Consider the following 72,089-nt stretch of genomic DNA (forward strand, 5'->3'; position numbering starts at 1 on the left):
AGGCCCAGCTGGGATCTGGCAAGGCCCAGAGCATTCCTACATGCTGATGGCCTGAGGCCCTAACCTCTGGCCTTTTTTTAAATCCTTCTTTTAGCTTTATTTGCATCCAAGACTGGGGAGAAGGGTGGGATGAGAGAGATCAAGGAATTGGGCTCAGGAGGGAGGCACTCTCACTCAAAACACATGGGTACTTACCTGGCTTTAAGATGATGTAAGGAGATTTTTTACTATTGTAAGTGTGAAATGTCGAATAATGAGATAGTGGGTAAGTGAGGAGTAGGTGTATGTGTGTGTATATATGTATATAAACATAGGTATGCATACATACATACATACATGGAGCTCTGGTGGGGCAGTGGTTAAGAGCTTGGCTGCTGACCAAAAGGTGGGTAGTTGGAATCCACCAGCTGCTTCTTGGAAACCCTATGGGGTAATTCTACTCTGCCCTCTAGAGCTGCTGAGTCAGAATCGGCTCAACAGCAATGGGTTTGGTTTGGGTTGGGCATATATATGAAACCATAGTTAGAATTTTATTATAATTCTGTTGCCATATACTGGTCATTTTCAAGGAAACGTAATCCTGTAGAAATCACTTTCTCATTTGTAAAAAAAAAAAAAAAAGATAATGAAACTAATTTGATGAGTGTTGTGAAAATCAAAAAATAGAATGTTTTAAATAAGTTCCTCTGCTTCCTAACATATAAGAGTGATCCAGAATGATGTCTATTAATATTTTTATGACTCCCTTTCTCTGTGACTAAAGAAATGATTTCAAGAATACTATTAATTTACTTTTAAAATTACTGCCTTTGGAGGCGGGGCCAAGATGACAGACTAGGTGGACGCTACCGCGGATCCCTCTTGCAACAAAGACTCAGAAAAACAAGTGAATTGATCACATACATAACAATCTACGAACTCTGAACAACAAACACAGATTTAGAGACGGAGAACGAACAAATACGGGGAGGCAGGGATTGTTTTCAGAGCCTGGAGCCAGCATACCAGTCAGGTGACCTTCAGTGCCCAATTTGGGGCAGAGCACAGGGGGGCAGATGGCACAAACAAGGGGCCCAGCTCTGACCCCCGAACTCATTCCGGGAGGGGGCCCAGCTGGTTCGCACGGGCGGCGTGTGACGCAGGCGGTGGGAGAAGTCCCCGGGAGGCAGTGACTGGTCTTGGTGTGGGGAGAGCGGCGTCCCAGCCAGGAGGCGTGGTCTTGGAGCAGGCGCCGGGAGCTGCTCCGCTCTCCTGAGCCGACCCCGGGGGGGGGCAGCTGGTTCGCGAGGGTGGCGCAGTGAAGCGGCTGGCCGGATGGGGAGTCCCAGGGAGGCAGCGACTGATTTTGGAGATGGGAGTGCCCCGTCCCAGTAGGGGAGCCTTAACCTTGGGCGTGGGGCTGACAGCGGAGGATCTGACCGTGACTCCAGCGGGCCAGACCCCCTGGGGGCAATCTCCACACAGCCAGCACACATAGGCAACGCGCCCCGTGGAAATCTCAGATATAATAGTCATTCCAAGCAAGACAAGCAACTCTGGCTATATTCTGAGGTGCTACTGTCCTATCTTGCTGATCCCTCCCCCACCCTCCCCAGGCGACTTCATTAACATCCGAATAGCCTGAGCCAGAGGGAGAACTCTGATAGGGATCTGACTGCATTTTTTTTTAGCAGATTTTCTGGAAAAACTAGTTTCCCAGTGATGGCTCGGAGACAGCAGTCCATGTCAAATCACATAAAGAAGCAGACCATGACAGCTTCTCCAACCCCCCAAACAAAAGAATAAAAATCTTTCCCAAATGAAGATAAAAAAAAAAAAAAGATACAATCCTGGAATTATCAGATACAGAATATAAAAAACTAATTTACAGAATGCTTCAAGACATCACAAACGAAGTAAGGCAAACTGCAGAAAAAGCCAAGGAACACATTGATAAAACTGTTGAAGAACTCAAAAACATTATCCACGAACATAGTGGAAAAATTAATAAGTTGCAAGAATCCATAGGGAGACAGCATGTAGAAATCCAAAAGATTAACAATAAAATTACAGAATTAGACAATGCAATAGGAAGTCAGAGGAGCAGACTGGAGCAATTAGAATGCAGACTGGGACATCTAGAGGACCAGGGAATCAACACCAACATAGCTGAAAAAAAATCAGATAAAAGAATTAAAAAAAATGAAGAAACCCTAAGAATCATGTGGGACTCTATCAAGATAACTTGTGGGTGATTGGAGTCCCAGAACAGGGAGAGGGGACAGAAAACACAGAGAAAATAGTTGAAGAACTCCTGACACAAAACTTCCGTGACATCATGAAAGACGAAAGGATATCTATCCAAGATGCTCATCGAACCCCATTTAAGATTGATCCAAAAAGAAAAACACCAAGACATATTATCATCAAACTCACCAAAACCAAACATAAACAGAAAATTTTAAAAGCAGCCAGGGAGAAAAGAAAGGTTTCCTTCAAGGGAGAATCAATAAGAATAAGTTCAGACTACTCAGCAGAAACCATGCAGGCAAGAAGGGAATGGGACGACATATACAGAGCACTGAAGGAGAAAAACTGCCAGCCAAGGATCATATATCCAGTAAAACTCTCTCTTAAATATGAAGGTGAAATTAAGATATTTACAGATAAACACAAGTTGAGAGAATTTGCAAAAACCAAACCAAAGCTACAAGAAATACTAAAGGACATTGTTTGGTCAGAAAACCAATAATCTCAGATACCAGCACAATACAAGGTCACAAAACAGAACGTCCTGATATCAACTCAAATAGGGAAAGCACAAAAACAAACAAATTAAGATTAATTCTAAAAAATAAATAAATAAATAAAATAATACACATAACAGGGAATCACGGAAATCAATAGGTAAAAGATCACAATAATCAAAAAGAGGAACTAAATATAGGAGGCATTGAACTGCCAGATAGAGAGTGATACAAGGCGATATAGAAGGATACAAGTTAGGTTTTTACTTAGAAAAATAGGGGTAAATAATAAGGTAACCACAAAAAGGAATATCAACTCCATAACTCAAGAAAAAAGCCAAGAAAAACGTAACGACTCAACTAACATAAAGGTAAACATTATGAAAATGAGGATCTCACAATCTACTAAGAAAAATGTCTCAGCACAAAAAAGTATGTGGAAAAATGAAATGGCCAACAACACACATGAAAAGGCATGAAAATGACAGCACTAAAAACTTATTTATCTATAATTACGCTGAATGTAAATGGACTAAATGCACCAATAAAGAGACAGAGAGTCACGGACTGGATAAAGAACCACGATACATCTATATGCTGCCTACAAGAGACACACCTTAGACTTAGAGACACAAACAAACTAAAACTCAAAGGATGAAAAAAAATGTATCAAGCAAACAATAAGCAAAAAAGAAGAGGAGTAGCAATATTAATTTCTGACAAAAGAGACTTTAGACTTAAATCCACCACAAAGGATAAAGAAGGACACTATATAATGATAAAAGGGACAATTGATCAGGAAGAGATAACCATATTAAATATTTATGCACCCAATGACAGGGCTGCAAGATACGTAACTCAAATTTTAAGAAAATTGAAAAGTGAGATAGACACCTCCACAATTACCGTAGGAGACTTCAACACACCACTTTTGGAGAAGGACAGGACATCCAGTAAGAAGCTCAATAGAGACACGGAAGACCTACTTACAACAATCAACCAACTTGACCTCATCGACTTATACAGAACTCTCCACCCAACTGCTACAAAGGATACTTTTTTTTCTAGCGCACATGGAACATTCTCTAGAATAGACCACATATTAGGTCATAAAACAAAGCTTTGCAGAATCCAAAACATCAAAATATTACAAAGCATCTTCTCAGACCACAAGGCAATAAAACTAGAAATCAATAACAGAAAAACTAGGGAAAAGAAATCAAATACTTGGAAAATGAACAATACCCTCCTGAAAAAAGACTGGGTTATAGAAGACATCAAGGAGGGAATAAGGAAATTCATAGAATGCAAGGAGAATGAAAATACTTCCTATCAAAACCTCTGGGACACAGCAAAAGCAGTGCTCAGAGGCGAATTTATATCAATAAATGCACACATACAAAAAGAAGAAAGAGCCAAAATCAGAGAACTGTCCCAACAACTTGAACAAATAGAAAGTGAGCAACAAAAGAACCCATCAGGCACCAGAAGAAAACAAGTAATAAAAATTAGAGCTGAACTAAATGAATTTGTTGATGTTCTAGTGCCAGAATTAGAGAACAGAAAATCAATTGAACGAATTAACAAAGCCAAAAGCTGGTTTTTTGAAAAAATTAACAAAATTGATAAACCACTGGCTAGACTGACTAAAGAAAAACAGGAAAGGAAACAAATAACCCGAATAAGAAACGAGAAGGACCACATCACAACAGAACCAAATGAAATTAAAAGAATCATATCAGATTACTACATAAAATTGTACTCTAACAAATTTGAAAACCTAGAAGAAATGGATGAGTTCTTGGAAAAACACTACCTACCTAAACTAACACATTCAAAAGTAGAACAACTAAACAGACCCATAACAAAAAAAGAGATTGAAACGGTAATCAAAAAACTTCCAACAAAAAAAAGCCCTGGCCTGGACGGCTTCACTGCAGAGTTCTACCAAACTTTCAGAGAAGAGTTAACACCACTACTACTGAAGGTATTTCAAAGCATAGAAAATGACGGAATACTCCCCAACTCATTCTATGAAGCCACCATCTCCCTGATACCAAAACCAGGTAAAGACATTACAAAAAAAGAAAATTATAGACCTATATCCCTCATGAACATAGATGCAAAAATCCTCAACAAAATTCTAGCCAATAGAATCCAACAACACATCCAAAAAATAATCCACCATGATCAAGTGGGATTTATACCAGGTATGCAAGGCTGGTTTAATATCAGAAAAACCATTAATGTAATCCATCACATAAATAAAACAAAAGATAAAAACCACATGATCTTATCAATAGATGCAGAAAAGGCATTTGACAAAGTCCAACACCCATTTATGATAAAAACTCTTACCAAAATAGGAATTGAAGGAAAATTCCTCAACATAATAAAGGGCATCTATGCAAAGCCAACAGCCAACATCACTCTAAATGGAGAGAACCTGAAAGCATTTCCCTTGAGAACGGGAACCAGACAAGGATACCCTTTATCACCACTCTTATTCAACATCGTACTTGAAGTCCTAGCCAGGGCAATTAGGCTAGACAAAGAAATAAAGGGTATCCGGATTGGCAAGGAGGAAGTAAAGTTATCACTATTTGTAGACGACATGATCTTATACACAGAAAACCCTAAGGAATCCTCCAGAAAACTACTGAAACTAATAGAAGAGTTTGGAAGAGTCTCAGGTTATAAAATAAACATACAAAAATCACTTGGATTCCTCTACATCAACAAAAAGAACACCGAAGAGGAAATAACCAAATCAATACCATTCACAGTAGCCCCCAAGAAGATAAAATACTTAGGAATAAATCTTACCAAGGATGTAAAAGACCTATACAAAGAAAACTACAAAGCTCTACTACAAGAAATTCAAAAGGACATACTTAAGTGGAAAAACATACCTTTCTCATGGATAGGAAGACTTAACATAGTAAAAATGTCTCTTCTACCAAAAGCCATCTATACATATAATGCACTTCCGATTCAAATTCCAATGTCATATTTTAAGGGGATAGAGAAACAAATCACCAATTTCATATGGAAGGGAAAGAAGCCCCGGATAAGCAAAGCGTTACTGAAAAAGAAGAAGAAAGTGGGAGGCCTCACTCTACCTGATTTCAGAAGCTATTATACAGCCACAGTAGTCAAAACAGCCTGGTACTGGTACAACGACAGGCACATAGACCAGTGGAATAGAATTGAGAACCCAGATATAAATCCATCCACATATGAGCAGCTGATATTTGACGAAGGACCAGCGTCAGTTGATTGGGGAAAAGATAGTCTTTTTAACAAATGGTGCTGGCATAACTGGATGTCCATTTGCAAAAGAATGAAACAGGACCCATACCTCACACCATGCACAAAAACTAACTCCAAGTGAATCAAAGACCTAAACATAAAGACTAAAATGATAAAGATCATGGAAGAAAAAATAGGGACAACCCTAGGAGCCCTAATACAAGGCATAAACAGAATACAAAACATTACCATAAATGATGAAGAGAAACCCGATAACTGGGAGCTCCTAAAAATCAAACACCTATGCTCATCTAAAGACTTCACCAAAAGAGTAAAAAGACCACCTACAGACTGGGAAAGAATTTTCAGCTATGACATCTCAGACCAGCGCCTGATCTCTAAAATCTACGAGATCTTGTCAAAACTCAACCACAAAAAGACAAACAACCCAATCAAGAAGTGGGCAAAGGATATGAACACACATTTCACTAAAGAAGATATTCAGGCAGCTAACAGATACATGAGAAAATGCTCTTAATCGTTAACCATTAGAGAAATGCAAATTAAAACTACAATGAGATTCCATCTCACACCAGCAAAAAAAAGGCTGGCATTAATCCAAAAAACACAAAATAATAAATGTTGGAGAGGCTGCGGAGAGATTGGAACTCTTATACACTGCTGGTGGGAATGGAAAATGGTACAACCACTTTGGAAATCTATCTGGCATTATCTTAAACAGTTAGAAATAGAACTACCATACAACCCAGAAATCCCACTCCTCGGAATATACCCTAGAGATACAAGAGCCTTCACACAAACAGATATATGCACACCCATGTTTATTGCAGCTCTGTTTACAATAGCAAAAATCTGGAAGCAACCAAGGTGTCCATCAACGGATGAATGGGTAAATAAATTGTGGTATATTCACAGAATGGAATACTAAGCATCGATAAAGAACAGTGACGAATCTGTGAAACATTTCATAACATGTAGGAACCTGGAAGGCATTATGCTGAGCGAAATTAGTCAGAGGCAAAAGGACAAATATTGTATAAGACCACTATTATAAGATCTTGAGAAATAGTAAAAACTGAGAAGAACACATACTTTTGTGGTTACGAAGTGGGGAGGGAGGGAGGGGGGAGGGAGACGGTTTTTTATGGATTAATCAGTAGATAAGAACTGCTTTGGGTGAAGGGAAAGACAACACTCAATACATGGAAGGTCAGCTCAATTGGACTGGACCAAAAGCAAAGAAGTTTCTGGGATAAAATGAATGCTTCAAAGGTCAGCGGAGCAGGGGCGGGGGTCTGGGGAACATGGTTTGAGGGGACTTCTAAGTCAACGGGCAAAATAATTCTATTATGAAAGCACTCTGCATCCCACTTTGAAATGTGGCATCTGGGGTCTTAAACGCTAACAAGCGGCCATCTAAGATGCATCAATTGGTCTCAACCCACCTGGAGCAAAGGAAAATGAAGAACACCAAAGTCACACGACAACTAAGAGCCCAAGAGACAGAAAGGGCCACATGAACCAGAGACCTACATTATCCTGAGACTAGAAGAACTAGTTGGTGCCCGGCCACAATCCATGACTGCCCTCACAGGGAGCACAACAGAGAACTCCTGAGGGAGCAGGAGATCAGTGGGATGCAGACCCCAAATTCTCATAAAAAGACCATACTTAATGGTCTGACTGAGACTAGAGGAATCCCGGCGGCCATGGTCCCCAGACCTTCTGTTGGCACAGGACAGGAACCATCCCCGAAGACAACTCATCAGACATGAAAGGGACTGGTCAGCGGGTGGGAGAGAGATGCTGATGAAGAGTGAGCTAATTATATCAGGTGGACACTTGAGAGTGTGTTGGCAACTCTTGTCTGGAGGGGGGATGGGAGGATAGAGAGAGAGGGAAGCTGGCAAAATGGTCAGGAAAGGAGAGACTGGAAGGGCTGACTCAGTAGGGAGAGCAAGTGGGAGTAGGGAGTGAGATGTATGTAAACTTATATGTGACAGACCGATTGGATTTGTAAACGTTCACTTGAAGCTTAATAAAAGTTAATTAAAAAAAAATTACTGCCTTTGCTAAGAAATAGAATTGCTTGATTAAAAAAAGATATTTTTAAAATTATCTAATTATAAAATAAATACTTCAGTATTGTAAAACATCTTTGTTCTTATTGTCTTCATAGATAATTAGTCTTATTTTATAATTGTAATAGCCTCTTTAGCTGAACATACTAATTAAAAGTTGATTTGACATTCTTTCCTCTTTCTGCAGTAATTCTGTTTCACTGGAAATTGTATTTTTTTGCCAATTCTTTTTCTTTTGTATTATTCACAGGAAATACAGGAAGTGTAAGGAGTACTCTGCGAGCTTTCCCAACAATGGTGTAGCTCCGTGTTTCATTTGCCTTGGTCAGCCTCACCTTTTGCAATGACGTGGCAGTGGTTCACGTGAATGAAGAAAGCCTTTTATCCTCCTTCATTGAGACAGGAAGGGAAACGTTCCTGTAGTGGATGTCCATTGAGGGCTTGGTGGTGTCCTCATGTCTTTTGGTATTTTTATTTCTAACTCTTCACCGGTAATGAACCATTTGGTCGAGTAGTCCCTGTTTTGATACCTTTGGTCACAGGAATTCCCATCTTCCTCATGTGGGTGATTTTTGGTGAGGCAAGGGATTCTGTGTTGGCTATTTCTGGTATCCCTCACTATCTATATACCCACACCCCTATCTCCAGCACTCATCCAGGAAAACTGAGTGAAATACATTCCTATATATTTTTTTTTTGACCCCCTGCATGCTGGTGACCAATTGCCACACTGACTGAGGATCTGATTCCATGTGAGCAATCTGCACTCTATTGCATTATTGATGAATGACCCTCCAAGGACTGTCACATCTCTCATTTACATGACTGTCTAGTCCCCCAATCCAGGAGAAGTAACTGGTCCCAAGAAAATCAGACCTGAATTTGTATATACAACATATAAGATCTACACATTGAGGAACATCCTTTTTTTTATTAGTGCCTCCTGGCCCCAGAAATGAAGCCCTCTCCTGAGAAGACTATGAAAACTCTAAGTTGATTCCAGTTACACTCCCCCTTCTCAAGTAAAGGCCAAGAAGGAGTCCTGGACTAATACCAGTGGATGTCAAATGTGGATTGACTTTTTATTTAGGTATCAATTCTAGTCCCTCACCCGCACCCAAGTTGCCTCTGAACCTCTGTAGCAATCATGCTGTCTTGTATTCCTGGGGTCTTAGATTGTGCTGGGCCATTAAATAAGCAGATGTGTGTCCACAGTGGGAAATTTGAGTGAGTTCAGGAGTACCTCAGCACACAGGAGGCTTTCAACCTGCAGAATTATCCATGGACGCTGTGCAGGCAGCTTTAAAAAGAGCTGTCACCATATGGTGATCAGAAATTTATCATCTGGGAACCTGAGATCCACATTGGAATAGTGACACAAAATCTGTACTTCCGTTTTCCCTGAGAATGATGCTGGGTAATCTCTTGATCCTGACTTATTCTCTCCGTGTTGTCCAGCCTCAAGTCTGTTTTTTATCTCAGTGTCCACAGACCCTTTCCTCCCCATCATACCTCTCCTAAGGGAGGAACTCTCCCAGCTCAGGTGAGTCTTTTCTAGTCTTCCTGGGGTGGAAAAGTGGAGCATGTTTTTCTTCTCAGGCTTGCTTTGCCACTGAGGGCCTGCAGGTATGTTCATAGGCCCTAAATGTCTTCCGTTGTTGCAGACAATATTGGAAACTTAAAAAATAAAGTTCATATTGTCTTCTGATTATTGGCAGGGGGAGAGGGGATCCCCCATAGTAGAAAACTAAAGGTTAATTACCTTTCTACCAAACATGTTGTTATGCCAAGTTGTCATCTTTAACAAACTCAGACAATTTTAGAATATTTAATGTGGAACGTGAGTGCATTTTTGGTGTTTAAAGTGTTATAAAAAAGGTAAAGCAAACTGAGGAGGGTTTACACATGGCATGTGTGCCCTCACTTGTTCTCAGAAGCCTCAGACCCTTCTGTTCGTTAAGGAACTGATGACACTGCACTGCTGACTTCAAAATACCTTAGTTGCCTTCCCTCACTGATGAGGCTGGAACTGCGTTTATGGAGCCTTGGGTGTGAAAACCCTAAGGTTGTGATGGATATGTTAGCCGTATCAGTGTTTTCCTTTCTACTGTGAACCTGCTCCTTCCCTCTGAGTCTTTCACTTTCGAACTACCACTAGCTGGTGTCATTGGCTGAGGCTACTGCAAAGTTGATCTTCTGCAAACCTGGGCAAAGGAGGTTTGGGGAGTTTTCCCAGACCCTTCTTGTCTTCAACTTGTCTCCTTACATGTAGTGTAGAGTTGCTCTTTGAATGATGATAATAGCAAATAAAAGATGCTAAAATAAATTATGGTAGAAAGAGAATGTGATCATTTTATATAAATCTAAAGACAAAAACAAAAAATAGCACAAATGACTAATAAGATTGTGAATGAAAAGTGGTTCATTACTGATAACTAATTTTTATTGTTATACAGCTCTATACTAATAAGCTATAGAATTGTTAAAATAGTTTTGTGAAATATGAAAATGTCTCACACTCAGGAAGAAACAAACCAACTTTATAGTAACATGAAAGGATGTACAAAATTATAAGTGTCCAAAATGCATAAGGCAATGATATTTTGGAGGTGCAGGCTTCTGGGTGAGTTGTGTAATGGAGGCCAGTGGAGAAGACAGTCCTGTCTGCCTTGCTTCTTCGGGACAGAGGAAGCATGATGAGCTTAAAGCCAGAGGGATTTGGGAAAGCTGATATTCACTCTATACTTATGTATGTGTAGTGACTTCATGAACCTAGAGAGAAATCCTCAGCTTCCTTTTTGTCTGTAGAAAGGGGTCTTGATGATAGAACCCCTGCCTATCTCTGCTGCCTCTCCTCTGTTCGTTCATCTTCCTTGAGCTCCAAGTCCAGTCCCTTGAAAATAATATACAGGTCCCTGAATGCACCACACTTACTCATGCCTTCTGCCTAGGCTGTGTCGGTCACACAGAAGCACAGCTCAGCAGAGGATGCAAAATCAGAGAAACATTTGCACCCAAGAGTCTTCCCAATTGGCAATTTTTCTATTTCTTAAAAATTTGAGATAATTGTAGATTAACATGCATTTGTAAGAAATGGTACAAAGAGATGCCTTGTACACTTGGCCCAGTTTCCCCCAAGGTAACATTTTGTAAGACTATAGTATAATATCACAACCAGGATGTTGATATTGATACAATACCTCAATCTTACTTAGATTTCCTCAGTTTTACTTGTACTCATTTGTGTATATATGTGTGTATAATAAAATACATTAAATGACTTGATAGTAATTGCATGAGACCCACAGAGAAAGAACTTAAAGGAAAAAAAAGGGGCGGGATCATGAAAATTTATGTCATATCTAAAAATGAATAATGCTAAAGTAATAGATGAACACATGTTCTAACAAAAACGTTTAATGGTTTACCCTCTGAATCATATAATTTACCAACATTGAATTAAGGAGAGAAGCCAGACCTCAAAAGGGAAGTTATAACTGAAAACTAAAAAGTGGTAAAAGTATGTGCCCAAAGGGCTTTATATGTAAGTATTTTTATGTGAAAGTTGTTAAACTTCTAAACAATCTTCTGCCAGAAACTGGCCTCAATCCAGAATCATGGGTCCAGTGATGGAATATGGCATGAGGAACAATTTTACCTTGGAGAACATTTTCCAAAAGTGCCACTTTTTCTTTCTTTTTTTTTTTTAAATTACATGCTCTACAGCACATAGGAGGAGACTAGAAGTTTCCCAGGCATTTTGTAAAGTTAATATACTGGCTTCCAAAATGGATGAAGATAGTACAGAAAATGAATCTATAGTCTTATCTGCCTCGTGAAAACAGATACCTGCTGTTTAGGGAGGCACTACGTATCCTGGGTGCCATCATCACGTGCTCAAGAAGGCGATGACTTCTGGTAGGGACTCCTCTATACCAAGTTTTTCTCTATTAGGTATGGTTTCAAGGTTATCTTATTTTCACAGCAGCTCTCCCAGTCCAAGGTCCATAAGGCCCAATATACCCTACTTAAGGCCAGTGACTCTCAACCAGAGACGCATATTAGAATTACTTAAAAAGCTTTTTAATTCTCTTTTAAGATTACTATTTGGAAGCACAGTTTACATGTAATAAGATTTACTCATTTTTGGTGTACAGTTTGATGAGCTTTGAAAATTTTCACACATGTGTAACTACCACCCCAGTTAAGATTTAGAACAGTTTCAACATCCCAAGAAGAGTCCTCAGTCTATTTGTAGTCCATCTTTCTTTCCATGAGGTAAGAACAAAATGCACAAAGTTTAGGAGCAGAATTCATGGAGTTTTGACAAATGCATACAACCTTGTAACTCAGAGCACTCTCATAGAATATTACCATCAACACAGAAGCTTCTCTGATACCATGTCTTTGTTCGTTCCCACCTCATTCACCCAAGAGGAAATCACTCTTCTGAATTCATTCATCATAGATTAATTTTCTTTGTTTTATTAAGAATGAATGTTGAATTGTCAATTTTTTTTTTTGAATAGGTGTTCAAGCGACCATCTGTTTCTCTCTTTTTCCTGTTAAAATGGTGAATTACATTTATTTAAATATGCACTTTGAATTCTTCGGCTAATCTTTACTTTTCTATGATGCATATACTTTTTTCTACTGCTGGATTTAGATTTACTAAAATTTTTAAAGATCTCTTCGCATATAAATTGATAAGGGACCTTGTTTGCCAAGTTTCTTGTAATGTGTTTGTCTGTTTTCTGTATGTAAGTTACACTGACCTCATAAAATAACTTGGGAAGCATTCCCTTCCTCCTATGTTTAATAAGAGTTTTTTGGGTAAGATTTGTGTTTTTTTCTTCTTGAACTAATTCAGAGAATTTGCTGTTGCTGTCACCTGCACCTAGAGTTTTCTTTGTGGGAAGATGCATGATACAAATTGAGTTTCTTCAGTACATATAAGACTCTTCCGATTTCCTCTTCTTTTGACAGTATTCAGTGTAGAGTTCTTGCATTGTTAAATATATTCCTAAGTAGTTTGTTTTTGTAAAGTATTATAAAGGGATGTTTAAACTTTATTTTCCAATTGTTTCCTTCTAGAACTCCCTTTTTTTCCTCATTTTTCTTACTCTCTTTCCTTACTCGGTTACCTGCAGGAAAATCTTTAGGTGCTCCCTGCTTTTCACAGCTCCTCCTTTGCTAAACAGCAGCATTTTCTGTCTTCTCTTCCCCAAGTTGTGGCAAACCTCAAACCCGTGTATACATCATATATTTCTGGTAGATAGAGATAAGACAGCTTTGGGTTTTAGGAATAGCTTTACAGTTGGAAAATTGAGGCTAGCGGAGGGTGTGAAGTTTTTGGCTTATCTGGTAAGAGATTATATAAAAAAAAAAAAATCATCTGGAAAATGTGGGAGGGAGTCAGAGGTCCAGGGTGAGAGGGTGCTCATGTCCTAGAAACCTCCTCTGATGGATTAGATTTGAGGCAGAGAGAAATCAGTGAGGAAATAAGGGCCTATCAAAGCACCAGAAAACTTGGGCCAGTAGGAAGCCTAGAACATCACTACACACAATTTATCTCAAGAGCTAAGGCTGTTGGCATGTTCCATATTCCACTTTAAGACATTGTAAGGGACTAGAGAATGGAGCCCTGGTGGTGCAGTGGTTAAGAGTTTGGCTGCTAACCAAAAAGTCAGCAGTTCAAATCCACCAGCCACTCTTTGGAAACCCCACGGGGCAGTTCTACCCCATCCTGTAGGGTCGCTATGAGTTGGAAATCAACTTGACAGCAATGAGTTTGGTTATTTTGGTTAGAGAATAATAAGGAGTCCCTGGGTGGTGCAAATCGTTAAGCTTTGGACTACTAACTGAAAGGTTGGTGGTTCAAACCCACCCAGAGGCACCTCGGAATTAAGGCCTGGTGATCAGTTTTTGAAAACCCTATGAAGCAGTTCTACTCTGCATCACATGGAGTTGTATGATCTGCAATTGACTCCATGGCAATGAACAACAACAATAACAGGGAAAAATAAATGCTTAGAGTTCTATACTCCCCATTCATTCCCTACAACTCCTGTTGAAGCATCATCTAAGGAAAATTCTTCTCCTTTGGGCAGGTGGATTTTTACATTTTCCTGTCTGAGGAATTCTTGGGCAATGTAAGAGTGTGCTTAGAGGTGTAAATGGGTTAAACACCAGGCATGGGGGATTGTCTCTGAGTAAACCTTAGGAGAAAACAGAACTTGAAAAGCTGGTGCTTAAAAATTGTCAGGTGTTAATAATAGCAGAATCTTATTATGTACCATGGTAATTATATTCACTGCCAACAACAATAGTCTAGAAGCACGATTATCATCACTAGATTCAGTTAAAATTATATCTGTTTATCACTTCCTATATAGAACACCTTGTAATAGATCTGAGAGAATAAGGAATCAAATAGAAATGATTCCTTCTTTTCTGTATAAAACTTATATTCAGAGGATGAATGAAGTTCAAGATCAGGAGAGGGGGTACTCAATAATATTATGTGACAACAAGATGGTAAAGGAAAAACTGCCACTTTTCATAATACAATGTGTATAAAGTTGAGATGAGCCCTGGTGGCACAATGGTTAAAGGGCTTGACTGCTAACCAAAAAGGATTGGAACCCACCAGCAGCACGGCCAAAGACCCAGCCATCTGTTCCTGTAAAGATTAACCAAAACCAAAGACCAAATACTTTGCTGTCAAGTCAATACTGACTCATAGCGACCCTTTAGGATTTCCATAGGGTTCCCAAGGAGTAGACGGTGGATTTGAATTGCCAACCTTTTGGTTAGCTGCCAAGTTCTTAACCACTGTGCCACCAGGGCTCCTAGGAAACCCTATGGGGCAGTTCTACTCTGTGCTGTAGGGTCTCACTATGAGTCAGAATGGAGTCTACAGCACACAACAACAACAACCTCATTAAACTTGAAAAGCACCGTGAATTTCCTAATTAATAGAGCAAACTTTATTCATATCAAGAAAATGAAACTGTAGCAATTACGCCAATATGTTATCAGTTCCTGCCTCAGAGATAGGAAAGGTAAAAAAAAAAAATGTTTTTAAGCCAGGGTTGATTAATACTCTGTGGGTCACAAACAATACCAAAATATCTCCACTTCATTGCTATAAAAATTGATTTCTCAGCCCTTCCTATCTCTCACATCACAGTGTGAAGATTGATGGCCCCACAGTGTCAGTCAGGGACCCATGTTATGGAGGCTTCGCCATCTTGTAACTGCACCATCAGAACATTCAGTCGGAACAAGAGCAAGAACAAGATGGGAAATGGCAAGAAAGCTTGTGCAGGAAATGTAAAATGTTCCAGTTATACTTTTGAATGATGATGTACAATTACCAAGCTTTTCTCTAGGGATGCAGGGAAAAGAGGAAAAAATTATTCTGGTCTTATTAAAAATAACTGTTGTTGAAAAGATTATCTGAAGAACTCCTAGGCCATGGTAGGGGGCAGATAGAACTCAGGGCCTGAGGAGAGTTTGGAGTTTGTAGAGACAAAATTGGGGATATAATACAACTGGATAGGAATAAGAATGTAGGAGAGGGAGGGAGAGAGAGGGATATTCACTAATTAGATAGTAGACAAGAACTCTTTTAGGCGAAGGGAAAGACAACACACAATATAGAAAAGGTCAGCACAACTGGACTAAAGTAAAAGCAAAGAAGTTTCCTGAATAAACCCAACACTTCAAAGGCCAGAGTAGCAGGGGCGGGGGTCTGGGGACCATGGTTTCAGGGGACATCTAAGTCAATTGGCATAATAAAATCTATTAAGAGAACATTCTGCATCTCACTTTGGAGAGTGCCGCCTGGGGCCTTAAACACTAGCAAGCAACCATCTAAGATGCATCAATTGGTCTCAATCCACCTGGAGCAAAGGAGAATGAAGAACACCAAAGACATAAAGTATTTATGAGCCCAAGAGACAGAAAGGGCCACATAAACCAGAGATTACATCAGCCTGAGACCAGAAGAAGTAGATGGTGCTTGGCTACAACAGATGACTGCCCTGACAGGGAACACAACAGAGAACCCCTGAGGGAGCAGGAGAGCAGTGGGAGGCAGACCTTAAATTCTCACAAAAAGATCAGACTTAATAGTCTGACTGAGACTAAAAGGACCCCAGAGGTCATGGTCCCCAGACCTTCTGTTAGCCCAAGACAGGAAACATCCTAAAGCCAACTCTTCAGACAGGGATTGGACTGGACTATGGGATAGAAAATGATACTGGTGAGGAGTGAGCTTCTTGGATCAAGAAGACACATGAGGCTCTGTGGGCAGCTCCTGTGTGGAGGGGGAGATGAGAAGGCAGAGCGGGATGGAAGCTGGCTGAACGGACATGGAAATAGAGGGTGGAGAGGAGTGTGCTGTCTCATTAGGGGGAAAGCAACTAGGAGTATATACCAAGGTGTATATAAATTTTTGTATGACTAACTTGATTTGTAGTAAACTTTCACTTAAAGCACAATAAAATTAAAAAAATAATAATCACACACCTCAAAAAAAAAAAAAACTTGGGGGGTACAGCTAAAATTAGGATTAGAGATAAATTTACACCATTAGATGCAAATCTTAGAGGAGAAAGGCTGAAAATAAATGCTGTAAATATCTGTCTCAAGATGGTAGAAAACAAAACAAACAAAACCCAGAATTAAGCTCAAACTGAAATAAAAAAAAAAAAAAAAAGCAGGGCTAAAAAAAAAAAAAAAAGATTTTTTTCTTTTTTTTCTAAGATAATACACATAAAAAACAGGAAATGACAGAAGATTCAGGTTGGACCTTCTAGGACATTTACTACACCTAAATATATCTATTTTTGAGCAGGTTAATGTCTATCCTTTCAATCGGAGAAAGTGGCCACGTTGGATCGCTATAGTTTGATATATTTAAAAGCTCTGACTTGAAAATCACCATGTCTGGGTTCTAGTCAGATTCTGCCATGATTGAACCACATAGCCTCTAGTGTTTCATTTTTTTTTTTCTTTTTGCCAACTAGGAGTATAATACCCAACTTATTTCCTAGAATTTTAGATCTTGCTGTATTGGAATACATCAGAAGATTAAGTGAAGATTTGAGCCCAGAATCCTACGTTCTAGCGCTTTCTCTGTTTATCAGCTTCATTTCATTAAGTCTAAATAAACAACCACAACAAAAAGAGTGTAGTCACTGGGCACTTGTCTGGCCCAGGCACCAGAACACATTAAAGCATTACCCTAGCCCCAGGAGTCCTAGTGGCAGCCTCTCATTGGTCGCACGTTTCACTTCCGCTTTGTTTTCTTTCCTGTCAGTAAGATTTTAACTTTCGTTTCTCCCTCAGCCCCTCTCTTTGTGAAGCTCTGGCTCCTCTCTTGCCCTGTGACTTCCAACCACAGCTGCCCCTGGCCTGCTTTCTCTCTTCTATCCTGAATCTGGACTTCTGCACTGGGGACTGAAGGTGCATGGGGCGGTTTGTGGAGGCAAAGGGTCGGAAACTTCTGGAAAAAATAATTGAATTTGCTTGGTGAGTTTTACTTATGGTCCTGAAGCTGCTTTGAAGGGAACAAAAGGGTATTTCCAGGCTTCCTGCTCCTAGGGCCAATAGGTGGGCCCATTAAGCCTGGGGGAGGGGCAGGCCTGAAAGAAGGGGGTTTTGAAGAAGTGAAGGACCTTGTTTTTTCCTGGAGGGGCTGTTATGTCTCCAGGCTGAATCTTCCCCATCCTCTTCTTATTCTATAGTTAGGATATTGCACCTTGCTGAGTGCAGCTAGAATCTTCTTTTTTCAGAGGCAGAAAGTCCTTTTCCCGCTCCCCCCAGAGAAGCCTTGTGAGGTGGAGCCCCTGTGTTCCCCTGTGTGAAAGCCCAGGCTCCTAGTCAGGCCAGCAGACATGACAGCCCATGAGAGAGAGAACAGAGTCTTAGTCCTTCCACTCCTCTCTTGCTCATATATGCCCTGCTCTCCACAATCCCTCTGTTAAATTCCCAGAGTGGACTGTAATATAAAGAGCAAAACCAAACCCATTTTGCCGAGTCAGTCATAGCAATCCTATATGACAGAGTAGAACTACCCCGTAGGGTTTCCAAGAAGCAGCTGGTAGATTTGAACTGCCGACTTTTTGGTTAGCAGCTGATCTCTTAACCACTGAGCCGCCAGGGCTCCAGACTGTAGTATAAGAGTAATACTGATATTAGGCGAAACATGCCATGCTGAGCAAAGATCAGCAAGTGTAAAAACCCTGAAACAGCAGTGGGTTTGGTGATTTTCTTATTATAGATTTGTTTGACGTGTGAAATATCGACGGGATTGGTAGTGGATCACACAAGGATCTTCATAGGAAGGACCTGAGGTTTTTCTTCTCTTTGGTGGAAGTACAGGAAAATAATAATCCTTGCACAGAAAGGTTGGAATTTGCTATGTGACATGAACTGGGAGTAAAGTGTTTGAAATTATTGTTGAAGGCCCTTTTAACCCAGGGGACTGAACTCTTTTCTGTGTTTCTCTTCTGTTTTTTGTATTTTGGTATTTGGTCTTGACCTGCCCTTGATTTCTGCACAGCCATATCCTTCTTATTCCTGTGTTTGTTTCTTAACTTGCCCCCATCCACCAGCCCAGCTACCCAGGACTCTGTGAGCAAGGAGAGCCTCCAGAGTCAGAACAGAAAGAAGCCAGAAAAGAGTATCAATGGCGTCTGCAATCGTAGTGAAACTGCAGGAAGAGGTGACCTGCCCCATTTGCTTAGAGCTTCTGAGAGAACCCCTGAGCCTAGACTGTGGCCACAGCTTCTGCCAAGCCTGTATCACTGTGAACAGTAAGACATCCATGGTTAGCTCAGAAGGGGAGAGCACCTGTCCTATGTGCCGGATCAAATACCAGGCTGACAACCTACGGCCTAATCAGCATTTGGCCAACATAGTGGAGAAACTGAGGGAGGTCAAAGTGAGCCTGGAGGAGAAGGGGCAAACGGGAGACGTCTGTGAGCGCCATGGAGAGAAACTATTGCTCTTTTGTAAGGAGGACGGGAAGGTTATTTGCTGGCTTTGTGAGCGAACTGAGGAACACCGTGGTCATCGTACGTTCCTTGTGGAGGAGGTTGCCCAGAAGAACCAGGTGAGAGACCAGAATGGAAGAAGACAAGGCAGAACATGATACCTAATGGGAACTTCTACTTTCTACCCTACTTTAATGACTTTGTCATCATAGAGCTGAGACTTGCAGTTTCTTTCCATATGCTATGCTCACCTTCTGAGGCTTGAAGGATATTTTTGTGTATTACAATCATTTAAATAATGAATAAGTCCAGAGTATAGACCCTTGGCCAGAAGTAGATAATTTTATATCGCTTGCTGGGTGGGTGGAGATTTGGTGGCCAGATTAAACTCTGATTGCCCAGCTAGAGGGCAGCTGGGGGCTTGCTGGGTCAAGAGAAAAGGACTTTCGTTGCTGCAGGATTAGGGCTCTTTTTCTAGGATTAGAGAGAATCAGGCTACTTTTGATGAGACGTAGCTGACTTCTATCACCTGGGGCTTAAAGAATATATTTACATCCTCAGTTTTTCTTCTAAGCCATAGATTCTAATTGCCAGCCTCGCAGCTTCTGCAAACTCTAGCCTCTTCTGAGAGCAGCCAGCTATCTGCCTCAATTTATCTTCTATCCAAGCACAAAGAAAACTCATCGCTTGACTCTGATATGATTATGTTTTTTACAGGCAAAACTCAAGGCAGCTCTTGAAAGGCTGAGAATGAAGCAGAAGAAAGCTGAGAAGCTGGGAGCTGACATCAGAGAAGAGAGGGCTTCCTGGAAGGTAGGAGGAGATTCCTCTCGAGGGAGTTCTGTCTGGGCAGAGTTTTTCTTCTTTATTCCCTGACAGTAAACAAGTCTGGATGGAAAGCATTCGATTAGTCCTGTTCTTCGTTTAGGAACCCTTGTGGTGCAATGGTTAAGTGCTTAGCTGCTAACTGAAACATCAGCGGTTCAAACCCACCAGCCGCTTCTTTGAGAAAAGACCTCACCATCAGTTCCCATAAAGATTACAGCTTAGGAAACCCTATGGAGCAGTTCTTCTCTGTCCTATAGGGTTTCTTTGAGCCAGAATCGACTCAATGACACACAACAACAACTTCTTCATCTCTCCCCTGATCATGGGTGGGGCAGGAGAGTGAATATGTCACAAATGAAAACATATATATATATATACATACAGTTTTTAATTGTGCTTTAGGTGAAAGTTTACAGAGCAAATTAGTTTCTCATCAAACAGTTAATACACAAATTGTTTTGTGACATTGGTTGCCAGTGCTGCGATGTGTTAACACTCTCTTTCTGCACCCCGGGTTCCCTGTTCCTGTTCGTTCCAGTTTTTCTGTCCCTTCTTGCCTTCTCATCTTTACTTTGTGGTTGATGTGCCCATTAGTGTCATATACATGATTGAAGTACGAAGCATGTTCTTCACGTGTGTTATTGTTGGCCTTATTGGGAAAAAAAAAAAAAAAGAACCGTTGCCATCCAGTTGATTCCAACTCATAGCAACCTTATAGGACAGGGCAGAAGTGCCCCGTAGAGTTTCCAAGGAGCACCTGGTAGAGTTGAACTGCCAGCCTTTTTGTTAGCAGCCGTAGCTCTTAACCACTACACCACCAGAGTTTTTGTTGGCCCTGTAGACCTGTTTAATGTTTGGCTGAAGGGTGAAGCTTAGAAGTGCTTTCAGTACTGAGTTAAAAGGGTATCTGGGGACCATACTCTCAGGGTTTCTTCAGTCTCTGTCAGACCAGCAAGCCTGGTCTTTTTTTCTTTTTTTGTGAATTTGAATTTTGTTTTACATTTTTCTCTTGCTCTGTCCAGGACCCTTTATTGTGATCCCTGCCAGAGCAGTCAGTGGTAGTAATGAAAAAGGCTGCTCAGCCATATCTTGAACAAAACCTGAGCCATTTTTCCTTTCCCTAATCTGTCTCTGTTTCTAAGTATGAGTCTGGTGTTAATATCCCTGAAAGTTAAATGTTAACTAATGTTTCCCCTAGGACTTTGAAAAACAAGTGATATCAATCTAAGCCTGTCAAACAAGACAAGGATGGTGCCAGCCACCCCATGGGCTGATGGGATAATGGCAAGAAAAAAATCAACATGTTTGAAATATGACCACCGAAACCAAAGAGAAAGGGAATGGACATTCCACAAGCTCCTAAAACCCATGTCCCCCTTTCCCTATAAAACTCCAGCTAGACTACAGTTCCTCAAGACAGACAGCTTTAGGAGGAGATCATTCCCCACTGTTTCCATATATCGGTATATGTAATAAAGCTCCTGCTACCCACCTCACCCCTGTCTCAAGAATTGGCTGTTTGCAGCAGGCGGCTCTAACTTTTGAAATTGCAGTAACAGTAACCAGGTACCATCTAGTTGTTCTAGGCTCAGTCTGGTGGAGGTACATTAGTCCTTTGGACTAATCTTTCCCTTGTATCTTCAGTATTCTTCATTCTCCAGCAGGGATGGGACCAGTATCTTAGATGGCTACTTGCAAGTTTTTAAGACCCCAGATGCTACTCACCACAGTATGATGTAGAACATTTCTTTATAGACTGTTGTGCCATTGGAGCTAGTTGTCCCCTAAGACCATGGTCCCTAGCCCTCAGCCCAATAGCTTGGTCCCTCAGAACACTTGGATGTGTCTGTGAAGCTTCTATGACTTTGCCTTGGTCAGGTTGTGCTGACTTCCCCAGTATTGTATACTGTCTTACCCTTCACCAAAGTTACCAGTTATCTACTATCTAGTTAGTGTTTTTCTCATCCCACCCCTCCCCTCCCTCGTAACCATCAAAGATTGTTCCTTTCTGTGTGGAAATATTTTCATATGTTTTTATAATAATGGTCTCATACAGTATTTGTCCTTTTGTGACTGACTTATTTCACTCAGCATAATGCCTTCCAGATTCATCCATGTTGTGAGATGTTTCACAGATTCATCATTGTTCTTTATCATTGTGTAGTACTTCATTGTGTGTATGTACCATAGCTTGTTTATCCATTCATTTGTTGATGGGAACTTAGGTTGTTTCCATCTTTTTTGCTATTGTGAATAATGCTGTAATGGACAAGATTGTGCATATGTCTATTCATGTGACAACTCTCATTTCTCTAGGATTTAATCCTAGGAATGGGATTGCTAGATGGTATGGTATTTCTATTCCTAGCTTTTTAAGGAAGTGCCATGCTGTTTTTCAAAATGGTTGTATGAATACAGATATTTGGAGCTTGAGATATAGAGGGAGTCTCTGGTAAGGAAGCTTGGTGAATCCTGTGTCCATCAGTGTCACGCTGTTTGAGGCTGAGTCTTCTGAGGGAAGTTATGGGGCATGGGCCATGATTCCAACCTCAGAGTAGAACATTGTGTTGGGGTGGGGCTGTGGGGAGGCATGAGTGTTTTGGACAGCTGTGTGAAAGCTGAGCCTCATCCAGGTACTTCACTTTGGCTCAGGGTGGGCCTCAGTCAGGCCAACTTGTGGCCTTTGTTTTAGGATACGAGGAAGGGAAAAAGTAAAGCAGTTTCCTCAAGAATTGCTCCCCTGCTTCTGTCTCTGCTCCCTGTGAGACCTCCCCAAAGAAAATAGTTCTCTTCCTGGCTCCCAGCCCCTTGCAAAGTAAGCCCTCTGCCAGATCAACTGACTGCTTCTCTTTCTCATCCCTGAAGAATCAGATAGAAACTGAGAGACAAAATGTCCAAGCACAGTTTAATCAGCTGAGAGATATTCTGGACAGTGAGGAGCAGTGTGAACTACAAAAGCTGCAGAAAGAGGAGGAGAATATTATGGATAAGCTGGCAAAGGGTGAGAAAGAACTGGCCCAGCAGAGCCAATGGGCAGAAGAGCTCGTCTCAGATCTGGAGCATCGACTGCAGGCGTCCTCAGTAGAGATGCTGCAGGTAAGACTTGGGAAGGTGCCCCTCCCACATCTGAGATTCAGGAAAAATGAAGACTTCTCTGTTATTGGGCTCCCTCTGGTAACAACACTAAGGTTTCATTGGCCTTGCAGTGCCCTTTCCCTATTTCGATTGCAGAGGTAGTAGGAAAAACTGAATGCATGAATATTGAGCAAAAACTCAATTATCATTAAATTTTGAAGGGCAGTGCAAAATTTGACCTTGGAGAGAAGATCCATTGTATCTAGTGTTATTCACTGAGCCCATTATCTGTGATCTTGTGTTGAGTATTTGTCAGACACCTGTTCATGCTGCTTAGTCACAGATAACCAAAAGCTCTTTGAGTTTCAAGAGTTTTTTGTTTGTTTGTTTTTTCTCCCTCCCTTTTATACACATAAACCTGGTTGGGATTCGTCCTCTCCACTATTTAAAAAAAAAAAAAAGATTGTGAAGGATTGGTATTATTTCTTCTTTAAAATTCAGTTGAATTCCTTGTTTATTCTCAGGGCTAAATTTGTGGTATCTGACCTCTCCAGGAGGCATAACTAATGATGTCTCTGCTCAATTTAAGAAAAAAAAAAATCAAGTGTACTTTTTAAGCATAGATTCAGTACCTTTTTTAAAGTCTGGCGTCAGTGTACCATTGGCTGAACATTCAACTCAAATAGTAGTTATGCTCAACCACAATGAGGCAGTAAGGCTCCTGTTCTACCCTGATGGATCTGTCTTTGGGTAAAGGAGCACATTCAAAGTTCAGGCCATTTTTAAATACGCCATGGCTTTTGATCTATGCTGGGTAATTTCAATCTCCTATGCATGTTTATATGCACGTATGTACATTATTAGCATTGACCAGTATTGTATGGGTGGTTCGACCCTTCTATAGTCACCACTGAGTATGCATGCAAGCTCAGACAGGAATATACTTGTCCCAACCATGACTGCAGCAAACTGACCCATCCCATTCACATGCCTCTGAGATTGCTATCAACAACACTACTGTGTGGATTTTTCCAGTGCTCCAACTTGAAAGAGTTCCCTTTGACTGTGGGGGAGAAGCTGCTCATCCTCATTGCCTTCCCTATCCTAAGAGAATCTCTGCATCATCTAAGTGGGAAGGGGGGCTGATGGGCTGATGGGAGCAACCTCAAGTCAAAATGGGAGCAACCTCAAGTCAAAATACCAGATATTCTCACTGATCTTATCAGAAGTTCAGCAATTTTTCAAGATTTAATGATACTTAAATTATATATGCCTCAGATGTTGAAATGGTTGCTGATGTCAGTTTTGTCTAGCTTTATAGTTACTTTTTGGTCAACAGCCTACTGATCTTACTCAGCCAAAGCTGGAATTCCTGTCAGCTTTTTTTTTTAGCCCCCTTGGTTGTCTTCTTTTTATTTCTTGTCAGACTACCCTAGAAAACCAAACCAAACCCATTACTGTTGAGTTGACTTCTGACTCATAGTGACCCTAAAAGAGTAGAACATCCTCATAGGTTTCCAAGGCTATAAATCTTTATGGAAGCAGGTTGCCACATCTTTCTTTCACAGAGCAGCTGGTGGGTTCAAACCTCGACCTTTTGATTAGCAGTCAAGCAATTAACCACTCTACCACCAGAGCTCCTTTTACCCTAAAAAAGGTATACTTAGATTTGTTGTATAATATCAGAATCATCTGAAGTGCTAATAAGGCACTCTGAGACCTAGGCCTATTTACAACTTTCCATTTTTTTCTTTTAAACCACTTTATTGGAGTATAATTGAGGCACAATAAACAACACATGTTTAAATGTACAATTTGGTATATTTTCTTTTTTATTCCTCTCTCTCTCTAATGGGCCCCTAGTTACCATTTATCTTTTTACATTCTCTATAGTTTTGTCTTTTCCAGAGTGTCATGTAGTTGGAATTATATGGTGTTTAGCCTTTTCATTCAGGCTTCTTTCACTTACCAATATGTAGTTAAGGTTAGTAGCTTTTTATCACTGAATAGTATTCCATTATATGATGTATCATGGAGCTCTAGAGGCATAATACTTAAGCACTGAACTGCTAATTGAAAGGTCAGTGGTTTAAACCCACTAGCCGCTCCACGGGAGAAAAGACCTGGTGATCTGCTTCCATAAGATTTCAGCCTAGAAGACACTACTGGGCAGTTGAGGCAGTTCTACTCTGTCCTATAGGGTGGCTATGTGTCCAAAATGACTTGACGGCACACAACAACTCAACAACATGTGATATACTTTTGTTTGTTTATTCATTCACCCGCTGAAGAGCATCTCGGTTATTTCCAACCAAACAGTTGTGAACAGCAGCAATTATGAATAAATTATGAATAAAACTGCTATAAAAATTGTGTTCATGTTTTGTGTAGGTGTGCATATTCAACTCATTTGGGTAAATACATAGGAATACGATTGCTGAATTGTATAGTAAGGTTGTGTTTAGCTTCGTAAGAAACTCTCTTTGAGAGTGGCTATAATATTTTGCATTTCCACCTGCAGTGAGTGATAGTCCCTGTTGCTCCATATCCTCACCAGCATTTGGTATTGTCAGTGTTTTGGATGTTAGCCATTTTAGTAGGTATGTAGTGGCATTTGTTGTTGTTTTAATTTGCAATTCCCTAAGGATATGTGATGTGGAACTTCTTTTCATATACTTATTTTCCATGTGTATATCTTCTTTGGTGAAGTATCTGTTCAGATCTTTTGCCCATTTTTTAAATTGGGTTATCTGTTTTTTTTTATTGGAAACCCTGGTGGCATAGTGTTAAGCGCTGTGGTGCTAACCAAAAGGTCAGCAGTTCACATCCACCAGGAACTCCTTGGAAACCCTATATGGCAGTCCTACTCTGTCCTCTGAGGTTGCTATGCATCAGAATTGACAAAACGGCAATAGGTTTAGTTTTTCTTTTTTGGGGGGGGAGGTTATTGTTGAGTTTTAGGAGTTCCTTGTATATTTTGGGTACAAGTCCTTTATCAGATTTGTGTTTTTACAAATATTTTCTTAAGTCTATGGCTAAATAAATGAATAAATCTAGATACTGACCTTACACCTTTCGCAGAAGTTAACTCAATATTGAATCACACACCTTAATGTAAAACTCCAAGCTCTAAACCTTCTTTGAAATAACATAGGATAAATTGTAGGTGATGAATTTTTAGATACAAGACAAAAACTGTGATTTATGAAAGAAAAAAAATGATCTAAGTTGGACTTAGTTAAAATTAAAAACATATGCTCTGTGAAAGACATTGTTAGCCTAGTCTTTGGATACATGAAAGGTGGAAAATACAGTAAAGGAGATTAAATATATTGGCGTATATCTCTTCAAACAAATTAAACAGTATGACAATGACAAAGAGCAGATGGCTAAAAGCAATTAAGGATGTTGACTGATCTGAGTTGGTAGAGACTGGAGTTTAGGGTAAGATATTGTTTTTAGGACTGTAAATAAGTGGATTTGGTAACGTTACGGGTTTAAGAGAGGAAACAACATGGCTGGCTGTCAGTAATTTTGGTGTTAGACACCCTGAATTTTCTGGTCTTTAGCTTCTTCACTACTAAATCCATTGGCCTGCATTTAAGAGACAAATCTGAGAATAAGATAGAGAATTGGAATTAACAGCACATGTGTGTGATGAATTTAGAGGAATAGATGAGGTTACTTACAGTTGGCGTACAGAATGAGAAGAACAAGGCTTGAGAAATAGCTGTGTAAATACACAAGTTTGCTTGTGCCCTCAGCAAGAACCATGAAAGCTTTATAGGACCGTTGTTATTAATTACTCATCTTTGATTCTCCAAAGCCTAGTATGTTGTTATGTTTTGTGCCACTGAGTCAATTCCGACTCTTAGCAACCCTATGGAATAGAACTGGTTTCCTAGGCTATTATTTTTATGGGAGCAGATTGCCAGGTCTTTCCTCCCATGAAGCACCTGGTACGTTCAAACCACCAACCTTTCAGTTAGTAGCTGATTGCTTAACCGTTGTGTCACCAGTGCTCCTAAAGCCTAGTATAATATGTAGCAAATCATAGTGTTTCAATTTGTATGTGTATTCAATAAATGAAAGAACAAAGTATTATTCTAGTCATTTCGTGTGAGGTACCTACCATAAGCATTTGGGATGAAAAAAGAATGATGGGCCTTTTGTTTTTTTTTTCATACTGTATTCCACTTCGTATTGGAAACGTCTTCCAGTATTTCTACAAGAGTTAAAGCTATTTCTACAGTTTAAGGAATCTGACAATCTCCCGTGAATCTTCACTGATGGTCTTACTTATAGGTATTAGCCCTCATTCTGGAACCGTTTCTCAATTTCTGTCACGTCAGGGGTTGTTAGGGGTGAGATGAAGTGTTATAAATGGGGAGTACCCATCACTCCTTAACTCAAAGTTTTCTCCCCTCTCCCTAGGGTGTGAATGACATTATAAAAAGGTATGTTTGGGTGACCAGGAGTGATCCTTTTGTGCTGTGAAGAAAGCCTTGTAACCATGAAAGTTGTGTGATGGTCAAGAAGAATGAAAAATCTCCAAACGGGAAAAATTGGATGTAGTTTTATCTTAAATTTCCAGTCACAAATCAGGTTTGAGTGTTCCATAACTATTGGGAATGGACTAGATTCTATGGTAAAGAATTTGTGTGATGTGGGGGTCATAGAGTTGAGCCGATAAGGGTAATAGGGATAAGATGTTGCAATATTGGACCCCTGTGACTTCACTCATTTTTATCACTTCTGTCTCTGCATCCAGCTCAAGTTCCCATATCTCATTCGTGCTTGCCTTTTCACAGTAGGTTCCTATCCTCCTTACCTACCAAGTCCCCAGAAATGTCCATGCCGACACTTCATTCATATTTTTCCTTTAGATTTTCAAAAACAGATGCCAGACTAGGGAAATATTATTTTGGCTTGATACGAGCAATTGATCAATCTTGGTCACCTACCTTAGAAGTCTGTATGGCAAGGTAGCCCCCTCGTGTCCGATAAAGTACAGCTACTTGAAGGCATCAAGCTTATTGCAAATTATATTCAGACCACTCTTAGTTTGGCTGGTGTTCATAATTTCCTCCTTCCCAAGTGTTTGTAACTTTTCCCCAGAGAACCTGAAACCTCAAATGTTATTGTGAGGGCCTTCCTACTGGAGGAACAGACTTTGAAGACTCTTGGGCCTCATCAGATAGGATTGCCACACTTCATATGTCCCAAATCCCAAGGAGCCAGGTTGTATAAACCTCACTTTCTGACCATTTCCCTGGGAACTCACATCCATGGCTATGACTTTTCCACATATTAAATTTTATTTTGTAGAGGTACTAAAGTGTTTTTTGTTTTTTAATTTTGATCCATTGCTTCATATAACTTCATATGATTTCTAGGAGGTAGAGAGAGAAGAGTTAATAATTTCATTTTAGAAGGAAGACACTATACAACTGAGAGGTCAACCTTCCCAAGGTCTTACAAAGAGTAAATGATAATGTAGACATGAGCACAAGTCTTCTAGCCTAGTGCCAATTGTCTCCTTTCTCCCCTCTCAGGCTCTTAAGGAATCAAGGGTTCTTCAAGAGCATCAATACGGTGGAAAGAAAGGAAGGCAGTAGTGTCGGAAGGAGATAAGGTCAGAGGTGAGGGAGTCAACTTTTGTCTTCCCTAGGAGTGAGACCTTCACCGTGAAGAGGCCAAAAACTTTTCCCAAGAAACCAAGGAGAACATTCCAAGCTCCAGATCTAAGGGATATACTGCAGATGTTTAGAGGTGAGGAGAGTTGGGAGAAGGGTGTGGATGTGGGATTCTTGGTGACAAGGGCTAAGTGGGAGACAGGGTACAGAGGAGATGCAGGAGGAGAGATAATGTTTGCTCATGATGTAGTCATATTTGAAGGGGAATGATCAGATGTCTATTGCTGTCAGTCATAAGTTCATTGTCTCATCATAGTCCCCTGTCTTAATCTGGAGAGAGACAGATGTCAGTGCTGACTCTATTGCTTATATTCAATATCATGGTATCTTTTGTCATTTCAGAGCCGACAGATACCCAATACTACGGGGGTGAGGAGAAATCACAGTATCTTCAAGCCAACTATTCTTACTACCATTCATAACTGTACGTTCTCTAGTAGGTCACAGTCTTTGATGCCCATGTGTCCTCATCCAATGCCCACCTACATATTACATTCCCTGAGTGTTCTACCTTTCCCTATGACCCCTGAACAAGGTTCTGTTTAATTCCCTCTCATGTTTTCCTCAAAATCCCTCTCTTAATGTCACAAATAATCCTAACTCATATCTCTCATCTGACCCTGTTATTTTCCTACAGTTTCCTTAACACTGAGACCAGTGATGCCTAATGCCAACGTGATGATTACTGATGATTGGAGACAAGTGAGATCAGTGCTCTACTGGATGCCATTCGAATCATTTAATATTGGCATTTACGATAACTATGGTGTCCTGGGCTTCCAGTATATGGAGTCAGGGAAACATTACTGGGAGGTAGATGTATCTAACAAAACTGAATGGATCCTGGGGGTATGTTTTAGAGATTGCCGTACACGTGCTACATATGCTCATCATCAAACTCTTTATTCTAGCTACAGTCCTCAATGTGGCTTTTGGGTTGTATGGTTACAGAATGGATCTATGTATAATACATTTAAGAATTCATCTTTGAATAATCCTTCAATCTTAACCCTCTCTCTGACTGTTCCTCCCAATCATGTTGGCATTTTCCTAGATTATGAGGCTGGCTCTTTGTCTTTTTTTAATGTCACAAACCACGGGTTTCTCATCTACAAATTCTCTAAGTGTCGCTTTCCTAAGCCTACTTGTCCATATTTCAATCCTATGAAATGTACGTTACCCATGTCTCTTTGTTTACCAGACTCTTGAACTATCTTATACCCTCACCCATTTCTGTGCACTGCCCTTGCCCTGCCGTGCATCTCCTGAACCTGAGCTCGTCTGTTCCACTCCGACTCTCTCTTCCTTGCCTCTGTTCTTTCCTTTCAAACATCATTCACGCATCAATAAAATATACAATTTTCATTGTGTATTATTATTTCCAATATCTTGTTAGCATTAGCAGAGGGTGAGTATTTATCATTTTCCACATTCCCTAGGAAAAATGACTGCTATCATTTGGGTAACACACCCACCCACTCATCGTTTCTTCATTCCCTCTACCACTAACCTGAAAAGATGAGGCAAAGATTTTCAACAACTTTTCTGTATTATTAAAGACCATGCATGGGAGTCATTAAGGAACGCTGGTGGCACAATGGTTAAAGTACTTGGCTGTTAACCAAAAGGTCAGTGGTTCGTACCCACCAGTGGCTTCACAGGAGAGAGATGTCGCAGTTTTCTTCCATAAAGACAACAGCCTTGGAAACTCTATGGGGCAGTTCTACTCTGTTCTATGGGGTTGCTGTGAATTAGAATCGACTTGACGGCAACAGCATATAGTAGTCATTCACTAAATAAGAAGTCTCTAGCATTCTGTCAGTTTACGCATGATTCCATACACATAAAGGAGCCAAGGAAAAAGACCATAAATAGTATATGCACCAAGAGTAGAGGTTTTTTTTTTTTGGTGTCCAGACTGAGTTTAAATCCTGTCTCTTCATTCAGTAGTGGTGTAACCTTGAAAATGTTACTGAATGGCTCTGTTTATTTTCTCAAAATAATTTTGGTATAAAAGCTCATCTAATATGTAATATCATTGTGAAAAATTAAATATCGTTAAATGGAAAGCACTTATATAAGTTTCTTAACTTTCAATAAAGTTTTGCCCTACTTATTACTGAAAAATATAAGCTCTGTCAGCAAGAGCAATGTCACACTGAACAGGTTTGTGCCTTCAGGGAAACCATAGTTGGTTCTTCTGAAAACGTATTTTTCAGGTCCCTGACACTACTGCCAAGACTAAGCCAGCTCTGCTTTTAATTGACTGCTATGGTAGTTCCTAGGAATGAAGAAAACCTGTTCTCTCCTTTCAGTGAGACAGGCGGGGAATTGTTTCTGCAGGGGATGTTGATGCATGGCTTGGTGGTATCCCCTTGTCTTTTGGCATTTTTATTTGAATTCTTTCCCAAAGAATTATCGATGATGCTTAGCCAAGTGGTTCTAATCTGGCCCCTGGGTGGCTACAGGAATTCTCAACTTGCCTATCTTTGTGTGACATTTCAGAAAAGAAGGGATTCCATGTTGGATATTTCCAGTCTCTTTCTGTGTGTATACACAAGCTCTCCTGTATCAGCACTCATCTGAGGAAATTGGGGGGAATCTATTCCTATACATTTTCCGTTTAGCCCCTGCATTCAGGCCACTGCATTACTACAGTGACAGAGACACTACTCACTAGGCACAATCTGTGTTCCCTTGAATTATTGACAAGTGATTCTCCAGGGATATTCATATTTTTTTCATTTACTGGAATGCCCAATTCCCACCTAAGGATGAAAGCTGGTTACAGGATGTAAAGACCTGAAAGTGTATGTATGTATATACATAGGTTATATACACAACAGAAGAGATCTACACACTGATGGGCATCCTATTTTTAATAGTGTCTTCTGGCTCAAGAAGTGAAGCTCTCTGCTAAAAAGAGTATGAAGCCTATAAGTTGGTTTCAGTTACATCCCTCTTCTCAGAGGTGAGAGAAGGGGTCCTGGACTCAAAAGTCCAGTAGGTACCGTGTGTAGGTTTGCTGCACCCAGTTATCAGTACTAGTGCTTTCTCCTCCCCATATCCTTGTAAGCTCTTAGTAGCAATTACATTATTTTATATTCCTGAGCAAAAATGAGGGAGACCCTCAGTGAGAAAGATTGGCGCAATAGCCGTAACAATGGGCTCAAACATACCAACACCCATGGAGACAGCACAGGACCGGGTAATGTTTCACCCTGTTATACAGAAGGTCACCATGAGTTGGAACTGACTTGATGACAACTAACAACAACAAAAGGACTGCGATGAAATGTTCATTAGGTGCGTGTCCACAGTGAGATATTTGGATGGGCTCAGGAGAATCCCAGGTAGTAAGGAGTCTTCTCCCTGCAGGATCATCCATGGAAACATACAGGTGAGGTTCTTAGAGTCATCACCAGATGGTGATCAGAAGTGTCTCAATCTGGGGATCTGACATCCTCACTGAATAGCGACACAGGATCTGTACTGGTTTGGGATTCCAGTGACCTTCCATTTTGCCTGTGGACAGTTGGGCAGTCTCTTGATCCTGGTCTCCTCTTTTCTCCACATCAGATCTTTTGTATCTCAGTACGGACAACCCGTTCTCACTTCCACTGTTCCTCTCTTGATCAGTGCACCCTCTGATTCCTGGTGACTCTCATCAATTCCTTCTGGGGTGGGAAGTGCAGCATAAATTTTTCTGCTCAGCATTGGTTTTCCACTGTGGCCTACTCGTACACTGTGATTAAATCGCTTGGCTAGTAACTGAAAGGACAGCAGTTCCAATCCACCAGTTTTTCTGTGGGAGATGTGGCAGTCTGTTTTACAAAGATTTACAGCTTTTGAAACCCTATGGGGAAGTTCTACCTTGTCCTATAGAGTTGCTATGAGTCAGAACTGACGGCAGTGGGTTTGGTTTGGTAAGTGATTTCAGTTGGTCCTGAGAATATTGGAGACATAATAACAAAACTCATCGTCTTCAAGTTATCTTTTTATCAAAGATGCTATTATACCAAACAGTCATTGTTAATAAACTCATACAATTTAGAATATTTGTATTTACTATGGGATAAGACTGCATTTTTCGTGTTTCGTATGTTGTAAAAAAAAAAAAAGCTAAAGAGTTGCTTTAATAGTTGTTGTCTGTGCCCTCACATTTTCGGAGTCCTCATGTCTTCCTGCTCATTAAACCATTGATTCTGCTTTACACAGCTGAGTTCAAAATATCTTAGTCTGCACTGACATCTATGGGGCTTGGAAACTGAAAGCCTCTAGGCTGTGATTGATAGATTATTTGGCCATTTCAGTAGTTTCTCAACTCCCCTGAGCCTGCTCCTTCCCTCTAAGTCTTTCGCTATCAAAGTACCATAGGGTGGTTTTAGAGGTGGAGGCAGCTGCAGTAGCATGTGTACTTTGCAGTCAGTCCAAGGATTTCAGGTTTGGGGAGTTATCCCAAACCCTTCTTGTCTCTCCTCATACAAAGAGAACTTGCTCTTTGAAAGAATATAATAGCAAATAAAATAATTTATGGTAGAAAGAATGTGATCATTCTGCACAAATCTAAAAACAAAGATAGCACAAAAAATTATAAATGAAAACTGGTTCATTACTGATAAATGGGTTGGGAAGAGGTGATGCTCTGGGAATATCCTCTGATGCATTTGATTTGAGACAAACCAGTGGGGGAAATCAGGGCATAGCAAGGCACCATATAGTCTGGGCCAGTAGGCAACCCAAATGCACCATGCTTCTTTTCTACCACTCTCAATTTATCTCCAGTGCTGAGCCCAGTGGTATACTCCACCAGTTTACCATGTTCTAAGGAACCCAGGAATAATAAATCTTCCTTAGGGCTCCACATCCCCACTCCACTCCCTAAACTCCTGTTGAAGAGGAATCTGACAAAGATAGCTCCCTTTGTGTATATGGATTTTTAACACTTGGGAATAAAGTAAGACTGTGATAGCAGAGTGTGGCAGTATAGATGGATTAAACACCAGGCATTGAAGTAATTTTCTGAGTATACTTTAGGAACTCAACAGAAAAGATTTGAAAAATTGTTAAAAATTGCCAAGTGTCCAAATGTTATGATATAAATTTTTACAAAAAAAAAAAAAAAAAGCAGCTGTTGAAGCTGCTTAAGTACAACCAAACACCTCATGGAATTTGTTTTCTTGGTCTAGAAACTTAGGGTCATGGTTTTGAGGAACATTCCAATCGATTGGCCTAATATTATTTTTCAGTGCTTCTGTTCTGCCTCCTAGTTTGTGAGGTAGTACCTAGGGTCTTAAAAGCTAGCAAGCAGCCATCCAGGCTACAGGAGCAACAGGGCAAAAGGAGAGTCAGGAATTGAAGGAAGAAATGGATTACCTGTCTGGTTATCTCCATGAACTGCTTCCTTTGCCATGAGACCAGGAGAACTGGATGATGCCCAGCTACAATTACTGTTTTTTTTTGATCAAAGAGTCTGTGGAAGAATCCTGATCAAAAGGGGTAAGAATGTGGACCAGATTTTTCAATTCTCAATGTAAGACTTCCTGAGCCATTGAGGCTGGATAAACCCCTGGAACTATCTCCTTGAGATAATGTTTAAACTTTAAAACTTAAACCAAAACTATCCCCTGAAGTCTTCTTTGAACTGAAGCTTATCTCAATAAAGTATATCTACCTTGAGCATTGCGCTCTTTTAAAGAATTATCCGTGTGAGATCCAATTAACAATAGCAACACAAAAGGTTAGATGAGAAGCTTAGTGAGCAGTGAGTCTAAGTCAAATGTGCTGGAAAAATTCAGAGAAGATGAGACTATTTGAAGAACATAATGTTACTCAGTTGTACATGTAGAAATTATTGAAATGGCGTATGGCTGTCCAGCCTTCGAACGGTAATTTTTTTCCATTCTGGTTATTGTTCCACTTCACCAAAATTTAAAAAATTTTGTTCTGCTCTGCTTTTGCTTTGTTGATCATGACTGAATCTGTTCGAACCGGTTTTTCCTTCTTCAATCTCAACTTTATATTCTGCAAGTGGATAACCTGGAGGAATTTCACTTGAAGAAATATGGCTACCAAGTTGGTTCCTTATATTGCAAATAATATTGCATTTTTACATTAACTTGAGTTTTATTCATTCTAAGATTTTATAATTAGTTTTGAAAGTAGAAATATTAAACTATTTCTGCACATTTATTAATAATTAAATCTAAAGTAACGATGATGTTCAGTTTTAGTCACTGTCTCAAAATATTTCAATACAAAAAAACCATGTTGTAAAATATATTATTTTTTAAAGGCTACATATTTTTAAGTATACTAGAATTCACTGCAGCACTGAGTGACATTAGTATTGTGATAAAATACTGCTAACATTGTGTAAATATTAAATTGAAGATCCAAATACTGTTTTTGGTAGGAAATTCTCAACAGTATAAAATGCACTGGAAACAAACTTGATTTTGATGTGGGCAGCATTTCACCACTAAAAAAAAAAAAAAAAAACACTTAATAGTCATGTAAAATTGATAAGAACTTATTCATGAAATACTAGAAATACAAAGTGTGCTATCCTACCTAACGCATCAGTACATAAAGGCAAAGTGCAATAAAATCTTTTATACTTTAATATTCACCCCAGTCCTAAGCTGAACTATTGGCATAACATTACATGAAATAAACTTTTTTTACAAATATATATTTAATTCATATGAAGTTACACAGTTCATTTAGAAAATGTGGTTGCAATAAACCATAATTATATCTAATTACGAGAATGTCCTCTAATATTTTTTCATATAAGCTAGCTCTGTTGTCTCACAAGATGAATTTCAAACCTGAGAAAGCTCTCTCAACACTGATCTGAGTAGCTTGTGCCCCCAAAACTACCATAGCAATTTCATATAACTGGGGATGTTGTGAAGTGTTTTCTTCCCAAAATTCAAGAATACTTTTCTTTCTCTCAACCCTTTGTACATCATCAAAGCTTGTTAATATAGAGTCAATATTAATAGCACATTCCACCAGACTGGGTCCAGCACAACTAGATGTTGCCTGGCTACCACCACTGGCTGCTTTGACAAGGATCACAATAGAGGGTCCTGGACAGAGCTGGGGAAAATGTAGAACAAAATTCTAACATACAAAAAAAAAAAAAAAACAGACTTACTGGTCTGACAGAGTCTGGAGAAACCCCAAGAGTATGGTCCCTGGACACTCTTTTAGCTCAGTAATGAAGTCGCTCCTGAGGTTCACCCTTCAGCCAAAGATTAGACAGGCCCATAAAACAAAACGAGACTAAAGAGGCACACCAGCCCATGGGCAAGGATGGGAAGGCAGGAGAGAACAGGAAAGCTGGTAACAGGGAACCAAAGGTCGAGAAGGGGAGAGTGTTGACATGTCGTGGGGTTACAACCAGTGTCACAAAACAATATGCGTACCAGTTGTTTAATAAGAAGCTAGTTTGTTCTGTAAACCTTCGTCTAAAGTACAATAAAAAAAAAAAAAAGGCTGATTTCAATATAAGTTTTTTCTTTAATTTTGTGAATAATTCTATCATCAACACCATTGTTTGAAGAGAGCATTTCCTGAATTGCTTTCATTTATTACACTTTCAGTATTGCTCCTTTTCAGATTTTCTATCATTTCCTAAATGCTTTTTAAATGTAATATGGCCTTTACCTTAAGTTCAGAACTAATTAGAATTTGATAACAAGAATCTCGATAATCTGCTCCTAATGTGGTGTCATTTTCAATAACTTTTTCCTTGACATTAAATTTGTCAATCAATGTGTTTCCAAATGTATTATTAGGAGTTCTTAATTTTAGCTTAGTTTCCACCCACATGCCAAAAACATCCCTCACAGTTAATTGTTCACTTTGCAATCTTACCATAACTTTCTTTAAAGGTTTTAAAATTTCCAAAATTAATTTCTTATGCCCACTCATCATTAGAAAAGTAATATTTCATATTATTCTCAGCTAACACTTTGAAGAATAAGGGAGATCAAAGAATTACTGATGCCTTTGAATTATGGTGTTGGCAAAGAATATTGAGTATACCATGGACTGCCAAAAGAATGAACAAATCTGCTTTGGAAGAAGTACAACCAGAATGCTCCTTAGAAATAAGAATGGCGAAACTACGTCTCATATACTTTGGACATGTTATCAAGAGGAACTAGTCCCTGGAGAAGGATACCATGCTTGGTAAAGTAGAGAGTCAGCAAAAAAAGAGGAAGACCTTTAACATGATGGATTGACAGAGTGGCTGCCACAGTGGGTTCAAGCATAATAACAATTGTGAGGATGGTGCAGGACCAGGCATTGTTTCCTTCTGTTGTACATAGGGTTGCTATGAGTTGGAACCAATTCTACAGCACCTGACAATAATATATTGCAAAAAATATTGCATCCTGGTAATATTTCTAACACAGGGTTCATACCGTTGCACCTTGTTGGGCAATCCCGTACAGGTTTCTTTAAATTATGTTTTGAAAATTTGGTAGACAATGTCAGAATATGCATTATCCAAATGAGTTTGCAGCCTACTCTTAAAAATTCTCCCAGCTGAGCATCTTCCTTTGCTTATTTAATAACTAAGCAAAGTGTGTGTTCATCACACTTTATACCATAATACCATACTATAATCTTATAAACCTTGTTGCTTTCACTTCACTCTACAGTGGTTAATGTCTGCAGGTCAGAGTGCACAAAGTCAGAATCTTTGAAACTGTCATTTTTGCCTGAAATTTGCCATTCGATTTCACTATCATTTCTGAGCAAATCAACAAATTCAATCATATTAGAGCTGTTATCCATGATTACAGAATAAATCTGTTGTAAATCAATGTACTTCTCTAAAAATTTGATACAGTGTGTTTTTTATGGACAGAGCTCTGTGTCTTTTAATTCTTTCCCAGTGTCTCAACAGATGTATCTTACTGTCTTGTGCAAACTGAGCGTTAATTCCTAGAATTAACCAACTCAATCTACTGGCAACATCCACCTTCAAAGAGAATGTTCATTTTTCCAGATCACTACTAATTTTGAGTGTGCTGATTTATCTCATTGGAAGCCCCGCTTTACAACATACTTGTAAATTTATTCCACACCTTTTGAAGAAAAATCTTATTTCATAGTGATGCCATCAAATTGCTTTCAGTGAAATAATGGCATGTCACAATTGAAACATTAATTTCCTTTCCACCATTTACTGATACTTGTTAACATTTCGATTTGTGATATAAATACCAAATTTAAACCTGTATGTACAAAGAATATGCAATAGTACATTTAAATCAAAATTTAATACAAGAATGGAATCATCATAAACAAATCATGCTATATTCACACAATGTAATACTATGCAACCATAAAGAACAACGATGAATCTCTGAAACGTCTCATAACATGGATGAATCTGGAAGGCATTACGCGAATGAAGTTAGTCACAAAAGGACAAATATTGTATGAGACCACTATTATAAGAACCTAAGAAAAGGTTTAAACACAAAAGAAAACATTCTTTGATGGTTACAAGGGTGGGGAGGGAGGGTGAGGAGTATTCACTAAGTGGATAACTCATAACCCATTGCTGTCAAGTTGATTCCGACTCATAGTGATCCTATAGGGCAGAGTAGAGCTGCCCCATAGAGTTTCCAAGGATTGCCTGGTGGATTTGAACTGGATTTGGTTAGCAGCTGCAGCAATTAACCTCTACACCACCAGGGTTTCCCATAGTAGACAAGAATTATTTTAGGTGAAGGGGAGGACAACTCACAATACAGGAGAAGTCAGCACAACTGGACTAAACCAGAAGCTAAGAAGTTTCTTGAATACAACCAAACACTTTGAGGGACAGAGTGGCAGGGACAGGGGTCTGGGGACCATGGTTTCAGGTGACATTTAGGTCAATAGGCATAACAAAGTTTATTAAGAAAATGTTCTGCATCTGACTTCGGTGAGTGGTGTCTGGGATCTTAAAAGCTAGCAAGCAGCCATCTAAGATACATCAATTGCTCCCAACCCACCTGGAGCAAAGGAGAATGAATAACATTAAAGAGACAAGGAAAATATGAGCCCAAGAGACAGAAAGGGCCATATAAACTACAGAGACTCCATCAGCCTGAGACCGGAAGAACTAGATGGTGCCTGGCTACCACCAATAACTGCCCTGACAGGAAACATAATAGAGAGTCCCTGATGGTGCAGGAGAAAAGTGGGATGCAAACCTCAAATTCTAGTCAAAAGACCAGACTTAATGGTCTGACTGAGATTGGAGGGACTCCAGAGGACATGGCCCCAGGACTCTCTGTTAGCCCAAAAATAAAACCATTTCCAAAGCCAATCTTCAAAGATTAGACTGGACTGTAAGACATAAAATGACACTGGTGAGGAGTGTGCTTCTTAGCTCAAGTAGACATATGAGACTATGTGGGCAGCTCCTGTCCGGAGGCAAGATGAGAAGGAAGAGAGGGACAGGAGCTGGTTGAATGGACACAGGAAATACAGGGTGGAGAGGAGGAATGTGCTGTCACATTATAGGAAGAGCAACTAGGGCCACATAGCCATGCGTGTGTAGGTTTTCGTATGAGAAATTGATGTGAATTGTAGACTTTCGCTTAAAGCACAATTAAAAAAAAAAGAGAATGGAATCATCAAAAAATTATACACCATTTTTTCTTTTTTTATTTTACTTTAGATGAAGATTTACAGAACAAAATAGCTTCTCATTAAAGAGCTCACATATTATTTTGTGATATTGGTTAACAACCCCATTGCATGTCAAAAACTCTCCCTTCTGGACCTTGGGTTCCCTATTACCAGCTTTCCTGTTCCCTCCTGCCTTCTTGTCCTTGCCCCTGGGCTGGTGTGCACCTTTAGTCTTGCTTTGGTTTAGGGGCCTGTCTAACGTTTGGCTGAAGGGTGAACCTCAGGAGCGACTTCATTACTGAGCTAAAAGGGTGTACAGGGGCCATACTCTCAGGATTTCTCTGGTCTCTGTCAGACCAGTAAGCCTGGTCTTCTTTTTTTTTTTTGTATGTTGGAATTTTGTTCTACATTTTTCCCCAACTCTGTCTGGGACCCTCTATTGTGATCCCTGTTAGAACCATCAATGACAGTATTTTTTATTTCTTGAATTTAAATATCACACTTAAAAAATGTGAATAATGTGTATTTAAATGTTTGCTCACTTGGCAAACTTCGATTCACGTGAAACTCTGTTCAGAACTCGATGCAGTTTAACCAGCTTCTTCAGATTTCTAACTGCAAGTGTTCTCAACTGCTGAGTGTTTCTCACAGTCTTGGTAGGCACAGCTTGCGTTACTGTGAGAGGGGTCAAGCACGGAGTGGAAACCGTGAGCTCTGACTGTCCTGTGAATCATATCTTGGGTAGCAGCAGTCATCGCCTATAGCTGCAACTGCACAACGTTGCTTGCTGAATCAGTGAACTGTGCCCTTACCAGCCATATGCCAGAGAAACATTCGGCATACATGGGTGCCAGATGCAAATCAAACAAATGGTCCAATGGTCTTGTTTACAACTTAAAAATTATTGTTGAATGAAAAACAGCAGAGCTAAGAAAATAATGGTTTTTTATTTTGGAGGAGATTCAGAAAAACATTTTTTTTTATTTGGGTTTATGTTTTGTTCCAGCTATAATTTTGGGTTTTATGGTCTCAGGGAACATCTAGCTCAATTGGCATAACACAGTTTATGAAGAAAATGTTCTATATTCTAGAAGAAAACCAAAGACACAAGGGAAAGATTAGTCCAAAGGACTAATGGACCTCAAGCACCACAGCCTCCACTAGACTGAGTCCAAAAAAACTAGATGTTGCTTGTCTACCCCACCACCACTGACTGCTTTGACAGGGATCGCAATACAGGGTCCCGGACACAGCTGGAGAAAAATGTAGAACAAAATTCTAACTCCCTGCCCCTGCCCCCCAAAAAGACCAGACTCACTGGCCTGACAGAGACTGGAGAAACCCCTAAAGTATGGCTCCCAGATACCCTTTTAGCTCAGTAATGAAGTCACTTCTGAGGTTCACCCTTCATTCAAAGATTAGACAGGCTCATAAAATAAAACAATACCAAAAGGGCACACCAGCCCAGGGGCAAGGACTAGAAGGCAGGAGGGGACAGGAAATGTGGTAATGGGGGACCCAGGGTCAAGAGGGGGAAGTGTGGACACATCGTAGAGTTGGCAACCAATGTCATAAATCAATATGTGTATTAATTGTTTAATGAGAAACTAATTTTCTCAGAAAACTTCATCTAAAGTACAACAATAACAACAAAAACAGTTTGAACAACATTGAGATGAAGATCACTAAACTTGAACAACATGAGTTTCTTAACTGGTAGAATGAACCTCACCTATACAAAATAAAACTGTAGCAATTATTCCAATATGGTTATAAGTTCATGACTCATAGATATGAGTCAAAAAATTCTTTAAGCTAGGATTAGCTGGTTTTTCTGTGGGTAATAAACAATACCAAAATATTATAATGCTTTAATATTATAAAAATTGATTTCTCAGTACCTTCTATCGCTCTCACGTCAGTTAAAGTGGGAGGATTCCTGGTCCCACCCTGTCAGTCAGAGACCCGTGTTGTGCAGCCTCTTCCATCTTGTAGCTGCACCATTGGCGTATGCAGTCAGAGCAAGAGCAAGGTAGACTCAGGGCACAAAAACATGTGCAAACAATGTAAAGTGATTCACTTCTATTTTTTGAATGATGGTGTACATACCAAACTTTTTCCTAAGGATGAAAAGAAAAAAAAAAAAAGCCTTGTAGGTGTGAGTGTGACTCAGTGAAAAATTACACTTAAACAGCACCGTCTATTAACTGCTATGTCCTTACCTGCATTATGAGTTGCTGGCTTGCATGACAAAGATTAAATTGAACCTCTAGTAGTCTATGAAATGCTTCCTCTTCCAACCTGCCTAAATAAGGAACAGAAACTTGTTAATTAACAGATGGACTTGTAAGATTCATAGATATTATGGACTAATTTTTTTTTTTTTTTTAATTGATTATCTTCTCCGGGAGACTGTGTTATAAGTGGTCAGGTGCCAAGCCTTTCTGGATCAATATTTTACCCTCAGTGACTTGGACAGCCTGAATATAGAATATCTAAAAATACAAAGAATTGACATTCTGAGTTCTCAGGCAAACTGTGGGGATGATATAATTGTGATTTACATTGTTCTTATTCAAATATTTTTGCCAGAGTACAGCTAGGATAAAGCCCAGTGCCATAGAGTCGACTCCGACTCATAGCGACCCTATAGGACTGAGTAGAACTGCCCCATAGGGTTTCCAAGGAGCGCCTGGCGGATTCAAACTGCCGACCCTTTGGTTAGCAGCCGTAGCACTTAACCACCATGCCACCAGGTTTTCCCCACAGCTCAGATAGGAATAAAAAATTTAGCGACTGGGCTCCTAGCTGCCCATGTACCAGAAAGTGTTAAAGTCTAACCCCTCCTTCAGGCACTTGGGGAGTGGCTTCCCTCTAAAGTTTCACTTCAGCTTCCTGTTTTCAATAATTTAACTTTCATTTCTCTACTTTGTGAACATTAAACCCCTGGTTTGGTGAGTAAATCTAGACCATCCTGTCCCTGACCTGCCTCCATTCTTCCACATGGAGTCACAGCTTTTCTGCTTGAACCTGAAGGTGTGTGAGGTAGTTTGTAGGGGCAGAGATTGGGAGACTTCAAGGGAAAAAGGTTGATTATGCTTGGCCGAGTTTGATTTAGGGTCCGGAAGCTGCTCTGAATTGAAAAAATAGAGCCAGTTTGCTGGCTTCCTGCAGGGGTCGAATCTGGGGGATGGGCAGCCTTTAATGAAGAGGGGTTTGGAAAAGCAAAGGGGCTTGTTTGTTTCCTGTTTCCATTGCCATTGAGTCAATTCTGACTCATAGTGACCCCACAGGTCAGAGTAGAACTGCTCTATAGGGTTTCCAAGCAGTAGCTGTTAGATTCAAACTGTCAAATTTTTGGTAAGCAACCCATACTTCTTAATCACTGCGCCACCTAGGGCTCCTTGTAGGGACCATTATTTCTCCAGGCTGAAACCACACCCATCTCCTTCCTTTTCTTTCCAAGCCAAAGGGAGCCAGAATAGTCTTTTTTGTCAGAGGCCAGCAGAAAATCTCTTCCCAGCGAACTAAAGTGCCTGGTCTATGAGTGGATTACGTTTTAAGGGGAGGGGGCACAACTTGAACCAAAGGTGTCATATGTTACATAGTGAAAGTAAGAGGACGATGGCAAATGTATAATGAGTGGTGGACGATGGCAAATGTATAATGAGTGGTGGTTGGTTGTGGGTGTAAGTTAGCCACCACAGGTCGTGTGAGGAGAAAGTTGAATGAAGTATAAACACGAGTTGTGCAAGTATTGGGTGGTGGATCATTCCATGAAGAGAGAAAAGCTAAGTGCAAAAACCTACAGGCAGCTGTGGGTTTGGTGCTTTTAACCCTGAGCATGGTTTTTTGGTATAGGAAAGAAAGACAGGCTGGATGAGCCTCAGAAACAGTAGGCTAAGTGAAAGAAAGCAGATGCAAAAGACCACATATTATGATTCTATTTTTATGAATTGATCAAAAATTCTATAAAATTTAAATCTATAAAGATGCAAAGGAAATTAATGATTGTCTGGGGCCAGAGGTCAGAATGGGGAGTGAACTGCTAATTGGCACCAGTTTTGTGTTCTGGTGATAGAAACATTCTACCTTTGGATTGTGGTGATGGTTATGCAGCTCCATAAATTTACTAATTGAATTGTACACTTAAAAAAAGTCCATTGGATGGGATGTGAATTACAATTCAGTAAAGCTCTTAAAAAAAAAAAATGAATCATACGCATATCAGGGGTTGAATCACTTCCTGCAGAGACAAGAGCAAGTGCAAAAGGAGCAGGAGGTAGTGGTGGGTTTAGTGTATATAACATAAAACCAGTGTTTTGAGATCAGGAAGAAAAGGCAAGTGGCTTACACAAGGCTCCTGATCTGTAGGGCCTCAGTTTGCCCTTCTGTCCAGTGGAAGAGAAAATAGCAATCATTGCCCTGATAAGGGTGGAATTTGTCATGTGACATAAACTGAGAGTAAAGTGTTTGAAATTATTAGAAGAAGCCCTTTCATTCTGTCACTGTCCTACTCTTTTTGTCTCTTTATGTTTCTTCATTATATTATTTTGTCCTGTCCTAAATCTCTGTACAATCAGTATCCTTTTAATCCCTACATTCCCTACAGTGCCCACTTTTACATTCCCAGCCCTGCAGGTGTTTGTGAGCAAGAAGAGACTCAGGAGCCAGGACTGGGAGAGGCTAGGAAAGCAGCGAAATGGCTTCAGTCCGGGCAGACATACAGAAGGAGGTGACCTGCCCCATCTGCCTGGAGCTCCTCACGGAACCCCTGAGCCTAGGCTGTGGACATAGCTTTTGCCAAGCCTGCATCACTGCGAAGAATGAGGAGTCACTGACCATCAGGCCAGGAGGGGAAAAAAGCTGTCCTGTGTGCCATGCCAGCTACCAGCCTGGGAATCTATGGCCTAATCATCATCTGGCCAACATAGTGAAGAGATTCAGGGAGGCCAAGTTGAGCCCACAGGAGGGGCAAACAAGTGGTCTCTGTGTGTACCATGGAGAAAACTTCTGTTGTTCTGTAAAAATGATGAGAAGGCCATCTGCTGGCTTTGTGTGAGGTCTCAGGAGCACTGTGGTCACCAAATGCTCCTTGTAGAGGAGATGGCCAAGAAATGTCAGGTAGGGCTCAGGGTAGAGAAAGACAGGGAAGAAGGTAGCACTCAGAAATCTCCACTTTCTTCTTTCCTCACTTTTTCACCATAGAATTAAGTCCTGTGATAGCTTCCCATACTCTAATCAAGGCCTGGAGGACATTTCTGTGCATGCCTTCTATTTACATAAAAGATTAGCCTAGACTGGAGACACTTAGCCAAGAGAAGAGAAACTTGTTTTGCTTTGTTTTGTTTTCTTTTTGTTGAATGAGTAGAGAATTGCTTCCCAAAATAAATTCTTCTTGCCTTTCTGAGCAGAAGAACTACTAGAGGACATGGTTGGTCAGATGTGGGGAAGGAAGTCAATGAGAAGAAAGGATTTTCCTTGCTGCAGGATTAATTCTTCCTCTAGGACAAAAGAGAATCAGATTACTCTTTTTTTTTTAAATAACTGAAAATATACATAACAAAACATGCCATCTCAGCAATTTCTCATGTATAATTCAATGACAGCGATTACATTCTTTAAGTTGTGCCACCGGTCTTGCTATCCTTTTCCAAGTCATCCCACCACCATTAACATAAACTCAGTGGCGAATCAGGGCTACTCTCGATGAGGAGATAGTGACTTCCACTACTCAGGAATAAAGAACACGTTCACCTCCTCAGATTTTTGTCTGAGTCATAGATTCTAATGGCCAGTCTCACAGTTTCTGTAAACTCTGGTCTCTTCTGAGATCAGCCTGATTTCTGCACCAATGTATCATCTGTTCAGGTGCTGAGAAAGCAGTGGTGTGATTCTGTTCTCACAGGAGAAGCTCCAGGAGACTCTCATAAGGCTGAGTGAGGAAGGAGCAGCAGGAAGCCAAGAATTTGGAAGCTCAGATTACAGAAGAGAGAGCTTCTTGGAAGGTAAGAGGAAACGCTTCCTGAGGGAGTTCTGAGACATGAATCTGGGCAGCAGCTTGAGTTCTAGTCACAAGAGGCTCCTTCCTTTTTGCTCGTTTAGAATTAATGAGTACAGAAGCTATTTGATTAGTCCTTCATTCCTCCCCTGTTGGAAGTGGGGGGCTGGAGAGTGGACATATCACAAGTGAAATAAAATATTTGGAGATGAAGACTATGAGGGAAACAATTGTGAAAATGGCTTATGAATCTTCTGTCCCATTCCTTCATCAGGTTTGAGGCTCTGATATGTGCAGGAAAGATGTTGGGCAAAGGTCCAGGTTCCCAGCTTTGGGATTAAACATGGGGGTTGGGGAAGAGTGTTTTAATGCATAGATAAGCATGAGTGTCCAGGACAGGTATCTGCAATTCAAGCCTCATCAAAGTGTTACATTTTGGCTCTCGGTGTACCTTAATAAAGCAGGCTCGAGGATATTGTTTTGGAACGAGGTCAAGAAAAAATTGTAGAAACAAACAGCTTCCCCTGGAATTGCTCTGTGGCTTTCACCTCCCCTCCTTGTGAGAACTCCCTGAAGAAAATAGTTCTTATCCTGGCTCCCAGCACCTTGCAAAGTAGATCCTCAACCAAACTGACAACTGACTGCCTCTTTCTCTTCCCTGTTTCCAAAGCATCAGACACAGGCTGAGAGACAAAGGATTCTGGCAGGTTTTAATGACTTGCATGCCATCCTGGACAATGAGAAGAAGAGGGAGCTGCACAAGCTGGAGGAAGAAGACGTGAAAGTTCTGGATAGCCTGGCAGCAGCTAAATACCAGCTGATCCAGCAGGACCAGGAACTGAGGGAGCTCATCTCAGATGTGGAGCGTCGGATGCAGGGGTCATCAGTAGAGATGCTGCAAGTAAGACTTGGAATGGAGCTCCTACATGTGAGATTCGGGAAAAACAGAGACCAAGTTTCCTTCCTTACTGGGTCCCTGGGCTTTCTTCCTGGTAGTGGCATTAAGAAATTCCTTTGGCCCTGCAGTATCCCTTCCTTGTCATTCATTTCAGGTGTGATGGGGGTAATTCAGTGTATGAATGGCAAGGAAAAGTATCCATTATTGTTAATTTTTGAAGGGCAGAGTAAAAATTTGATCCTGGAGTTTCACTGTATCCATACCTCATATAGATTTATTCTATATGTTGCTGTTATCTGTGACCTAGTGTTGAGTGTTTGTCAGACTTCTCTTCACTAGGCTTAGTCACAGGCAAACATGTACACATTAGTTTTGGGAAAATTTTAGAAAGAAAAACATAACTTCTTTGATAATTGTGGGACAAAGAATTCAGTTTGACGTTTTGTATATAGTTTCTGAAAATAGCTTGAGCACTTAAGGTGCTCTTTGTCCTTCTAAAATAGACAGTCTACACTTGTTGCTACGGGTTGTAAAGTCGATTCGGACTCATAGTGACCCTATGCGACAGAGTAGAATTGCCCCACAGGTTTTTCTAGGCTGAAATCTTTATGGGTTCAAAGCATGTGAGACAAAGTCTTGCCATCCTCACGCCTAAGGACCATTTTGGCTGTACTTCTTCCAAGACAAATTGGTTTGTTCCTCTGGCAGTCTGTGGTATGTATTCAGTACTCTTCACCAACACCACTATTCAAAGGCATCAGTTCTTTGGTCTTCCTTATTTATTGTCCAGCTTTCACACGCATATGAGGTGATTAAAAATACCATGGCTGGGGTCAGGAGCACCTTCATCCTCAAAGTGACATCTCTGCTTTTTTAACACTTTAAAGAGATCTTTTGCAGCAGATTTGACCAATGCAGTATGTCGTTTGATTTCTCGATTGATGCTTACATGGGTGTTGATCATGGATCCAAGTAAAATGAAATCCTCTACACTTGGTAAAGTAGAGGATCAGCAAAAAAGAGAAAGAGCTTCAATGAGATGGCTACAACAATGGGCTCAAACATAGCAATGATTGTGAGGATGGCACAGGACCTGGCGATATTTCATTCTTTTGTACATAGTGTTGCTATGAGTTAGAACCAATTCAATGGCACTTAACAACAACAACAGCAATCTTTCTGGGAGCAGATAGCTGGGTGGGTTCAAACCTCCAACCTTTGGGTTAGTAGCAAGCTCTTAACTGGTCCACCGGGCTACACTTAAATGTGTATAAGTAAGTAGGGGGCTACACAAGCCCACTCAGGAAGGGAGGGGCATGATGTAGTCAGTCATGCATATTCATTAATTGGATTGATATGCATGATGTCCCAATAACTAAAGCACCTTGAACCTTGGAGCTTCCTCTTTTTGAGGTGTCCGGGATAGGCGAGAACAGCATGCAAGAGAGAGTGTCTGGCACATCCCTGGGACAATGGAAGCCTTGTGTTATGACTTCTTCCTGACCTTCCCCGAGCGCTTCTTTCCTTATGTCCTTTCTAGTTACAATAAATAGGCAACTGTAGGTATAGGTAATTGTTGTGTACCGTTGAATCAATCTGACTCATAGCAGCCCTGTAGGACAAACTAGGACTACCACATAGGGTTTCCAAGGTTGCAATCTTTACTGAAGCAGACTGCCACATCTTTCTCCAGTGGTGCAGCTGGTGGGTTTGAACCCCTGACCTTTCAGTTAGCAGCTGAGCACTTAACCACTGCACCATCAGGGCTCCCTTAAGTATAGGTAATAGTTTCTGTGAATTTTGTGAGCCATTCTAGAGAATTAATGAGGCCACAGGAGGCAATGAGCCAGCAAGGGCTGGCAGGACAGCTGATTTGTGTAGATGCAGCTCGGGGTGACTGGTGGCCAGGGAAAGTCTGCATGGGCAGTCGATGAAGAAGGATAGCTGCCTTCTAGCTTGTGTCCTAATGTCAGGCTACTGGCAGGGGGTTAGGGTCAGAGAGAGGAAGCGTCATGAAAGTGGCTGGTGACAAGGAATGGAAATGTGGGGACATGAAACCTGGATCCCTTTCCAGTTAGGATCCTTGCTCTGCAGTTGGAGAAAAAGGTAGGTCTTGCCCACCTTGCCTCATTTTTAGTACAGTTGTCACAATGGTATGATTTTATATATATTCATATTACAATAAAACCTGTTATATATATGCATAGGTATGCATACACATAATTTTTAATATGTTTAATTTTTTTCCCTCTGAGGAGTGGCAAATGTAAGGCTAGGCTGTATAATACCTGAGCAAGCAATTTGTATATGTGCGTATGTGCATGTGTGTGTGTGTTCATGTGTTTGTGTTGGCTGGGGAAGAATGTATGAGTTGGAATCGACTCGACGCCACTGGGTTTTTTCTGGGGGGAGAAAAATATATGGACAAACTTATAAAACTTAATGGAGGAACTAGACAGTGTGAAAGTTAAATTTTTTTTTTTTTGTGGCATTAATATTATGACTATGATTTACAGCCAGGAAATGTGTTTAGAAATTCAGGAAACTTCAGATTTTGTTTGCTTGTCTTTTGCCACTCTCTGTTCCTTCTATTGCTAATTGAACAATAATTTCATTTCCATCTAATGGATCTTTTCCTTAGCTTTTTTTTTAAGCAGATTTTTTGAGATATAATTTACATACCATAAAATTCACTTATTGTGAGTGTACAATTTAAGGATTCTTAGTAAATGTATTATTAAACTATGAACAAATTCTTCTTTAGAATATTTCCATCACTTCAGAAGCATTCCTCATGCCCGTTTGCAGTCAATACTTGTTCCTACCCCTACCCCCTGGTGTCCACCCAGCTGCTTTCTGTCTATATAGATTTACCATTTCCACACGTTTTAGTATAAACATGTGGTCCTTTGCATCTGGATTTCACTTAGCATAATATTTTGAGGTTGATTCATATTGTAGCATGTATCGGCAGTTTTTTCCTTTTTTTCCTTTTATTGCTGAGTACCTTTCCATTATCTGGATATATCACATTATGGCACATTTTCCCTTTTAATGCCTATAGAATAAATGAAAGTACAATGAATTAATGAGGTTAAGCTTCTGGGGAACCATATGCATTTTCAAAAAACAAATAGGAGGCCTCTTCTCTTCCTTTTAAATAGATCTCATCTCCAGATACTTGAAGCATCTTCCTATTCTTCTGAGGGTTAAAGCTGTTTTTGTATGTTTATTTATTTATATATATATTTTAGGGGACCTAACACACTCACATGAGTTCTCTGGGAAGTTCTGCCTGGGTTTTATTCTTACATTTTTCCCAGTACACTGTGACTATCTATCTATTCTCACCATATCAAGGGCTGGTGGGTGTTTGATGTAGAAGGTGGGTAAAACATTGTAAGATGGAGTGCCTATCACTCCATCTAGGGTTGCCAGATAAAGGGTACACAGTTACATTTGAATTTCAGATTCAACAGCGCGTACTTTTTTAGCATAAGTGTATCTTAAATATTGCAGGGGTCCTGTTGTTGTTGTTGTTAATTGTCATTGAATTATCTCTGCGGGGGGACCCATTGTTGGGTCAATTCCCACTCATAGTGACCCTATAGGACATAGTAGAACTGCCCCATAGTTTCCAAGCAGCACCTGGTGGATTTGAACTGCTGATTAACTCTTAACCACTACACCACTAGGGGTCATACTCGCACTGATAAAAGAAAAAGCTGTTTTTATCCAAAATTCAAATTTAACTAGCCATTCGGTATTTTTATTTGCTAAATATTGCAACCCTATCCTTGATTCATGTTTTCCTTCTTCTCCCCAGGTTATGATTGACTTCGTGAAAAGGTATGTGTGGGAGACCAGGGATGATCCTTTTTTGTGTGGAGAGTGGATAGTAGCCATGAGAGCTACCTTGAGGTCAATCAGAATTAAAAAAAAAAAAAAAAATCACAGAGCTGGAGAATTTGAGTATTGCATTGTCTCAAATTGTTGACCACAGATGGGGATTTCCCATGGTAGGAAATTTGGGTGGTGGAGGTCATAGAGTTAGGCCCAAGAGGGACGTTAAGGATAAGAGGTTGCAGTATCAGAGCCCCACAGCTGCACTAATTTCATTCACACCTTTGTCTCTCCTTAGCTCTGATTTCTGTATTTCATAGGTTCTGTCTTCTTCTCTGCCAGGTCCCCAGATTGTCCAAAGGGACTATTATATCCCTGAGGATAGAAGAAGCAAGGTCTTTATAGGTGTTTTCTTTAGGTTTCAAAAAACTAAAGTCTTGGAGAATAGTGGGTTTGGCGTTGGTGCCAATAATTAATTTCTTCTTATTCAAACACTTCAGCATCCGATATGAAAAATGGTGTTCTTGTGTCTAAAGTTGCCCACCTACCTGGCAGGATCAAGGTCTTCCCAAATATGTGAAATTCAGAGATAAGCCATTGATGACTTAGTGGTAGAATCCTTGCCTCCCATGTGTGATCCCGGCCAATGATCCTCACGGGCAGCCACCACCTGTCTGACATTGGAGGCGTGCATGTTGCTATGATGCTGGGGAGGTTTCAGAGGAGCTTTCAGACTAAGACAGACTAGGAGGAGAGGCCTGGTGGTCTACTGCCAAAACCCAGTCAGTGAAAACCCTTCTGATCCGCAAACAATCACGGGGTGGTACAGGACCAGGCAGGGTTTTTTTTTTTTTTTTTTACATTGTGCATGAGGTCACCATGAATTGGAGCCAACTCAATGGCAACTAACAACAGCAATGAATTTAGTGGTCATAATTTCTCCTTTTCCAAATGTTTGTAATGGTTCATCAGAGAATTTGAGACCTCAGATGTTTTTCCCTGGGCCTCCATATTGGAGTAACAGGCTTTGGAGACCCTTGAGCCTTTCAATATAGGAACCTCAAACTTGATATTTCTCAACCTCCCCGTAATCAGATTCTTCAGCCTCCCTACTGATCATCTGCCTGGAAATCCACATCTCTGGACTCTCCCTGGTGGGCCCACTGAAATGGCCACCTCTTTTGCACATATCCTATACTTTAGAGGCATCAAATACCTTTTCTTAAAAAAAAAAATAGGCACCATTATTTCACCTAATTTTATACTGTTTTTAAGAGGTAGAGAGTGGAGGGTTAGTTGTTCCATTTTTGAGGAAGGAATGAGAGCCTCTTTGAAGTGAAGACCTTCCCATAGTCGCACAGAGGGTAAGTGGGAAAGTAGACATGAGCACAAGTCTTTTGGCTCTAGTGTTAGTAGTCTCCCCTCTCCCATTCTCTGGCTCCTCAGGAAGGGGGTTAAAATGCATCAGTGGGGTGAAAGGTGAGGGATGCAGTGGTGCTGTAGAGACAGAAGGTCAGAGGAGTTGGGGGTCAATTTTTATCATCCTTAGAAGTGAGATCTGGACCTTGAAGAAGCCGAACATCGCTTCCAAGAAACTGAAGAATGTGTTCCGAGCGCCAGATCTGAAGGGCATCCTGCAAACATTTAGAGGTGAGCAGAACTTGGGTAAGGGTGTAGTGTGGGACTTTTGTGATGTCAGGGGCTACCTAAGGGAAAGGGTACAGTTTCTAGGAGAGGATGGGCTGGGGGGAAGAAGGCCAGAGAAGGAGGCATATCCTGTGCTAAAGAAAATGTGGTCATATCTAAGGGTGAATGGCGAGGTGACTGGTTCATCCTCTCATTCACCAGTTTACAGCCTCACATTACTCCCCTTCCCTGCCACTGCTCTAGAGAGGAGATAGGTATCAGCACTGACTCCTATACTTCTAGTCAACATCCTTGAAACTTTTGTCATTTCAGAGCTGACAGATGTCCAGTGCTATTGCGGTAAGAAGAATTTACAGGGTCTTCAAATCACCATGTTCTTATCCCTTTTGAGAAGCTGTGGTTACAACTAAGTCCCATGATCTGAGCCCCATGTGTTTTTCCCCACACACGCATCCCCAAACATACGTTTTTAAGTGTTCTGCCTGTCTCTGAGCCACCAACACAAGCTCCTCCCAGTTAATTCCCAGTATTTCTTACGATATTTCAAAGACTCATCTACCCCATGTCCTTCACCTGACCCTGTAATTTTTCCTACAGTGGATGTGACACTGAATCCAGTCCGTGCTTCTTCGAATGTTGTCATTTCTGCGGATCAGAGACAAGTGCGAGTTGTGCACATTTTGAACTTTAACAATTCCTATCAGTGTGATTTTTCTGCTTTTGGTGTCTTGGGCTGCCAATATTTCTTCTCAGGTAAACATTACTGGGAGGTGGATGTGTCCAGGAAGACAGCCTGGATACTGGGGGTATGCTGTAGAACAAGTGACCCCAGGGAAAATTGGGGTTCTTGGTTTCATTTAGGCTCAAATGCAAATCTTCAAGATGTGTACTCCAGATACAGACCTCAACATGGCTTCTGGGTTATAGGGTTACGGAATCAATTTGAATATAATGCCTTTGAGGACTCTTCCTCCTTGGATCCCCAGGTTCGGACTCTCTTCATGGCTGCGCCTCCTCATCGGGTTGGGGTTTTCCTAGACTATGAGGCAGGTACTGTGTCATTTTTCAATGTCACAAACCATGGGTCACTCATCTACAAGTTTTCTCAGTGTTGCTTTTCTCGGCGTGTTTCTCCATATTTCAATCCTTGTAACTGCCCAGCCCCCATGACCCTGTGCCCCCCGAGCTCCTGAACCTCCTTATTCCCTCACACACTTCTGCATAGTTCCTTGTTCAGGGGCTCAGCTCCTGCACCTGAGCTCATCTCCGGCATTCTGAGTGTCTCTTCCGTTCTTTTCTACAGGATATCTTTCAGTCTTCACAGCGTGTAATGATGCCTTGTACCATATTCGTCCTAATATCATTTGCAGAGAACACTCATTTGTTGCGTTTCTGAGAGAAAGACATCTAATCCCTCCTAGAGAAAGAGCCGTATTCCTGTAATTTCTCTACCATCTCTTTTCTGCCTCATTCCCCCTGCCACTTAACACAATTGACAAAGAAAACCTGTCAACTCTTGTTCATATTATCTAGGACAGTACATCTGTCCTAAACAATGAACCCTTCGGAGTCTGTAGGTTTCCCAGTGACACACCGTATTCATCAGGGAGCTAAGCAGGAAGCACATAAATAATGTATTTACCAAGAGTGGATTCTTGACACCCAGAGCTTCTGGGTCCAAGTCTTGTCTCTTCACTTACAAGCTGTGTAACTTTGAATGAGTTACTTAACATCTCTTGGTCTCATTTTCCTAAAATAAAATTTGGTATTAAAAGTTTTACCTAATTCTTAGGATCATTTTAAGAAAGCTAAATTTTATTAAATGTAAAGCATTTATCTGAAAGTCTTGTTTATAAGAATAAATATTTGTTCTCATTTTTCTGAAAAAATGTAAGCTGTTCCAATGTCCTGGAGAACAAGTATTTTCACTTCAAGAGAGCAAGAGCTGGCTCTATGAAGTCTAATTTTCCAGGTCCAAAGATGAAAAACCCTGATGCAGATAGTATGAGTTTCCATACTCTGTGCAATAGCCAGGGCCCTGATGAGGCTCAGCAGTCCTTCTGAGGGATAGCTTTTTGCTGTTCAGGCCTTTTCCTTGAGGTGAAACATGTGAGTATATCACTCCATTTGCCATCCCATGCACTTCTATTCTTTTTTATCATTTCAAATTCAGGATGAGGAATAGACCTACTTAGGATAAAAAAAAAAAAAGACAAACTGTTTTTGGAGAAGTATGCATTATAAAGTAGCACAGGCACTATGACTACACAGAGCCCGCATCAAGATTCGCAGAGCTGCAGAGAAAGGGGTAGTCTCTTGGCCACACTGGATGAAAATGAAAGTGCCTGGCTTGGGACTGATTTACAGTAAAACCTGTGGAAGGTGGAATCTGTGTGAAGCAAAAACCTGTCAGAGAAGGAAAACTCAAATATTTTCCACTGAAATGAGCAATAGGAAAGTAGGAAGTCTGCACCTGTCAAAGCAGAAAACTTGGGAGACCTGGAAAAATGAGACAATCCCGTCGAGTTCCAGCTCTCAGGTTTCACTGTATACATATACACACTCACATATATGCATATATACACACAGATAAAAAAGTATATATAATATATAATCATGGATATAAACCTAGCACACTCCCATGGATTGAATTGTGTCCCCCCAAAATATGTGTCGACTTGGTTAGGCCATGATTCCCAGTATTGTGTGGTTGTCCTTCATTTTGTAATTGTAATTTTATGTTAAAGAGGATTAGGATGGGATTGTAACACCCTTACTAAGGTCACATCCCTGACCCAATGTCAAGGGGCTTTTCCTGGGGTGTGGCCTGCACCACCTTTTATCTTTCAAAAGATAAAAAGGAAAGGGAAGTCAGCGGAGAGGGGGGACCTCATACCACCAAGAAAGCAGTGCCAGAAGCAGAGTGCATCCTTTGTACCTGGGTTCCCTGCACCAAGAAGCTCCTAGTCCAGGGGAAGATTGATGAGAGGGTCAACAGAGAGAGAAAGCCTTCCCCTGGAGCTGGTGCCCTGAATTTGGACTTTTAGCCTGCTTTACTGTGAGGAAATAAACTTGTTTGTTAGAGCCATCCACTTGTGGTATTTCTGTTATAGCAGCACTAGATGACTAAGACACACATACATAAACATTATTCCAGGTAACATTTACAAGTATAAAAAAGAGAATTTATATCAGGAGGCTAAACCAAACCCACTGCCATTGAGTCGATGGCGACTCTTAGCGATCTCATAGGGTTTCCAAGGCTATAAATCTTTATGAAAGCAGACTGCCACATCTTTCTTCCATGGAGCCGCGGATGGTTTTGAACCACTGACCTTTTGCTTTAACCACTGCGCCACCAGGGTTCCATCAGGAGGCTAAAAGAGTTTATAAACTGAGTTTTTCCCCGTGGTCCCAAAGCTTATAATGAGTGGCCGGGCCAAGATTAGTGCCAGTCTGTATTATCTGCACCACGTCCCCAGGGAGAAGGCAGCAGCCTGACTCTCAAGGATGTGGGGTGGAAGTGAGAGCCCAGGAGATGCTGAGCTGCAGAAGGAACCTGGAGCATCTTAGAGAAAACCTTAGATGCCACAAAATGTAGACTGATATGCCGAATTCATGAAGCCATAAAGGATGCAAGAGTAGATAACCAAATCATAATGATTTATTAAGTCACTCCATTAAAAACAAACAAACAAAAATCCCATTACAGTGGTGTCAATTCTGGCTTGTGGCAATCCCATGTCATACAGAGTATAACTACTCCATAGGGTTTTCTGAGCTATAGCCTTTACAGAAGCAGATCGCCAGGCCTTTCTTCCATGGAGCCGCTGGGTGAATTTGAACCACCAACCTTTTAAATTAGCAGTCAGGTGCAAACTGCTTGTGCCATCCAGGGGCCAAGCCACTTTGTTACCAGGATGCTATTGCAGTTGACATGAATAAAATGTCCCCTTACTTTAGAGGGTAAACATTGTAATTGGACGGTTAAAATCCCGGCCTCTGAAACCAGATCAAATTTTGTATAGTTATGATATAGCACTTGATGGTTAAAGCCCTTGACTACTAGCCAGCAGCTCTGTGGGGCGAAAACTTGGCAGTCTATTTCTGTAGAGATTTACCGCCTTGGAAACCCTTGGGTCGCTCTCAGTCAGAACTGACTGGACAGCACTAGGTTTGGTTATTTTTTTTTTATATGGCTATGTCATAGTGGCTCTTATCAAATTAAGCACTTGCTTTCTTTGGGACTGAGTTTCTCATTTGTAAAATAGATAAAAATAATAAAACTTACCTGAAGGAGATATTGTGGAAATTAAATAATAGAATGTTTGTAATAACATCTACCATTTCCTACACAAAAGGACTGATCCAGAGTGGTGTCTGTTTTTTTCATTGGCTTCTTCTCTCTTACTTGAGACAAATGATTTTAAGAATATGTAATAATTTACTTGAAAAATGGTTAACTTTGTTTCAAGAAATAGAATAATTTGATTATGTACTCATGGATTAAGAAAAAGTCTAAGTATAAAATAAATGTTACATCATTGTAAAAATATTTGTTCTCATCTTCTTCATAACCAACTAGTCATATTTTACAAATAAGCCTGATTTTGCAGACCCTGGGGGCAAAGTAAGACTTAATGCGGTTAGAGTGTGGGGGTGTAGATGGATCAAACACCAGGCATTAAAGAAACTGTGTAAATTTTAGGAAGAAAAAGAAGATTTGAAAACTTGTTGGTTAAAATTTGTCACAGGGGTTTATATAAATGTTAGCAATACCAGATCAAAAGCAGAATTTTCTTATGTATTATAGAGATTATGTTCCACAACAACAATAGAATGTAGAAGCATGAGTATCTCAGTAGGCTCAAGTCGATATTCAATAATACAGTAACTATAGCTAAATACCTGCATATCTATCTAACTGCCACTCCCAATATACAACAGCTTGTAATAGATCTGAGATAATAAGGAACAAGGCTGACAAGTCCCCTGCTTGCCTTTAGGAAATTTACTGTTGGTAGCTTCAATGCTCAATGATAAGATTATGAGATTAAAATTTAAAAACAAAAAAACTGTTGCCTTAAGCCAATTCTGACTCAAAGCGACCCCATGTGGGTCAGAATAGAACTGTGCTCCATAGGATTTTCTTATTTATTTTTTTAAGTAATTGTATTTTAGGTGAAAATTTACAGCACAAATTAGTTTTTCATTTGAAAATTTATACACATTTTTTTTTTTACTTTTTGATTTGGCAAAATTTTTTTAAATTGTGCTTTAGATGAGAGTTTATAGAGCAAATTAGTTTCTCATTAAACAATTAATACACATGCTGTTTTGTGACATCAGTTGCCAATCATGCGATGTGTCAACACTCTCCCCCTCTCGGCCCATTTGCATTCGTCCAGCTTTCCTGTCCCTTCCTGCCTCCTTATCTTTGCTCTTGAGCTGGTGTGCCTACTTAGTCTCGTATACATGACTGAACTACGTGTGTTATTGTTTGTTTTACAGGCCTGTTTAATCTTTGGCTAAATGGTGAAATTCAGGGGTGACTTCAGTACTGAGTTAAAAGGGTGTCTGGGGGCCATACTATCGGGATTTCTCCAGCCTCTGTCAAACCAGTAAGTCTGGTCTTTTTTTGTGAGTTTGAATTTTGTTCTACATTTTTCTCCTGCTCTGTCCAGGATCTTCTATTGTGATCTCTGTCAGAGAAGTCAGTGGTGGTAGTTGGGCACCATCTAGTTGTGCTGGATTCAGTCTGGTAGAGTTTGTGGTAGTTGTGGTCTATTAGTCCTTTGGATTAGTGTTTCCCTTGTGTCTTGGGTTTTCTTCATTCTCCCTTGCTCCAGGTGAGGTGGGACCAGTAGACACAGATAGCCCCTCACAAGATTTTAAGACCCCAGACACTACTTACCAAGGTAAGATGTAGAATATTTTCATTATAAACTTTGTTGTGGCAATTCACCTAGATGTTCCCCAAGACCATGGTCCCCAACTCTTAGCCCCAGTAACTCAGTCACTCAAGGTGTTTGGATGCATCTAGGAAGCTCCTATGACTTTGCCTTTGTCAAGCTGTACTGACTTCCCCTATATTGTGTGTCATCTTTCCCTTCACCAAAGTTACCACTTATCTATTGTCTGGTTAGTGTATTCACCTCCCCACCATTCCCTTCCTTCATAGCCATCAAATATATATATATATTTTTTTCTGTGAGTAAACCTTTTCTTGAGTTCTTATAGTAGTGGTCTCATACAATATTTGTCCTCTTGTGATTGACTTATTTCACTAAGCATAATGACCTCTAGATTCATCCATGTTGTGAGATGTTTCATGGATTCAACATTGTTCTTTATTGTTGTGTAGTATTCCATTGCATGTGTACCATAATTTGTTTATCCATTCACCTGTTACTGGGCACTTAGATTGTTTTCATCTTTTTGCTGTCGTGAATAATGCTGCAAAGAATATGGGTATGCAAATGTTTATTCATGTGATGGCTCTTAATTCTCTAGGATATATTCCTAGGAGTGGGATTGTTGGATCATGTGGTATTTCTGTTTCTAGCTTTTTAAGGAAGTACTGTATCATTTTCCATAGTGGTTGTACCATTTACATTCCTACTAGCAGTACATAAGAGTTCCAGTCTCTTTGCAACCACTCCAACATTTGTTATTTTCTGTATTGTTGATTAGTGCCAGTAATGTTGGGGTGAGATGATATCTCATTGTAGTTTTGATTTGCATTTCTCCATTGGCTAATGATTGCAATCATTTCCTCATGTGTCTGTTAGCTGCCTGTCTTCTTTAGTGAAGTGTCTGTTCATATCCTTTGCCCATTTTTGATTGGATTATTTGTCTTTTTGTTATTGAGGTGTTGTTTTACTCTATAGATTTTAGACATTAGGCCCTTGTAGGATATGTCACAGCCCCAAATTTTTTCCCAGTCTGTAGGTTCTGTTTTTACTCTTTTGGTGGAGCCTTTTAATGGGCATAAGTGTTTAATTTTTAGGAGCTCCCAGTTATGTAGTTTGTCATCTGGTGTTTGTGCACTGTTTGTTAAGGTTTATATTCCCTTTATGTGTGGTTTTTATGTGATGTAGTAGGACCTCTAGTGTTGTCTCCATTTTTTCTTTCACGATCTTTATTGTTTTAGGTTTTATATTTAGGTCTTTGATCGATTTTACATTAGTTTTTGTGTACAGTGTGAGGTATGGGTCTGTTTAATTTTTTTTACAGATGGACAACCAGTACCAGGCTGTTCTGGCTACTGTGGCTCTACAGTAGGTGCTGAGGTCAGGTAGTGTGAGACCTCCTACTTTGTTCTTTTTCTTCAATAATGCTTTGCTTCTCCAGAGTTCATAGTGTTTTCAATGGCTGATTTTGGGGAAATAGATTGCTAGGCCTTTCTTCCAATGTGCCTCTGGGTGGAATCAAATCTCTCTCCAACCATTGGGTTAGCAGCCAAGCATGTTAACCATCTGTACCAGCCAGGGACTCCATTAACCAATAATGATGTAATGGAGAAATTGACATCTCAATGAATAAAATTTGTACAAAATTGATATGAATATTATTAAACTTGTAAAACATAAGTTTTTTGTTTGATAGAACAAACTTCTCTTATACATGAGAAACTGAAACTGTCAATATGCCTCATTGTCAGATCTTGTCCCATAGATATGTGAGTCAATGTCAAAAAGCCACACTAGTTGCTTTTGAGTCAATTCCGACTTATGGCAACCTCTTGTGTTGCAGAGTAGAACGGTGCTCCATAGTTTTTTCAAGGCTATGACCTTTTGGAAGCAGATTGCCAGGCCTTTTTTCCAAGGCACCTCTGGTGGGTTCAAACCACTAATCTTTCCATTAGTAGTCTCGTGTTTAACTGTTTGCACTACCCAGGGATTGCATGTGAGTCAATAAAAATTTATAACCAAGGAGTAGCTTATTATTCTGTGAGTAACAAACAATAATAAAATACCTCTGCTTTAACTGCACAAAAGTTGACATACCAGTCATCTTACATGTCTCAGATTGGTTCATGGGTGAAGCTCACTGGGCCCCACTGTGTCAGCCAAGGAACCATGCTATGGAGGATCTTCCACCTTATAGCTGCATTATCGGAACATGCAGTCAAAACAGTTGGAGAACAGCGCATGAAAGCATGTTCAGGAAATATAAAATGATGCAGTTTTACTTTTTGAGTGAAAGTAAAATTACCACATTTTCCCTAAGGATGAAGGGGAAACGGGGGGGGGGGGGCGGGGAGAGCTGTGACAACTTGGGTGTGACTCAGTGAAATGTTACATTGTATATTACCATCTGTTAGCCTCTATGTTCTCATCTGCCTCATAAGTTGCTGGGTGATGCCAACAGCTAAAACATCTCAGAAAATAGACCTGGCGATCTGCTTTTGAAACGTCACAGTCTTGAAAACTCTACGGAGCAGTTCTACTCTGCACACGTGCGGTTGCCAAGAGTCAGAATCGACTTGATGGCAGCTAACAACAAGTGTACAAAATAAGGGAAGAGTCTCTCTTCCCCATTTTTTTTTTTTTTAATTAACTTTAGATAACTTGGAATTGTAAATTCTTCCTTGGTCTCTTTGAAAAGTATGTAAATCAAAGATGCTTCCTCAAGGATCTGAGAACTACCTCTTTTCAAATGTAAGGACTAGAGGAAGATCACACCCTTACCTCCCAGTTTTCTGCAAGGAGATTAACAACTTCAGGTATCCTGCCATAGTAAAGATACCAGAAAATCAGCAATTTTATCTAGAAAATGTGAAGGTATAGGTTGTATCCGCTTAGCTATATAAAGGGTAAGATTTCTTTCTGTCTTTGCAATTTCTTTAGCAGATTGCCAGTGATGCATCACATTTTTTTTTCAGAAGTTTATTTTTTTATTGAAGTATATGTAACAAGTAAGTGAACAAATAATAAACATATAGCTTGAGTTTTCACGAAGTGAGAACATTTCATTAATCAGTACCTGGATCAAGAAATAGATTACCAGTGCCCAGAAGTCCCCCTCATGTCCCTTCCCAGTCACTAACTCCCCACAAAGGAACGTGCTCTCCTGACTTCTAATGCCATAGATTAGTTTTGCCTGTTTTTGAAATTTATATAGGTGTAATTGTGCTGCATGTACTCCCATTCTTTTTTTCTCTTTGAATTTTTTAAAATTTTTATTTGTTTATTTTTTTGATTTAATGCATATCCAATAATAAAACTTTTCTTTCTTTTCTACAATTAGGGAGAGGTTTTTTTTGGGTTGGCAGTAGATTTTTAGCAACTTTCAGCCAACACTACTCACCTGAATCAGGCACTAGAACATACTGAAACATTACCCTCCTCCCAGAGGCATTACATGGCAGCTCCATTGGTCACAAAGTTTCTCTCCTTCTTTCTTGCCTGCCCCCGTTAAAAGAAACTTTCAATAAAACATTACTTTTTGCTTGAGCTAACTGACTTTACTTATCAATTCATGAATTGGGGAGTGTTCATTGCACAAGTAGAAGGGAAAAGAAAATCAAAGACACAAGGAAAATATTAGCCCAGAGGGTTAAAGGACCACATGAACCACTGCCTCTACCAGCCTGAGCCCAGAAGTAGTAGATGGTGTCTGGCTACCACCACCAACAGCTCTTAGAGGGATCACAATAGAGAGTCCCGGAAAGAGTGGGAGAAAAATGTAGAACAAAATTCAAATTCATGAAAGAAAACCAGATTTACTGGTCTGACAGACACTGAAGGAACCCCTAAGACTATGGGCCCTGAACACTCTGCTAATTCAGAACTGAAACCACTCCCGAAGTCTGCCTTTCAACCAAAGATTAGACATGCCTATAAAACAAACAATAACGTACATGAGGAATGCACTTCCTAGTTCAATCAAGCATTTGAGACCAAATGGGAAACTCTTGCCCAAAAGCAAGATGAGAAGGCACAGGAAAACTGGATAAATGGACACAGGGAACTTGGGGTGGAAAAAGGGAGAGTGCTGACACACTTCAGGGATTGCAACCCATGTCACAGAACAATTTGTGTGTACATTTTTTAATAAGAAACTAATTTACACTGTAAGCTTTCACCTAAAGCACAATAAAATTGAAAAAAAAAAAAGGAAAAACAGAATCACCAACTAGCCATGGGTAAAATATATATTTACTGAAAACTTCTATTAAAAAAAAAAAAATTTGAAACTGTTTGGAGATGATACAAAATAAAAAGAGCTGTTAAAAAAAAGGTAGATGGGAGCTCTGGAGAGCAGTACAAAGAGGTAAGTTTTTTTTTTTTGAATACATAATTTATTTTATTTTTCCTTATTGTTGAGAATATACACTGCAGAAACACATCAATTGAACAATTTCTACATATACAATTCAGTGACAATAATTATATTCTTCAACTTATAGAACCATTCTCACTCTTCTTTTCTGCAAACAGAAGAGTTTTATAGGCAACAGATACACAGGAACTGGGAATTTTTAGACTGGTTGACAGACATTTTCTTTCCAATTTGGGATTGAGGGGAAATTTAGAACTAAATTTAGGTCAGTAGGTAAGTCCTAATTGGTTAGCTTAGGTTTCCATTTCTGGAAGAGTTAAACTCTTTCAACTAAAAGAATCTTGGTCAAATTTTGGATTGCCGACCTAGAGCTTAGCATAACTTCTGAGGCCTGGTGTAGTTGGGATAACAACTCCCCACTTTTGACCATACTCCAAGTTTATTGAGAGGTGTGATCAAAACTTAAGGTAAGGTGCTACTCTTAGTTACACATAGTCATTCAGGAGAGGGTGTATGCGTAATATCCAGAGGTCACAATGTCAGGGTTGTATTCTTAAGAGTCAACCTGTGCTTCATTTTTCTTTTGTTGCTCCAGTCTCAGTGAGATCATCTGTTGATTTGTTAGCAGTTATGAATACACATTTAAGGCACTGAGGAGGTTAGAGCACACCAAGGAGACTAATTATAATTATAAAGAGAACAATGCCCAATGTTTGGGATGCACTTTGAAGCTAAGGCCCCCGTGAAACAAACCAGTTGAAATCAAATAGTTCAAAAATGAACTGAGGAAGATTTGTCTTCCTTGAGCCAGTTGGTTTGCTTTGCTAGTTTATGTAATTGTGTCTCGACATCCCTAGAAGCGTTAATGCAAGAACAAGTGGTATTAATCACCACATAGACTTCTCCTTGCTTGGCAATGAGGCATGTCTTGTTACCTAGGACAACTTTAGCTAAGAAGTCTAAAGACTTTTCTTGGGGTGCTATTGCCTCAGCAGTAGACTTTGCAATATTTTCTAACACCACTGAGAAATTTCTAATCATATGTTCATTTGTGCTGACCCTTAGCCATAGTAAAAGGGATCCTCCAACAGAAGCAATGCCAGAATCATGAACACTTCCCAGTTATTCCCATTTAGTTCTAAGGTGAAGATTAAGAGGGACAGTCCAATGGGTCATTTCTGATTGATAATGAATGGGCAAAGGAGTTGTCAATATTGCAAGAGTGCATTGTCTCCTAAAAAGCCAGCCATTAAGGCATATTAATACACATATATACAACTTGTCAGGGTTTTGAGCAGAAAAATGGGTTAACAGATTCATTTCCTGGAATACTTTAATTTATGCTTTCAAGCCATGATTCTATAAGGCTATTACAGCATACAGAAAGGGAACCAAGTAAGATTGTCTTTTTGCTGAATACGCAGCATAGTTGTGAAACTGGGTGTGTTTTTTTTTTTATAGTATATGTTTGACGGGGGCAAATTTTGTCCCAGTAAGTATAAGACCACAGGACATCATGAGTAGTGGTATTTATAAAAATGTCTTTTGGGTTGCCCAATTGTTTTGATGCTAACTGTGCCATTTGGACAACAGTGGTCAAAAGATTGAAGCAAGTCACATGCTAATTAGGCTATGAGGGTTGAACCCCAGTGATCACTGAAGTAGCAGTCCTATTGCTATCTATAGTGGTATTAGGAACTCTGGAAAAATCAGTTATGGGAAAGGCCAGTGAGCCTCAGGAGTCATGAATAGAATGAGGTTTAGGATGGCAAATCTTGCAGTCAGTGATTTTCCCCTCTTTTGCAATGACCTGGGAGATGCAAATCATGGAATTGTCCTTCCAGACCAGTACAAAGAATAAAAATAAGAGAAAAATAAGGGTCTTAAAAGTAAATAATGTAAGAGTAAACGAAGACAGCATAGAAGAGTAAGCGTAGAATAAGGAAAGGAAAGCCTATAGGTTCTTGAATGGTAATCTTGGGAGGAAGCTCTCTACCTCATGATATCATCAGCTTCTCTTCCTGTTGTTGTTGTTAGGGGCTGGCCTTCGATCGCTAGTGTCCAACGTGTCCAGTCTATTCTTGAGATGGTCTCTAAATTCAGGTGGGATATACTCAAGGTCATATTTTGGCTCTCATGGACTTGCTCTGATTTTCTTCAGTTTTAGCTTGAACTTGCATATGAGCAATTGATGGTCTGTTCCAGAGTCAGCCCCTGGCCTCATTCTGACCGATGATATTGAGCTTTTCCATTGTCTCTTTCCACAGATGTAGTCAATTTGATTCCTGTGTGTTCCATCTGGTGAGGTCCGTGTGTGTAGTTACCGTTTATGTTGGTGAAAGAATGTATTTGCAATGAAGAAGTCGTTGGTCTTGCAAAATTCTATCATTCTATCCCCGGCAATTTTTCTATCACCAAGGCCATATTTTCCAACTACTGATCCTTCTTCTTTGTTTCCAACTTTGGCATCCCAATCACCAGTAATTATCAATGCATCCTGATTACATGTTTGATCAATTTCAGACTGCAGCAGCTGATAAAAATCTTCACTTTCTTCATCTTTGCCCTCAGTGGTTGGTGCATAAATTTGAATAGCTTTTGGCATAATGCATGAAGGACCTACAATATTGAGCTATTTCAGCACGAGATAATTACGGACCAGCTGTAGGGTTGTCCAAAGAGACATAGGTCAGTGTACCTGTGATTATCTCATAAGGAGTTAGTTTATCATTCCCAAAGGAGGTAATGTGGGTATACATTAGGGCTAATGGCAAAGCCTTGAGCCAAGGAAGTGCAGTAACTTCAACTAATGCATTTGAAGATCTCATTGGTCCTTCCAACTTTGCCTTAAGATTGAGGATGATAATGACAATGATAGGGCCAATTTACTATTGTAAAATTTTGTCTCAGTAAGTAAGCCTTGCTGACTTGTCCGGTAAAGTGAATACCATATTTTTAGCAAATAACATCCCCACATAATTAATGTGCACATGCATTAGATGTGCAGAAATGATGAAATTAAGTAAGTGAAACAGTTCTGGCATAGTGGGCCCATACATATACAACACATAGGTCATTTCCAGAAGTGAATTTTGGCCTCATTCACCATTCTCTTATATTATAGATAAATCATATCCTTCTATTCATTTTCTTTTGTTTGGCTCATTTTCTTTAATAGTCTGCTTATTTGTATAAAAATAGCCCCAAAATGTTACTTTTGATTATAGTTGTATAATAAAGGTATAAGCCATGGTCAAAAAGTCATCACGGATCAAGTTTTGGTAGTATCCAGATATTGGAAAACAATCAAAACTGCAAGCTTCTATGAATTTCAGTTGGTAATTACAGCACATTAGCTCAACAGCTTTCCATATGTGATAACAGCCTCATAGAATCATGGCCTGAAAGCATAAATTATCTAGGAAATGAATCTGTTAACCCATTTTTCTGCTCGAAACCCTGACAAGTTGTATGCATGTGTGTTAATATGCTTTAAAGGCTGGCTTTTTAGGAGACAATGTACTCTTGCAATATCGACAACTCCTTTGTCCATAATCAATCAGAAATGGTCCATTGGACTGTCTTTCTTAATCATCACCTTAGAACTAACTGAGAATTACTGGGAAGCATTCCTGATCCTGGCACTGCTTCTTTTGGAGGATCCCTTTTACTATGGCTAGGAGTCAGCACTAATGAACACATGATTAAGAATTTGTCAGTTTCTAATTTACCGGTAAATCCTTTTGGCTTAAATTTCAAGTAATATAAAATCAATACCTACCTTAAGTGAAGTTTCCATGTGATCAGAAATTGAAATCGAAGTAAGCAACATGTAAAAAAAATTGGCAAAGTGCACTTACGAAAATGACATGTGGGAGTTGCATGGTTGGAGAAACCTATAATGCACACATTATTTACATGAAAAATACATACCGTGGTCACTGAATACCATACCTGGAACACTTCAAGTAGTGAAAAAGTTTTTTTTTTCTAACCTTGTGGCAACTGTCAGGGCATCGACCTTCCAACAGGGGAAAGCTTCTGTCTATCCAGAGAATATAGGTAAAATCCCAAGAATGTAATTAAAGTCCATCAAAACCAAAAATGCTGCCATCCAGTCCAACTCATAGTGACCCTATAGGACAGAGCAGAACTACCCCGTAGAGTTTCCAAGGAGCACCTGTTGGGTTCAAAATGCCAACTTTCCTCAACCACTACTCCACCAGGGTTTCCAATTACAGCCCATGCTAGGTTGCCTAGTGGTTCAGTGCTACGGCTGCTAATCAAGAGGTTGGCAGTTTGAGTCCACTAGGCGCTCCTTAGAAACTCTATGGCGCAGTTCTACTCTGTCCTATAGGGGCCCTATGAGTCAGAATCCGCTTGAACGCAGCGTATTTGGTTTGGGTTTGAGGTGGTAATTTCAAGAAATCCAACTGTAAATGTCCAGAAGATCCAGAAGAGGGAGCCAGATTCCCTCTGGAAACAGGAATAGTTTTGAAACAGTTTAGCAACTTTATGGAAATTATCCCCCCAATATTTATTTATAATTTGGATCATTTTATCAACCACGGTGAATGAATGAATATAAAAATGTAAATAGACAAGTCTTCAGGGAGTTGGGGAGAACCACGTGGCCATCCGGACTCTCTCAGAGTCCTGATTATCTGTTAAGTTTGCAATCATTTTTGGTCCAATATACTTTTCTGATTTGATAACTTTTCTGATTTGATAACACTTCTCATACAACTTATAGCATATTAAATAAACCTAATTATTTTATGTGGCCATCTCGGTCAAAGTCTAACCACAGTGTCTCTCATATTTCTAATTTGCCTTTGGGTAATTTTTAGTTTTTTTTTAATTGACTGAGTATAGACATATTGGGAAAAGCATGAGCTATGTAACAAGAACTAGCTCAATTTATAGGTAGTAAACAAAATCATTAGTTCTCTGTATCTTGCAAAGAGGCGTAAAATGCCCCAAAGATAATAAACAGGACCAGAATCTGATAGGCCACAAAGGCTTACCATAATTTTCTATTGAAACATAAAATTTCTCTATATTCACCCACCTTCTGACCAAAGACAATCCCAAACAAAGCAAAGTTATTTTTAATCTTAAAATAAGGCTTGGCATCATTATTTACACAGGTGCAGCAAGAATGATAATTTATCATATACCAAAAACCAAACCCATTGCCGTCTAGTTGATTCCAATTCACAGCGACCCTATAGGACAGAGTAGAACAGCCCCATAGGGTTTCCAAGGAGCTGCTGCTGGATTTGAACTGCCGACCTTTTGGTCAGCAGCCGAATGCTTAACCACAGTGCCACAGGGCTCCAAGTTATCATATAGACCTTTTAAATTAGCTTCGTTGGACATTGTCTTAAGGAATCTTGCATTGAACATGAACTGGGAAGCATCCATTCTAACAGTAGAAGGGAGTTCTGAAGAGTTGTACAAAGTTGAAGGACGGCGGAGACACAGAAACACAGAAACTATATTTTCTTTCCTTATTTGGGATCGAGGGGAAATTTTGAACTAGGTTAAGCTGAGCAGACAAGTCCTAATGGGCTGGGTTAGGTTTCCTTTTCTGGGAGAGTTGACACTTAAATAGAAAGTGAAGTTTTGGTTTGCTGACATAGAGCTTAGCATGAGTGTTTCCTTCTTGGGCCTAGTACAGTCAGGTTAACACCACAGAATTTAAATTTTATCTCTCACCTCCTCTAGGGAAACATCCTTGAGGAGATCAGGCCCCTGGTTTGGTGAGTGAATTCTGACCACACCTTCCCCTGGTCTGTCTTCACACTTCTCTCCTGAATCACCACTTCTCTGCTTGGGCCTGAAGGTATGAGAACCAGTTTGTGGGAGCATAGGTCGGACACTTGAGGAGGAAAATGCTGCAAGTGATTGGGTGAATTTAGTATGAGGTCTGGAAGCTGCTCTGAAGGGGAAGAAAGTCAGCTTGCCAGCTTCCTGCTGTGGCCGTTCTTGAACCTGGTGGGAGGGGCAACCTTGAAAGAAGGGAAGTTTGAAAAAGCCAAAGATCTTGTTTGTTTCCTGGAGAGGTAATTATTTTTCCAGGCCAAGTACATCTCCATCCTAGTCTTATTCTACAGTTTTGTTTTTGCACCTTGCCCAGGGGAGCAAGAATCTCCTTTTTCAGGAGTTAGCAGGAAGCCCCTCCCTCCTCGCTTCCCCAGAGAAGCCTGTGAGGCGGAGCCCCTGTTTCCTTTCCGAATGTAAGCTCAGGCTCCTGCTGACAGCCAACAGAGGCAAGGGCCCCATCTGGCCCCATGTGGTAGGGAAGGGAGTCTTAGCGTCACTGCCAAAAATAAGATCCTCTTGAATCTGATCCTTTTACTTCCGTCCTCACCCCATACTAAGCTCTACCTCTGGGCAGTCGTCTACAGCCTTCTTAATAATTTCCCAGCCCCCTGGCCTGTCTGAGGACAGCAGGCTGGATGAACTGATCACTTCACTTCTCTGCAGTCTTTCTTGTGGTCACTTGACCTTTAGGAGGTCCAGGCACAGGAAACTTGCTCCTCCCTGAGTACCCTCCTGACTGTTACTTCAGCAGTGTTCTCTCCTGTTTTAGAGCTTGTTCTTCGTTATTCTTAGATCACCTTTGCGTTGCTTATTACCTTAATTCCTTACTCATTTTCTCTTGATCATAGTTAAGGAGAAGAGTTGGTATCTTTCAGAAAGAGCCCAGTCTGAATCTCACCTGTAAATATATTGCGCATCTTGACCCCTTTGTTACCTGTATTCTCCTGTGTACTTTCTTCTCCACTTTTGTGAGGTCAAGGTGACTGTCTTCCCGTGAGTCTGTGCCTTACACTTGGATAACACTCATGTTTGCTGGATATTAATTGTCTCCTTGGGGGCTAACACAGAACACAAACAAAGGAGGGAATTGTTTTTTTTTTCCCTTCAAATTTTATTGTGCTTTAGGTGAAAGTTTACAGCACATATTAGTTTCTCATTCAAAATTTTGAAAACATAGTTTTGTGACATTGGTTGCAAACCCTGCCATGTGTCAGTACTCTCTCCCTTTTCCTTTACATCCTGGGTTCCCCATGTCCATTTGACCAGTTTTCTTGTACTTTCCTTCCTTCTGTTTGCTTTTTGGCAGGTGTTGCCCATTTGGTATTATATACAAGAAGTATATTCCTCACATGTGTTATTGTTTTATAGGCCTGTCTAATCTTTGGCTGAAAGGTAGACTTTGGGAGCGGCTTCAGTTCTGAGTTACCAGAATGTCCAAGGGCCATAGTCTTGGGGATTCCTCATTTACTATCAGATCAGTAAGTCTGGTCTTTTTTCGAGAGTTTGAATTTTGTTCTACATTTTTCTCCCACCCTGTCTGGGTCCCTCTATTGTGATCCCTGTCAGAACAGTTGGTGGTGGTAACCTGGCACTATCTAGTTCTTCTGGGCTCAGGCTGGTGGAGGCTGTGGTTCATGTGGTCAGTTAGTCCTTTGGGCTAATAAATTCTTTGTCTTTGATTTTCTTCATTCTCCTCTACTCCAAACGTGATGGGACCAGTAGATGTATCTTAGAATGGCTACTTGGGAGCTTTTGATACTGGAGACATTACTCACCAAAGTAGGATGTAGAACATTTTCTTTGTTATGCCAATTGACTTAGATATCCTCCGAGACTATGGTCTCCAGTCGTCAGCCCTAGTAACTTGGTCTCTCCAGGTGTTTGGATGTGTCTAGGATGCTTCCATGGCCTAGCCTTGGTCAAATTGTATTAACTTCCCCTATATTTGTGTGTTGTCTTTACTTTCACCAAAGTTAACACTTGTCTACTATCTGGTTAGTGATTTCACCTTCCCACTCTTCTCTTCCTTTCTAACCATCAAAGATTTTTTTTTGGTCGGTGTGCAAACCTTTTCTTAGTTTTTTATAGCAGTAGTCTCATACAATATTTGTCCTTTTGTGACTGATTTATTTCACTCGGTATAATGCCCTCCAGATTCATCCATGTTGTGAGATGTTTCATGGATTCCTCATTGTTCTTTATCATTGTGTAGTATTCCACTGTGTGTTTGTATCGTAATTTGTTCATACATTTATCTGTAAATGGGCACTTAGGTTGTTTCCATCTTTTTCCTATTGTGAATAATGCTGCAATGAACATGGGTGTGTATATGACTATTCATGTGACAGCTCTTACTTCTCTAGGATATCTTCCTAGGAGTGAGATTACTGGATTATATGGTATTTCTATTTCTAGCTTTTTAGAGAGGTGCCATATAGTTTTCCATAGTGGTTATACCTTTTACATTCCCACTGGCAGTACACAAGGGTTCCAATCTCTCTGTAGTCTCTTCTACATTTGGTATTTTCTGTTTTATTTATTTATGTTTGATTAGTACCAGTAATGTCAAAGTGAGATGGTATGTCGTTGTAGTTTTGATTTGTATTGCTTTAATGGCTAATGGTAGCCCTGGTGGTACAGTGATTAAGAGCTACAGCTGCAAACCAAAAGGTCAGCATTTCAAGTCCACCAGCCACTCCTTGGAAACCCTATGGGGCAGTCCTACTCTGTCCTATAGGGTCATTATGAATTGGAATCAACTTGAAGTCAATGGGTATATGGGTGGAATGGCTAATGAGAGCAAGCATTTCCTCATAAGCCTTTTAGCTGCCTGAATGTCTTCTTTGGTGGTGTCTGTTCATATACTTTACCTGTTTTTCAATTAGATTATTTGCCTTTTTGTGATTGAAGTGTTGAAGTATTCTATAGGCTTTAGAGATTGGATCCTTGTTGGATATGTTGTAGCCAGAAATGTTTTCCCAGTGTATAGGTTCTCTTTTTACTCTTTTGGCGAAGTCCCCTGGTGAGCATAAATGTTTAATTTTAGGAGCACCTCATTACCTAGTTTATTTTCTAGTGTTTGTACATCTTAATTATAGTTTGTATTATATTTATACCATATATTAAGGTCCCTAGTGTTGTCTCTATTTTTTTCTTCCATAATCTTTATCCTTTCAGGTTTTATATTTAGGTTTTGGATCCATTTTGAGTTAGTTTTTGTGTATGGTGTGAGGTATGGGTCCTGGGTTCATTTTTTTACAGATGGACATCCAGTTTTGCCAACACCATCGACTTAGTTATTTTTGAAGTATTTTCGTTTTAATTTATAATACCGATATTATGCTGCTTGGGTGAAAAAGTGTAATTAACATCCATTCAATATACAGTAAATATTTAGTACCTACCAGAGGTTATATTCTGTGGTGAGATAGAGAAAATGAACAAACAACAAATAATTAACACAATTTCCAAAAATGTGGTAATTTCCAGAAATCTGGTAATTAAAACAACCAGTATCAAAGAAAGCCAAAAGGGCTGATTCAGGGTAAGGAACCTGTAGTGTTATGGTAAAGTGCTTTGTAATTTTAAAGTTTCATATTAGGTATTGTTGTGCAAAGATGAATTTGAGAAGACTCTTTAAGGGAAGAGGTATTCAAAGGCTTTAAGATGGGTTTTTGACTGGAGTGATCAAGGAATGTACAGGAGACCAGTCTGGGTTGGAGAGGAGTTGAGGGAGAGGAGTAGGAGGTGGGCTCAGAGGGATGAGGCAGTAGGAGTGATGTGTAAAGCAGGCCAATCTAGGACAGTATAAAGATGAGCTTCATTCTGGATTGCATAGATTTGAGCAGAGGAGTGATAAGATTTTTTGTCTTCTTTAAAAAATGTCATTCTGACTGATGTGTGAATAGCGATGAGAACTGACCATAGGAGGCCAATGATAGCTTCAGAAAGACTGGACAGGGAACCTATGGAGACTTCAACATCCATAGGCCAGGATTCTTGGTCAGTTTTGCACCAGGTACAACAGAGAAGAGAGTCATGCCTGGCCCTTCTCTGTTCTTAGGGAAGAGTACTTTTACATTATTTAGGAAGTGTCACATATTCTGACCCCAAGACTCTGTGTTCTCCACAAATAGGGCATTCTTGTATGCAAATCCTTCTACCTAAAACATTCCTCCTCTTGCTCACTCATATCTCCCCATACTATTCAGTTTTCAGTTCAGCTCTAATGTTTTAAAGTCAGAATTCT

The 72,089-nt window shown here is 40.1% G+C and overlaps 1 protein-coding gene and 1 pseudogene across 5 annotated transcripts; both read left to right on the forward strand.

Moving 5' to 3' along the window:
* The first annotated feature begins 17,419 nt into the window (after positions 1 to 17,419).
* Positions 17,420 to 36,793, forward strand: LOC100666406 (tripartite motif-containing protein 5-like). 5 transcript variants are annotated; one of them, XM_064288536.1, is made up of 8 exons: positions 17,420 to 17,620; positions 18,706 to 19,205; positions 19,804 to 19,899; positions 22,780 to 23,010; positions 27,424 to 27,446; positions 28,661 to 28,761; positions 29,028 to 29,109; positions 36,663 to 36,793. In XM_064288536.1, exons 2-7 carry the CDS (start codon positions 18,780 to 18,782, stop codon positions 29,105 to 29,107), a joined length of 957 nt encoding a protein of 318 aa, XP_064144606.1. In that variant the 5' UTR covers positions 17,420 to 17,620; positions 18,706 to 18,779; the 3' UTR covers positions 29,108 to 29,109; positions 36,663 to 36,793. The 5 variants fall into 5 exon arrangements, with proteins under 5 accessions (XP_064144606.1, XP_064144608.1, XP_064144605.1 ...); XM_064288538.1 differs by lacking the exon at positions 36,663 to 36,793 and adding an exon at positions 29,323 to 35,193 and having other exon boundaries at positions 29,028 to 29,054; XM_064288535.1 differs by lacking the exon at positions 36,663 to 36,793 and adding an exon at positions 29,323 to 29,437.
* A 5,445-nt stretch (positions 36,794 to 42,238) lies between these two features.
* LOC100674302 (E3 ubiquitin-protein ligase TRIM22-like) lies at positions 42,239 to 59,813 on the forward strand (annotated as a pseudogene).
* The last annotated feature ends 12,276 nt before the right edge of the window (positions 59,814 to 72,089 follow it).

The sequence above is a fragment of the Loxodonta africana genome, chromosome 7 (genome assembly GCF_030014295.1).
Source record: "Loxodonta africana isolate mLoxAfr1 chromosome 7, mLoxAfr1.hap2, whole genome shotgun sequence".
NCBI lineage: Eukaryota > Metazoa > Chordata > Mammalia > Proboscidea > Elephantidae > Loxodonta > Loxodonta africana.

Coding starts and splice junctions, on each gene's coding strand:
- LOC100666406 (XM_064288538.1), top strand. CDS start 18,780: ATGGCGTCTGCAATCGTAGTGAAACTGCAGGAAGAGGTGACCTGCCCC. Junction 27,447..28,660: donor GTGAATGACATTATAAAAAG/GTATGTTTGGGT, acceptor TGTCTTCCCTAG/GAGTGAGACCTTCACCGTGA. Junction 28,762..29,027: donor TATACTGCAGATGTTTAGAG/GTGAGGAGAGTT, acceptor TTGTCATTTCAG/AGCCGACAGATACCCAATAC.